Source organism: Sorex araneus, chromosome 1 (genome assembly GCF_027595985.1).
Source record: "Sorex araneus isolate mSorAra2 chromosome 1, mSorAra2.pri, whole genome shotgun sequence".
Taxonomy (NCBI): domain Eukaryota; kingdom Metazoa; phylum Chordata; class Mammalia; order Eulipotyphla; family Soricidae; genus Sorex; species Sorex araneus.
The window spans coordinates 199,469,814-199,541,599 of record NC_073302.1 but is presented as its reverse complement, the minus strand read 5'-3'; the positions used below and the strand labels follow the sequence as shown (position 1 = coordinate 199,541,599).

Here is a 71,786-nt window from a genome sequence, read left to right as displayed (position 1 = left end):
GTCTGGGAAAAATTACAGACTTGCACCGTTAAGATTTGTTTTTGGGGTAAGTGTATTCTTTCTCCTTCATTTTTTACACAAAAATGTTTATCAAAGGAGTAAACTCATAAAGTCTGTTAAAGCCTGTCCTGTAAGATCTGAGTCCTGTCAGATGTCGCCCCCAAATAAAGACAAAATAAAGAACTGAATCTTGAGAATATATGGCTGCATTTTAAAACTTTGTTGTTGGTAGACAACTTCTTCTTTGCTTTATTTATGTGTGTAGGGAGGGGAGGGGATTTGGGATTGCTGCCAGACCCAGCAGTGCTCTGGGATCACTCCTTGGGGATTCAGCGCATGAAGTTAAGGCTGCCACATGCATGGCTAGATCCCTGTCCACTGGTTTTTCTTTCTGACACCTGCAAACCTTTGAAACTGCTTTGAAACTGCAGTCTGTGCTTCATACTGGCATCATGCTGGGAGCCCCAGGCATCAGCAGCCCTGCCATGACCTCTAACAGCTGGACCTCATCTCTTTGCACCACCAGCCCCATCGTGCCAATCTGTGTTCCTCTCACAAGGCTGATCGTATTTATATAGAATTTGAATTCCTGGGGTCATTGATAGGCCAGGAGTGCAGTTCCTGGCCTTGCAAGCAGCCTGCCATGGGGCAATCTCTGGCACAATGCAGGGTCCCTCAAGCACTGTCATGAGTAATCTCAAAGTTCTGCCACTTGTGGCCCTAAAATTCAAAACTTTGTTCTATAAATCTGGCTGGTGGGTGTTGTTGACAAAATACCATTCTTTTTTTCCCATTCTTTTTCTGTTTCATGCTCAGTGGGGTTCCGAGGACTAAACCCAGGCCAGCTGTATGCAAGGCCAACATCCTAGCAGACTGTAGCTCCAGCCCATAAATTTATTCATTTTTGATTGGAGGCTCCGCTAGGCATTGCTCAGAAATTACTCCTGACTCTGTGCTCATTGATCCCCTAATGCATGGCGTGGGAACTTCTGGGTGATTGGGAATGAATATGGGTTGACTCTGTGCCAGCAAGCACCCTGTGCTCTGTGCTATCTCTGTGGCCGTCATAAAAATGATTTTACTCTGGGTAAAGTTAAAAAAGTTGTGAAATTAGATCTTTTTTCTCATTAGAACGCAACTTACTCTTTCAGTTGTGTGTTTTTATTTGGGGTCCAGTCAGCTGTGCTACGGGCTCACTCCTGAGTGTGAGCTCAGGAATCACTCCTGCTGGGCTTGGGTAGACCTTACGAGGTGGCGGGGGATTAAACCAGAGTCAGGCACGCATATGACAAATGCCCTCCTTGATATGTTGTCACTCTGCTCCCAGACCTAATTTTCATCTTTTGTACAAGATTTCTGTTTAGATATTATAGTATTTTCAGTTAGAGTGGACCAAAGGCACCTGAGGGATGGGCCTGCAGCTCAGCTGCTCCTGTCTTCACCATGGGTAGCCCAGATGCCAACCTACTTCTGCATCCCCTGGATACAAAGGAGCATCTGACAGTGTCTCCCCTGGGTGCGTGTGCCGAAGGGTATGGCCAGTCAGGGCAGTTCTGGCACCAGGGCAGGGACTTCTGGTTAGGGCCCTGTGGTGGTTCCCTCTCTGATGCTCACAGCTCTGATTTATCGTCCAAGTTTTGGGCAGAGCTTCGTGCTGATCCTCAGGAATTAGACGTTGGAGACAGTGGTAACGTGTCACCCTGCTGACCATCCCCAGGGAGTAGGAGAGTGACAAGATGACAGAGCGCAATGACAGGCTTCCAGGGCTGTTGGTCTCTTCAGTTGATTCTGGAAGGAGCCCTGGGATGTGTCTCCTGGTCGGAGTGCCCCATGCTCTGGTGTTTGACATCTTTGTCCCTGTTTGTTTTGTTGAATTTGTATTTGGGGGCTGGAGCGATAGGGCAGCAGTTGGCGTTCACCATTCATGCGGCCGACACGAGTTCGATTCCTCCACCCCTCTCGGAGAGCCCGGCAAGCTACCGAGAGTATCGAGCCTGCGGCAGAGTCTGGCAAGCTACCCGTGTGTATTGGATATGACAAAAACAGTAATGATAAGTCTCTCAGTGAGAGATGTTACTGGTGCCCGCTTGAACAAATCGATGATCAATGGGATGACAGTTACAGTGACAGTGTTTGGGGGCCATACCCAGGGATGTTCAAGGAGTACTTGCAGCTCAGTGCTCAAGCATCCCCCATGCCAGGTCTTGGGAATCTTTTGATGTAACAGAAAACCTGGTCTGTTCAGGTTTGTTTTCTGAGGTAAGGTGAGGTGAGGTGCGGTGAGTTGATGGGAGGGTCACACCCTATGATTCTCAGGGGTCACTTCTGGCTTAATACAAAACATTGGACCAGCGTGCTTGGGGGACAAGATGGGAAAATGGGGATTTCCCGCTCTACCCACTCTCCCTGAGCCTGCCCTCCTGTTTCTCCAGCCTGCTGCTCTGTTTCTTTTCTTATTTTTTGTCCTACGGGGAGGTGCTCACAAGTTCTTCATGGCTCTGTGCTACCGATTCTCCCTGACCAGTGGTAGGGGCTTCTAGATGTGCTGACTCCATATGCACCCTAGAAACTACAGTGACTCGGGTCCCAGTACCTGTGTTTCCCCTATTTTGTCCTTCCCACTCTGGAGAGCCTCTGCCTGCGCAGTCACACAGTTTCACTTTCCCTTGCTGCTGTGTGCGCAGTTCTGGGCATGTGCTGGTTCCAGGGAGCTGGAGCAAAGGGTCTATCCGGCCTGCAGAAGGCTTCGGGACCAAGATGCTTCCCTGCTTTGAGAGGGATTGAGGGCGGCCCTGAACCCTTAGTTCAGAATCCTATGGCACACATGTCCTTGTACAGCTTTGAGTCACTCACTGGACATTGAGTGTCCTGTTCTCGTCCCTAGTGATCAGGGGCCGTTACATGCATGGTGTGTGTGCTTAGTGTTTTTGGTTTCAACCCAGCATCGCATTTGGGGTCCTGCTTGGTCTGTGCTCAGATGTTCCTCTCTACAGTGCTCACTAGAACAGTGGTGCTGGGACTGAGCCTGGGGTTTTAATGTGCAACTCTCTCTTGAAACCTTCTAGTATAGCGCTCTCACATTTTACCCAATCCAGCTACCTTAGCGTGATCTCTGGGCCCATCCACCGGAGTTGCACATGTAATATCGTTTCTCCTGAAACTGTTGGCCCTGAGTCCCTCTATGGCCCTGGGGGTCCCATTGTCACTATCGACAGCCGGGTGGAACAGGCCCTTACTAATGCCCCCTTGCGTACCAGACACAGAATGTTCCTTGATGTGGCTGTCAGCTTCACCCCCAAAGAAGAACGTGCCTGCACGCTGCCTTCAGAGGAAGCTCTACGGGGACTTGATGCTGTAGACCTGCCAGCACCTGCAGGCTGTCGCTGGGAGCCATGTGTGGCCGACTTTCCTGGAAGATCCACCGGGGCTCCTGTGAGTTCAGAAAGGACTGGGATTCTGATGGACAGGATGTTTGACAGCTGTACAGACCACTATTTCTTGTGGTCCTCTCTTTTCTTTCTGTTTATCTTATTGGGCCAAACCTGTGGGTACTCAGGGGTTACTCCTGGCTCTGTACTCAGGGACCCCTTTTGCTGGATGTTGTGGTCCAAATGGCATTCAGGTGGGGCTAGAGTGATAGCACAGTGGATAGGGCTTTTGCCTTGCATGCAGCCAACCAGGGTTTGATTCCCAGCGTCCTATATGGTCCCAGAAGCACCGCCAGGATTAATTCCTGGTTGTAGAGTCAGGAACAACCCCTGAGCATCGCTGAATATGACCCAAAAAGCAAAAAACATAAATCAAATGGGATTTAGGAGATTGACTCAAGTTGGATACATGCAAGGCAAGCACCCTATGTCCCATACTGTCCCTCAAGTTCCTCTAAGTAACTCCCTCCTATTCCTGAATTAGTATAGTTCTTGTGCTACCCTTCACTTGAGTGTGTTCATTTTAGTTTTTCCTTTTGGTTTTGGTTCAGCGCTCACATCCACATTTCTCCTAGCTCTGTGCTGAAGGATCACTTCTGGCAGTGCTCAGGCATCCATGGGGGTCCTGTGGATTAACCTAGTCTGCAGCTTACGAGACTGGTGCATTACCCACTCTACTACTGCACCAGGCTTGCAACTTCATTTATTATTTTGTTATTTTATTTCTATTTGGTTTGGGGGCTACACCTGGAAATATGCAGATTACTCTTGAGTATATGTTTGAGAATTTCTCCCTGCAGTGCTCCAGAGCCATATGGATGCCAAGGATGAAATCCATGTTTGTATATCAAGTATGTGCCTGCCCCATTGTACTATCATTCCAGTGACATGTTCATTTTCTTTTCTATTTTTATTTTTTGGCATTTTGGGTCATACCTGGCTATGCTCAGTATTGTTGCTGGCTCTGTACTTAGGAATTACATCTGGCGTTGATCAAGATACCATATGGAATACCTGGGTTTGAACCTGTGTCAGCTACATGCAAGGCAAACACCCTACCTGCTGTACTATTTCTCTGGATCCAATAAGTTATTTGCTTTTGGTCTCACCCCATCAGATACCACGCTACTTCACTGCGCGGGTTCACTTCTAATGATTCTTGGGAGTCTTCAGCATGACTCAGTAGTTCTTTGAGTATTGTGTCTCTGATAGGCGCCAATCTGGGCATATAGAAAATGGAGATTTTTATATTCCCATTTTTTTTCTTTTTGGGTCACACCTGGCGATGCACACGGGTCACTCCTGGCTCTGAACTCAGGAATTACCAGTGGAGTTGCTCAGGGGTCCATGTGCAATGCAGGGAATCGAACCTGGGTCGGCTGTGTGCAAGGCAAAAGCACTACCCACTGTACTATCACTCTAGCCCTGTTCATTCCTTTTCTGTATTTTCTAGGGTTTTATCATGGACACAAGGTGTTGACCTATAGCCTTTTCCTTGTAACTAAACTGAGCATTCATTTCTGTGGGGTCAGGGCATTCTGGGATGAAACCTTTTCCAGTTTCTCAGACCTTTTGAATCATAGGGAAACTTATCCTGTAAAAAACCTTATATATGTGAGAATTGTCTATCCTCAGCCTTACTGTGCATATGAAAACTCATTCTGGAGGGAAGCCTTATATATGTCAGGAGTGTGGGAAGGCCTTCATTCGCACCTCCAGCCTTCGTCAGGATAAGACATTTCATAATGGAGTGAAACCTTTTGTATCTTAGGAATGTGGGAAGGTGTTTGGTCTTTCCTCAAGTCTTTCTAGTCATAGTAAAACACATACTGGAGAGAAACCTTATGTTTGTACACAATGTGGAAATGTCTTCTATCAATCTGGGGATCTTACTAAACAGTGGAGAGAAACTTGATCAGTGTCTGCTATGTGGGAAGGCTTTCACTCTACCCTTAGGCCTTTCTGTGCTTAAGAGGATTTGTACTGGAGAGAGCCCTTATCTATGTGAGGAGTGTGGGACAGCCTTCCTTCAATTTTAGCCTTCACTAGGCACAAGAAAATGCATACTGGAGAGAAACCTTTTGTTTTTAAGCAATGTCGGAAGGCCTTTTCTCAGTCTCTAAAGGTTGCTAAGCATTGGGAAATTCATTGTGGGGAGAATCCTCAGGCTGTCAGACAGGTGGGGATTTCATTGTGGGGAGAATCTGCAGGCTGTCAGACAGGTGGGAAAACCTTCAGTATGTCCTCATAATTTACTCGGCATATTCAGTGTGGATAGAAACCTCGTCAATGTCAATCATGTGGGAAGGCCTTCAGTCTTTACTCAGGCTTTACTCTGCCTCTGAGAACTTATAATGGAGAGAAGCTTTATATATGTGAGGAACTTGAAAAGGCAATTTGTCAGTCTTCATCCCTTACCAGACATGAAAATGCATACCAGTGTGAAATCTTACGAATGTTAAGAATGTGGGAAGGCCTTTGTGTTCCACTCAGGCCTTAGGAGACAATGTTAAATTCATACTGGATGACATGCCCTAACCCCAAGTAAGAACAGGCCCCTTCAGTAATACATGGTTTGTTTGTATAAGGAGGTGGGGTGACCCAATGTGGAGATAAGGAGGAAATAATCCTGGTAGTGTGGGACACACTTCCCATGACGTCAGCACATAAGGGAAAGGTAATTCCTTGTTATCACTCGGGTGTAGCAATGTCAGTGTCCCAGCATTTGGACTTGATGAGTCTCTTACCTTGTAATTAATGGGCCCTAGTGATTGAAGCCAGGAAAATGGTGATTAAATTAGAATTAAATAAACAGGTACCAAATCCTCCCCTCACTTCAGGCTGTCAAGGCTGACCTCTGTCTCATTCTTTGCTCAGACTCTGGCTTGGTCACAGGCCCTGGTTTGGTTTGTGGGGATTAATGACAGAGATTAACCATGATGCAAACCCTTTGAAATTAGAAAAATGGCAAACCTCCATTCTTCAGGCCCTCTAGTAGTATGCTCTTGGGAGAGTCACTGAGCTGTGCTCAGGACATCATCCTGCCTTGAGGTCAGCAATCCACGTTTGGGGTGGACTCAGGGAAACTTATGGGTCCCTGGGGTTGGTGTCACATCAGCTGCATGCAGGGAAGCACCTTACCTGCTGCAGCATCTCTGCACTCTCCATATTCAGGTTTCCTTAGATTTAGAAAACCATTAAGGAAAAAATTTCATAAAGTATTAAATAAGCAGAATGGCCTTGACAAGTTTCTTTAATAGGGTGGATAGAGACACTTTACATGGACTTTACTGTGCATGGAAAGACATTTGCTGTTTTTTGAGATTATCCAGAGGTCCCTGAATCAGATGTTTTACAAATGGTGGGAACATGAGAGATTCACCAACATCTACCTCCATCTTAGTAGGAAATTCCATGTAACTGTGATTACTAGTAATAAAGGGTAAACCTGGGTTCCAGTGACCTCAATTCAGCAGTAGTGAGGGGAGAAAAAGAAAGGTCAGACTTTTGCTTGGAAGCAGTAAAGTTCCAGCAATCTAATATTCACCAGAATGGAAAACACCATTGTGATCTGTCAAAAATGCCAAACAAGGACACAAAATTACAAGTATGGTTTACTGACTGTTAGCTTCACGTATGCGTCCATTCTGGGGTTGGTCCACGTGCCCCGTTTTATATGCTTAGTTATATATTTTCGTTTGGTGGCACACCTGGTAATTCTTAAGGGTCACTCAAGGTGGTGCTTGGACCCCATTTGGGATACCAGGAATGGAATTCACGTCGACCAAGTTCACAGCAGGTGGCAGTGCACTGTACTCTCTCTCTGTGTTTATAATTTTGTTCTGGAACTGCCTCCTGGGTTTTCCTTGTAGAAAAAAATCTACTACTTGTGTGTTATCAAGGGGTAGAATGTTGACTGGACAGTGCTCTCTGATGTCTTACCAGCCCTTGCTCCTGTTCCAGTGTCTCTCCAGGTCTCTGGGCTGCTGCGTGGCCAGTTCCTCTCTGCATCTTCAGGACTGACTTGGAGGTCACTGCTTTCACCCCACCTTGATTGATGACTTCCCCAGAAACTCATCGCCCCGTGCCTCACATGCTTCCTATCTTCCTGTTTTCCTTTAAAGAGCCCCCTTTGCATTTCTCCTGATGGACTGTGTGAGAGCATTGGTTCATTGTTTGCCCAGCACAAGACCAGAGGATACTCCTTAATCCCCACTATCCCCCAATGTGTGACAGGCCACTCCAGCAGCTCCCTCTCCACCCCTTTACGCAAGCCCACCCCTTCGAGCCACAGATTCAGCTGGGTGGGGATAATGGTTTTCTGCACATCTGAAGTCTGGACCTTTAAGGCTGCTTGCTGAAATGGAAGTGACATCACAGTGGGGCCTTCCTGGTGATTCTATTCCTGGAAACGGTGAGAGTCATTGTTCACTTGGGTAAAGGACAAAGTGGGCCCCCTGTGAGCACGCGGGGATCTGAAGTCGATTTTGTGGCAGGACAGGAGCAGGCTCCCATGAGTGCTCGGTGCCTCCCCATCTCCATACTGAGCTGCGGGTCACCACCAGCTTGGGGGGCACTTTTGCACTTGTTTTTCACTTGTTCCCTGATTGATATCCAGGCGGTTCCTAAGGTGCAACGGAGCTTTGGGGGGTGCAGGGGTCGAGGGTGTGAGTGTGTGATCTTGGGGGACTCCTGCAGCCACAATCGCCTCCAGCTGTGAGATGGGGCAATGGCAGGTGGGTGCAGGGCTCAGAGCGGGGGCTGTGGGCCTGGGGCTTAGGGACCTGCCATGGGCAGGAGCTTGGCCATCTGACCCCCCAGCTGACCGTGTTGGAGCCTTGGCCCCAGTCTCGCTGCTGTAGAATCTCCAGATTCACTTTGAGGGGTAGAGTCGAATCACACTCAATGGCAAGAGATCCTGTTCCGGTCCTACTTTTTATTGGCTGCCCTGGTGGGATGGGGCATCCTGAGCAGTGGATCTGTAGGTGACTGGGGTTTGCCAATGACAGTTTTTTTTTTTGGGCCATTTTTGGTGTGGGCTATTTTTGGGTGGCTGTTATGCCCTGGGATACCCTGAGGGCTTACTCTGGCCCCCGACTCAGATATTATTCCTGGAGTGCTCTGGGGTCTGTGGGGATGCAGAGGATTGTCTGGTGTCAGCAAGGAAAGTATGGTAACAGCTTTACTGTCTGTTGGAACAGGAATTTCTGCATTGTAACATCAAGTTGCAAGTTCTGCTGAGACCCCTGGCTATGAGGTGAGTACTGCAGGTAAAGGGTATGTGTGTATGTGTAGAAAGTATAGCACGTAAAGGGTGTGTGTGTGTGTGTGTGTGTGTGTGTGTGTGTGTGTGTGTGTGTGAGAGTGTGTGTGTGTGTGTGTGCGTGTGTGCGCGCGCGCGAGCATGTGTAGAAAGTTGTTTTTCAGAGGAGAGGGAGTGAGGGATTCCCCTCACCCCCTACCCTTATAGAGCCACATTTCAGGCTTTTGTTGCAGGGGGTGCAGTCCTGATGTTGGCTGTCGCTGATACGCAGGAGCTCCTGTCCTTGGAATCTGCCCCTGGTTGCGCCTTTGAGAAACTTTTGTGGGTCCCAGGGAGGAATCCCCAGGCCAAGGCAGGGATGAGTTTTCAGTCTTGTAGTCAAGCCCAGAGCTTGTGTTGCGAAAGGCAGCACAGATGCCAACCCATTTTGCTTCCCCTGGGGAGACAGAAGCATCGGGCAGTGTCCCCCAGGCAGGTCTGTGAGCTGGTGCCTGAGGGTGTGGCTGGGTGATGACATGCCATCAGACACACCATCCCCAGGTAGGAGGAGAGTGACAGGATGAGGCGAGGCAGTGACAGGATGCTTCCTGGGCTGAATGTCTCTAAGATGTTTCAGAAAGGACCCTGCCATATGACTCCTTGTTGGAGGGCCCGGCTCTTTTCTGTATGAACCCACATTTGACTCAGCTGTATTTGGCTTTTGCACCACACCCAGTGTAAAGGGTACTCATACCTCAGTGCTTAAGGATCAGTTCTGACACGTCTCAGGGACCAGAGGGTGCTGGGGGGTCAAAGGCTGGCTTCGGAGTATTTTGTTTTCTTTGGAGGGCTACAACCAGTGACTCTGGGAATACTCTTGGCTCTGCACCCCGGCATTGCACCTGGCAGTGCTTGTGGAACCATGTGTGACGATTGGGTTCACCAGCCCGACCTGCTGTCCTGTTACTCTGTCCTGCTGCTGTGTTTTCTTTCGTATTTATTTTTGTGCGACAGTGGAGGTGCTCAGGCCTTCTTGGCTCTGTGCTCTGGATTCTGACCTGATACTCATCACGGGTCCCCCGGGTGTGCTGGCCCCATTTGCGCCCTGGTAGCTAGAGTGACTCAGGTCCCAGGTTAGGTGCGTCTCCCATTTTGTCCTTTCCCCTGTGGAGAGCCTCGCCTGCTCTCTCACACAGTCCCGCATTCACTCGCTGCTGTTTACAGTTCTGAGCAAGCCCCGGTTCCAGGGAGACGGAGCAAAGGATCTCGGGCTTTTGGGCTCAAGACACTTTTAACTGCTTTGAGAGGCATGTGCAGTGACCCTGAACTTTGCTCAGAGTCCTACAGGCTCATATGTGCACACACAACTTTCAGTCGATGCTGGACATGGAGTGTCCCCTTCTCCCTAGAACATGGGCTGTTGGGTGCAGGGGGTGTATGTTTAGTGTTTTGGCCTAAAAGCAGGGTTATTCCTTTGGGTCCCACTGGTTCCGTGCTCAGTTGTTACTCCCCACAGTGCTCATAGGAGTAGTGACTGGGATGTCACTGGGGTTACTGTGAGCAAGGCTGCCACCTTCAGGAACCTTCCAGTAGAGCATCCTCACATTTTAGCAGATGCATCTCTCTTAGAGCAATGTTGGGACCTGAAGTGAGTGGAGTCCTGTGAGCACACTGCGTCTCCCCATCCCTGCACTGTGAGCAGTGGGGCTGCGCCAGCTTGGGGGGTCCTTTAGAACTTGTTCTTCACCTGTTTCTGATAAGCAGGTTGTTCCTGAGGCGCGGCGGGGGCTTTGAGGGACCCACAGGCTTTGGGGCTGTTGTGGGGGCTGTGCCCGGATGCAGGGGTCTCGTACGTGAGTGGGTGATTGTGTGGGTGTACCTTTGTCCACAATCGCCTCCAGCTCTATAAAGGTTCAGCAGCGTGTGGGTGCAGGGCTGAGATCGGTGGCTTCGGGCCTGAGGGCTTCAGGACCTGCAGAGGGCAGGGGTTGGCCATCCCGAACCTCCCAGCATGGGACTGAGCTGGCCCTGTCCCAGAGCCGTTGGTCCTGGTGCCACTAGTGTAGAACCTCCAGATTCACTTTGAAGGGCAGGGCCCCAGCCCCCCTGCAGCAGGAGGCCCAGTTGTCCTCTGTCCTATGACTGTCATGATGGGGCTGGGTTACTCAGTCATTGGGTCCCTGCTGGTGTTTGCAAATGACATGTTTTCAGTGTTGTTTGGGTTTGGCTTGTGTACCACACCCGGAGATACTCAGGGTTTACTCTCAGCTCTGCACTCGGGAATTCCTGCTGCTGTTGCTTTGCGGACCATATGGGATGCTGTTGATCAATCTGGTTTGGCTGTATGTGCATGTAGGCAAGTTTCCTACCCGCTTTACTGTCTCTATTCCAACTTTTGTGCGTTTTTTTCTAGGTCAAGAATTGCTGCTTCTTAAGATCCAGTTGAATAATACCTCTCCTGACCAGATGACCCCTACCTGTTATGGTGAGTAGTGAGGTTAAAGTTTTGGTTTTTTTTTTTTTAAAGAGAAATAGTTGTTTTCTGGGGTGGGTGGTGTTGTTTTGGAAGCTTTGCTCAGGGTCACTACTGATGTGGTGAAAATAATTTGATTATAAATTGCCAGAGCAATAGTAAAGCAAGTAGGGTGCTTTCCTTATAAGCAGCGAACTCAGCTTCGATCTACATCTGGCATTTTATATAGTCTCTGAGCCCCACTAGGATGCAGGGGTCATTTGTGTAACTATGTGATCCTGGGGGGCCCCTTTCGCCACCATCGCCTCCAGCTCCGGGATCGGGCAGCAGCGGGTGGCTGTGGGGCTGAGCACTAGGCCTGCTGTGAGGGTGGGCGGGGATTGGCTTTCCTGACTCTGACAGCACAGGACTTTGCTGGACCCCGTCCAGAACCTTTTATTTTGTTGTGGGGACTTGTGTTGCTGTAGGTTTTTCCTGGTGGTCCTCAGGCCTTCCTTTGGGCGGTCCTCAGGGAACAGCCCCTGTCACCCTACCTGCTGTTCTCTCTTTGACTTTCTAAGGGATTTCCTTCAGTGTTTGTGTTTAAAAGTGAAGGAGTGAGCCCATAACAAAGCTAGTTGGGTGGAGTGACAGTACTGCGGGGTGGGTGTTGGTCTTACCCATGACTGACTGGGGTTTGATCCCCAGTATCCTATATGGTCCCCCATATGTTACCGGTTCTAGTCAAATACATAAGCCCAAGAATTAGTTTGAGGATTGTCAGGCTCCTCACGGGGATCCTCCCGAAGGACCTTCCCTCTGCTGTTGGCCTGTTTGGACTGTGAGAACGACAGAGATGTCCTCCACCTGCCCGGCCTATCCACCCAGGGATTATTCGACTAATTCTTACCTTGATTGCTGTGGTTGATTTCAGAACTCAAACCACAGCATGAGGATTTGTTGTTGCTGAAATTTCACTTGAGAATGTTGTCACCAAATAGGAGTGAATGGCAAGATTCACACGTGGAATAGACATATTTCTATGCTGGCGGGATATCTCAGTGGAGCGAGCATGTGACTTGAAAGGTGGGGTCCAGGCTCCATCCCTGCACCTCATCTGTGTTCCCGCAACAGCTCAAGAGGAAATCCAGAGTGTAATGCTGGGAGTGGAGGGCCTTAGTCTCACTGGGCACTGACATTAGTCAAATTAAAACCTAAATACATTGTATTATTCTTCATACTAATGGAATACTGTGTTTGCCTCTGTAGAATGTTCGTGCAAGTGTTAATGTTTCAAAGAAGTGGTTGGTGGACCCTAGTGATAGCACAGTGGGGAGGATGCTTGGCTTTGTATGAAGTAGAAAGCTGGATCTATCCCCAATACCCAAAAGGCCCCCAGCACCCCACTAGGACCCATCCCTGAGCACTGCTTGATGTGCCCCCTCACAAAATTAATACATTGCTGGAGCGATAGCATAGCTGGCAGTGCATTAGCCTTGCACATAGCCGACCTGGGTTCGATTCCTCCATCCCACACGGCAGAGCCTGGCAAGCTACCCGTGTCGTATTCGATATACCCAAAACAGTAACAAGAAATCTCACAATAGAGATGTTACTAGTGCCAACTCGAACAATTGGATGAACAATGTGATGACAGTGCTACTATAAGAAACATAAAATTATAGCTGAACATTACATCAGCATATCTCAAAAAAAGACGTTCTCTGCACAACCAAGGTACAATTCTTCTTGACTACTAGTACAAATTTTGAAGAATTTCATTTTTGTGTCATAATAGCACAGCGGTAGAGCGTTTGCCTTACATGCGGCCTTCCTGGGTTCAATTGCTCTGTCTTTCTCGGAAAGCCTGGTATGCTACCGAGAATGTCCTGCCAGTACAGCAGAACCTGGCAAGCTCCACGTGGCATATTTGATATGCCAAAAACAGTAACAAGAAGTCTCACAATGGAGACATTACTGGTGCCCGCTCGAGCAAATTAATGAGCAACTGAATGACAGTGCTAGAGTGCAATTCATCCACTACCAAACTACTAAATGACTACTCATTACAGAGCAGAGAAGGGACCTTCTGTTCATGTGGCTGATCCATTTTAGATCCCAGTTAAATTCAGTACATAGTCGAACTTGAGCACTGTTTGAAGAGTTGCTGAGCACAGAGCTAAGAGCAGCTTGAGAACCCCAATGGCTATGAGCACACACAGATCCATATAAAGAAATATTGATTACACATGTGATACTTTTCCATTCACCAATTCCTAAGCCTGATTCTAGGTCACCCACAAAATTAGTTTAACAAATTCTGGGCATGTGATTCACTTAGTTTCTAGCCCACTCCTGTAACTGAATACATGAACAGTTGGAGCTACTCCAGCAATTGGAAGTTCAGTGCAATGTAAACAACAGTTAGGACAGTTCAGTTGGGAGGTGCTGACCCAGGATCCATGGTTAGAACCCCAGAGGGTTCCCCGAGCCCAGTGTGGAGTGATCCCTGAGCAGTCAGGAAAAAGTGCTCGGCACTACAGAACGTGCACCCCCAAAACGGATAATGAACACAAAATATTATGATATCTGGATATTAACGCCCAGTGATTTCTGAGCATTGTTTTTTTGTGGTGTTGGTTGGGGGTCAGGTTTGGGGCTATTACTGGTGGGTATTTACAAGGAAATCCTTGTGGATTTTATTTCCTTTGTGAAAATATAAACACTCTGGCTTCATACTCTGTCTATTTGGTAATTAGCGACCCCACAGATTTCCTTCTGACTTGATCCAAGTTCAGAAACGGAAAAAAAGTCAACTTTCCTGACCAGAAAGTACCAGGTCAGGAATAGTTGGAGTCTGGCCCTTTAACACTCCGGCCGGAAGTGTGGGTGACGTCACCGAGTTCCTGTCTGAGGTTGGCGGCATTTCCATTCGGCCGCCATTGTCAGAGCATGGGGACTGGGCCAGGAGGGGAAGGGGGATCCCGGGGCGGACAGGGGGTCCTGGCTGGGTGGCTTTGTGCCGTGGCGGGGGGGAGGGGGCGGCGGCCCCACCCGGGTGGCCCCTCGCCCTGCCGAGGTTTGTCCAGTTCGTTCCTGCCCTTCAGGGAGACGAGGGGGATTCTGAGGGAACTTACCTCAGGGCTGCCGGCGGGCGCGAGTCCCGGGGAGGCCTGGCCGCGCCCGGCGGGGCTCGGGGCGACTCAGGGCTCAGCGCTCGGGATCCTCCGGGGTGGGGGGACCCCATGGGGTGTCGGACAGTGCCCCGCCCTCCCCGCTGCCCTGTCGCTCAGGCCCGGCCACAGAGAGAGAGAAGAGGGAGCCTCAGTTTCCCCGCAGGTCGGCGGGGCGTGCGCGGCCGCCTCCCCATTGGTTCCTGCAGGGACACTCAGAGCCCCCCGGGGTCACGGGCTGGGGCGGGGGGTCACCCGGGAATGTTCCCGGGCCAGTACTTTGCGGGCCACTTCCGTCATTGGGGTGATTATGGAGTCGGGGCCAAAGGGTCGGTTCCCCTGGAAAGGGGGGAGGTGAGTCTCTCTTTTAATTAAAAACAAAGTTTTCTTTCATAATACTTGACTGACATCCCGCAGCGTGCAGGGTCCCTCCTGGCTCTGCGCCAGGGGACTCTCCTGGCGGGACTCAGGGTCCTGTGGAATGTCAGGCTCGGTCCTGTCAGCCCCGTGCACGGCAGGTGCTCTCCCAGTGCACTGCCCTCGGCACTGGCCGGGGACTCAGGAGTGTGTGGCTGACCGTTTGATTTTCCCGGGTTCCTGCGCCTGCGGTAGGTTTTGGGATCCTGGGAGACGCGGAGCTGAAGAGACTCTGGCAGAAGGGGGTCTAGCATCCGGGCTGTGTTGGACCAGAGAGGTCCGTGCAACCAAACGTAGCAGGTAATAGGCTGGTCACTTCCAGGATGCGCCCCAAGATATACCATAATGCAGTCTATGATGACCATTGGTCACCACACCTTTATTTCTTTGTCTTATATAATTTATAGTGTTTTTTTTATTAGGGTGAGGGAACACATGGCAATTTTCAGGGGTTATTCCTACCTCTGCACTGAGGGATCACTCCTGGTGGTGCTCAGGGAAACAAGGGATTCCGGCAATTAAAGCTGGGTAGACACGTGCAAGACAAGAACCTCACCCACTATATTTCTGTTATTATCAATTGTAGTTTTTGGTCCACAGCTGGCAAGTGCTCAGGGCTCACTCTTGGATCTTAGCTCAGGCTTGGCTCCTGGCAGTGCTGGGGTGGGGAAATCTATGTGCTCTTGCATATTAACCCGGGCTCAGCTGCTTGAACGAAAAGCATACTATCCATTTACTATCTCTTCTAACTCTGATTTTATTTTTCCCCAGAAAAATAATTTCTGCTTCCCCTGTTAGGTTTCAGAGCAATCCCTCATTGACGGAGGTATTTCTCCAGGACAAGAGGCTGCCCTTTATGTTCTGGTGAGTACTTGCAGAAATGGGATTTTCAGGGACCTGTTGCACTAGGTTTTAGATGTATCACTCTAGGGGCGGGAGCCTTAGTACAGCCAGGACAGTGTTTGTCTTGCTCAGGACAGACCTGGGTTCAATCCTCCCATACCCCATAGGAGTGTCTGAGCATCAAGAGATCTGTCCCAAAAACCACAAAGAAAGAAAAGCTGAGGGGGCTGGAGCGAAAGCACAGCTGGCAGGGCATTTGCCTTGCACGCGGCCGAGCTGCACTCAATTCCCAGCATCCCATATGGTCCCCTGAGCACCGCCAGGAGCAATTCCTGAGTGAAGGGCCAGGAATATCCCCTGTGCATCGTCAGGTGTGACCCAAAAAGCAAAGAAAAGAAAGAAAAGCCGAACAGTAGGAGAGCAGACAGGGCACTTGCCTTTCATGCGGCTGAGGGGTTTGTTCTCCAGTACTGCATAGGGTTCCCTGAGCACTGCCTGGTGTCTCCCAAACCTCTTTTTGGCTGCTGTGGGCTTCTCTCCTACCTCATCTTTTTGTTTCCCCCTTTATGCTACAAACTTGGAGTTGATCAGGGACTCTTCCCCTCTGTCCATGTGTCTCTGGATGTAGGGGAGCCGTGCCGTGTCCCCCACCAGTAAAGGAGGTGCTCAGCCATTGAGCTACTCTCCCTGGTCTATCTCACTACTTGGGGAGCAGACGGGCTGGGATTTGAGGACATACCTGGCAGTGCTTGAGGGCTGTGCCCTGCTCTGTTCACATTAGCAGTGCCAGTGGGTACTGGTGAAGGTCCCCGAGGTTCCATATGACCAGCATGTGCTCCAGCCTGGTGTGCTCTTTCCTGCCCCTCTGTTCATATCTTCATTGGAAGTTCTTAGATGTGAACTTGCTGGAAAACTTCCAACAAGATGCTGTCAGAGGAAACAAAGGGGTTGGAGTCTTTGAGAAAAATTATAGACTTTCATCATTTAGATTTCTTTTTGGGCCAGATGTATGTTCCACCTACTTTTCTTACACAGGATCCCATAACTGAATGAGTAAAATGACATAATCTGTGAAAACTTGACCTGTAAGTTTTGAGCATCTCAGGGTGTGGCCCAAAAATAAACCAAAGAATTGAGCCTTGAGATTTATTGCTGGATTTCACACATCTCTGTTAGCAGACTACTTTTTCTGTGCCTTTGTCAGAGGGGAGGGGAGTGGCGATCTCAAATCCAGCATTCCTCAGGTATTCAGGGTGTAAAGTTTGAGTCGGACAGATGCAATCCTTGGAAATCACAGCCTGTTTTCAGCTCAGGGTCACACCAGGCGCTGCCAGGTGTCCGCAGCCCTGCCATGAACTCTACCAGTTGGGCCGTGTCCTAGCCTCCACCGGCATGCCAGTCTGTTCTTATCAGAAGGTTCACAGGACTTATGTAGAATTTGGATTCTGGGGTAAGAGATAGGCCAGGAGTGCAGGCCCTGGCCTTAGAAGCAGACTGCCACAGTATAATAGTTTCATTTCCAGTTGGTCATGCCTTCGATGCTAATGAGTCACTCCTGGCTCTGCTCATTGATCACCTCCTGCAAGACGTGGGAACCGTTTCCATCTGACGGAGATTGAAAGTTGATTGAAGTACATGCCAGGCAAGCACCCTATGCTCTGTGCTATCACTGAGGCCATCATAAAAAGGGTTTTACTCTGGTTAAATTCCAGGAAGTTGTGATAGTAAATGTACTTTTTCCTACTAAGTACACAACTCACTATTCTTGAGTGTGTGATTTTGCTTTGGGATTACATCCATCAGTAGTCTGGGCTTCCTTCTGAGTCTGCACTCAGGAATTACGCCTGGTGGGTTTGTGGACGGTATGGATGAGGGAGGTCAAACCCGGGTAGCTGTGTAGAAGGCCAGTGCCCACCTTTCCCTGTGTTTTATTGATCTGACTCTGGGATCTGATTTTTAACTATACAGCTATATATCTTTTTTCAGAAATTATAGAATTTTCAATTAGGGTAGACCCAAGAGCCCTAAGAACAGGTCAGCAGGTCAGCTGCTTGCTTTACCTTCCATGAGAGCGAATGGCATCGTGGATTACAACGCACTTCTTTGTCACCTGGAGAGGAAGGGACATTTGGGAATGTCTTTCTGAGTGGGTCTGTGAGCTGTGCCTGAGGGTGATGCTAGTCAGGGCCATGAATTGTGCTCCATTCTGGAGCTCATAGGTCTGACTTCTCTTCCAGGTGATTCCACGGAGCCACCTGCTGATCCTTGGGAATTACAGAAGCTGCAGACAATGGTGACATGCCACTGACACACTGTTCCAGGTGGGAGGAGAACAATGTGGTGACATGATGCAGTAACAGGCACGTACCGGTTTCTAGGGTCTCTGTTTCTTGAGTTTCAGGAAGGAGTTCTGGGATGTAATTCCTGGCCTGAGTGCTCCGACTCTTTGCTATTTGAGGCTACTTTGTCCTTGTCTTTTGTTTTCCTTTTATTTGGATTTAGCCACAACAAGCAGTGCTCTCTGAGTACTTCTATCTCAGTGTTCAGTTATTCCTACCAGATCTCAGGGTCCCTATCGGGTGGTGTGGATTCAAGACTGTCTTCAGTTTCATTTGTTTTTTCTTTTGAGCAACATTTAGTGATCATTATATTTTAGGACAGGAATTATTGTGTGCTTTATATCTGTTTCACTTATAGTAATTGTCTTTGCAAAGTAACTGTACTTTGATCTATGCAACATTTTCCTTTTTAAATTTTTTAAAAAAATTTTTTAATTAGTGAATCACCGTGAGGGTACAGTTCACGGATATACATATTTTCCTACTTGTATTTTAGTCATACAATGCTCGAGTACCCATCCATCCACCAGTACCCCTTCTCCACCACCGATGATCCCAATATCCCTCCCACCCCCTCACTCCATACCCCACCACCCATCCCCGTCTCTGTGGCAGGGCACTCACTTTTTATTTTGTGAGGTGAGGGGAGGGTCACAATGAGTGACTCTCTTGGGTTACTTCTGGCTCTGCACTCAATGTTGCAGCTGGCAGTGCTTGCCGGACCAGATGGGACAGTGGGGATTGACAGTCCTGCCCACTGTCCCCAGACCCGCTGTAGTGTAACTCCATCTGCCGCGTTGTTTTCTATTGTTTTGTTGTTATCCCACAGCGTATGTGCTCAGGGCCACTGGAGACCTGCTACCACCTACGGGCCTTTGGTGAGAGCAGCCTGGGAGCAGGGCTGGGCTTTGTGTTCCCCAGGGACAGTTGTTCTGATGGCTCAGGATTATTGACAGCAATATTGATAACTTTCATATGTTCATTTCTCTTTTTCTGTTTTTGTTATTTGGCCACACTTGGCAATTATCAGGCTTGCTGCTGGGATTCAGGGGATCTACCCAGGTCAGTCAAGAGCATGGGAAAGGCCCCCACGTGATGTACTATCCCTCAGCTTTCTGTGAATAGTTCGTTCCATTGCTAAATGAATCTACTTCTTGTACGACCACAGGGGCCCATGGGGGTGCTGTGGACTAAACCGGCTCAGCACCTATATGGCACGTATTCTATTGTACCTGGCCTGCAACTTCATTTGTTATTTTTTTTTCAGTTTTGATTATTTTAGGGGACTATACCCAGCAGTGCTCAGGGATAACTCTGGCTGTATATTCAGGAATTTCTCGTGGCATTGCTCCTGGCCCTTATGGTTGCTAGGGATCAAACCTATCTCTGTGCGTCATCAGGTGCCTGCCCTGCTGGACTATCGCTCTGAGCATAAGTTCACTTTCTTTTTAGGGACTCATGCCATTAGTTTCTGTTGTATTTCAGTGCTTGGAGTCACTTCCTGTGCTTTTTGGGGGGCTTCAGCATAACAATTTCAGACTGAATTTAAAACTTGGGACTTCTGTGACTGATAACTACCAATTTGGGGGTATCAGAGTTTCTGTTCAAGCTCTTTTAGGAATTAGCTTTATTGTTTGAGACATATGGTGTTGGCTTGTCACCAATATCATTTATTTCTCTATTGGGACAGGGATTTCTGGGGTGAAGCCTGCGGTGATCTCCTGGCTTGAAGGAGGAGCCGTAAGGTGGGGTAGAAGAGGCATGTGTGCAGGTGAGTGTCTGAGGACCCTTTGTGGCTCGGGCCCTGCGAAGTGTGTGGATGCCTGAGTTCATGTGAGTCACGCTGCTGACCATGGAGGCCTCGGGCTCTTGGATACAGGTGTCTGTTCACGCTCACGATGCCCTTTATTTCACGAACTGCTTGTCATAGAATGATCCTGTGCTTTCCTTTCTTGGCTTTGTTGTCATTTTTCCTTATCTGTCAGGTAATGTACAATATTCATGGGATTCACAGCCAGTGGCCCCCTGTTTGTGCTTCAGTGGTTTCTTGTACAGCCTGCACTGATGGTATACCCTTTCAGGGGAATCTGGTTACCACTCTTCTCTCTGTGTCATGCTTATTTTTGCCCTCAGATCATTAGAATGTTTTGGCAGTATATTACATTTATTTTTGGCTGTGGGGCTCAGAATTTTCAGTGTTTATTCCTGGCAGTTTTCAGAGGTTACTTTTGGTGGTATTCAGGGATCAGACCCTGTCAGCTTCATGTGATGGAACTGCCTTCCCTGCTGTTCTATCTAATCCACTAAGACACAACTTTTGTGGGGCTGGAGCAATAATACAGCAGTTAGGGTGCTTGCCTTGCATGTGGCCAACCCAGGTCCAATTCCCAGCATCCCATATGATCCGCTGTGAGCAATTCCTAAGTGCAGAGCCTGGAGTAACCCCTGTGAATTGCCAGGTGTGACCCAAAAAGCAAAAAATAAGAAGTAAAAAAGAAGTGTCTTTTGCTTTTCTGTTTACATAGTGAATGCATGAGCCTACGATAAAATACTGATTTGAGACAGAGAGCTGATACCTCAGGAAGGGTAGTTGCATTGCACATGGCAGACACAGGTGAAAACCTGACATCTCATATGTTCCCAGGTATCACCAGGTCTGGTTAAAAAGCAAAACCAAAAAGGCTCCTTCGTGGATTTGCAAGCTGCTCCTAGCATTCCCCACAATGGACGTGATTCAAATACTTCCCATTACTGATTCTTTTTTTTTTTTATTCTTGTTGGATAACACCAAGCAATGCTCAGGGGTTACTCCTGGATCATTCACTCAGGAATTACCACTGGCAGTGCTTGGGGAACTATATGGGATTCTGAGAATCGAACCTGGGTTGGTCTTGTGCAAGGCAAATGCCCTATCCACAGTGCTATCACTCCAGTCCCAATATTACTAACCCTTCCATTGTGTTTTATGTTTGATTTCAGAAAGGAAATCACAGCTTCAGGGGATTTCACTGCAACAATTTGATTTGGGAATTGAGTCACCAAAAACGAGTGAGTCGGTAAGATTTGCATATTGAATATAATATTATGTTGGCAGGATAGTTCCTTGGAAGAAGAATGTGACTTGAAAGTGGAGGTCTGGCCACTGCAGGGTGGAACTTTGTAGCCTAATGTTTGAGTCCAGAGTCTTAGTCCAGAGTCTTAGTGGATGCTAAAATCAGTCCTTTTAAAATCGAAGGATATTATTTTGGTTATTATTATTCATATTTCTTGCTTTTTCATTCTCTCACGGTGATGCTGATTAGTTACTTCAGGCTCAGCTCTCAGGAATATCTCTGGGAAGTGCTTAGAGCACCATCTGGGATGCCAGAATTCAAACTGGGTCCACCAAATGCAGTGGGAATGCCCTCCCCACTCTTCTAGCATTCATAACCTGTCCTAGCATTCTTAATGCTGTTCTAGCATTCTTAACCGAATTCCTACTAGTATTTAGAAGAAATACTGTGATTTTTCACTGGATTGAAAGTAGGCACGAGAGTTAATTGCTTAAAAGAATCGGTTTGTTGCCACGAGTGATAGAGTATTGGGGCAGACTTGCCTTCCACAGGCTGGAAACCTGGGCTCTATTCCCAGCACTGTTCCCTGGGACTCACCATCAGTGATCCTTGTCACTTCTTGGTGTGGTCATTCTCAAAATAAATACAAACTACAAACCAAAAAAGAATAAAAAACCTCGATCCTAGAGAGGATTTGTTTGTTGTGAAATGTTTTCAGTGGCCCCCATGGTCCATCTTGCTGTGTAGGATTGTAGCCATGCCTTAACACATGGATAGGGGCTCCACACTGTGCTACAAACAAACCCAGACTCGGTGTATTTTATTTTGTTGGAAACTACTTCTTTGGCATTCTGCAGACAGTCTTATGTCCATTTTATGTATATGTTTATCGAGTTGAAAATATTTGAACAATTTAATGATTGTGCAGCCTTCAATTAAGTGCATCCGTTATGTGGAAACATTGGGTCATCCCATAGAACATCCATCCACCTGTCATAAATTGCATTCCTAGTGGTGGAAATGTTGGCCGCAGTTTCTTTTCACAGGGAGACTATGAAGGAATGGAGTAGTAATTGGAATCCTCCTGTGCATTGTACAAGGAAGCAGCCAACCCCAGTGGAATGTCTCTGATCCTGCACTCTGTGACAATATCTCCGAGTCAGCAATCCCGCCCTCTGCTCCATGGGGATGCTGAGAAAGGCTAATGTCTTCTGAGGGACATCAGTGTGGAGAGAGCGACCTCACTGTGAAGAACCTCTCACCTGGGAAAAGTTCCTCACAGTCTGTTCTCCTCAGTTTCTGGACACAAACCCCTCAAGGCAGCAGCCCCAGGAGAGGAGCACTGTTTATAGTGAGTCCCACATTCCGACATTGGCATAAGGAAAGTCACCATGTACTGACCCTGTCCAAGAATAATGTTCCCTTAGAAACCTACAGTAGACAGAATCCCCAGGATCGTTACCAGGGAGAACAAACTTTGAGGCAGGTATCATCGCAGTGTGTCAGTGCAAAGATTCCAAACTGGAGAGAAACTGTTTATGTTTACAGACTGTGGGAACGCTTTCACTTCCCCCTCAAAACGTATTATACATCAGAGAATTCACACTGCTGAGAAACCTCATGCATGTGAGCAATGTGGAGAGGCCTTTACCTTGTCCTCACAACTTGATGGCCTCAGGGAAATTCATACAGGAATGAAAACTTACTCGTGGCAGGACTGTGGGAAGGCCTAAACTTGCTCCTCTGATCTCTTTCATCACAGAAAGTCATTCTGGAGAGAAACCTTATTCACGTCAGGACTGTGGAAAGGTCTTTGCTTATCACTAAAGCCATTCTGTGCACAAGGATAATCACACTGGAGAGAAACAGTGATTCTGTAAGACATATGGAAAGGCCTTCACTTGATGGGCAGCCCTTAAAAGGCACATGAATACTCATTCTGGAGAGAAGTCTTATATATGTCAGGAGTGGGGGAAGAACTTTAGCAGATCCTCAGTTCTTAGTATACATAGGAGAATTCATACTGGCGAGAAACCTCATAAACGTAAGGCATGTGGAAAGGCCTTCAGTGATTTATGAGCCCTTAATAGACATATGAATACTCATACTGGAGAGAAGCCCTTTGTATGTCAGGAGTGTGGGAAGACCTTTAGCAGATCCACGTATCTTACTGTACATAGTAGAAATCCCAGCCTTATGTATGTCAGGAGTTTTGGAAGGCCTTCAGCATGTCCTCCTATCTTATAGTACATAGGAGAATTCACACTGGAGAAAAGCCTCATAATTTTTAAGTTTGTGGAAGGGTCTTCACTCAGCAGTCAGTCTTTACTCAGCATATGAGAAGTCATACTGGAGAGATGCCTTAGTAGTGTCAGGAATGTGGGAAGGCCTTTAGCTCATGCTCAGTGCTCACTGTACATAGGAGAACTCATTTGGGAGAGAAGCCTTTTGTATGTCAGGAGTGTGGGTAGATCTTTCTCAGATACTCAGCTGACTAGACATAACAGAATGCACACTGTCGAGAAACCTTAGAAACATAAGGCATATAGAAAGTCCTTCATTTGATCATCTTCCCTTATAACACATATGGGTACGTACAGTGCAGAGAAGTCTTATGTATGTCAGGAGTCTGGGAAGGCCTGACATTCATAAGGCATAATACAGTAGTAGGATAGCCTTAACACTTACGTATACTCATAAGAGAATTCACACTTGAGAGAAACCATATTAATGTAAGGACTGTGAGACAGCCTTCATCAGCACCAGCGATTTCATACTAGAGAGAAATTGAATGTGAGAAATGTGGAAAGCGTATTATTTCTCATGCCTTTGTAGTCATAGGAACAATACTGGAGAGAAGCTGTATGTTTCCCTTTTTCCTCCGTTTTTTTAAATTTTAGTTCTGGGGTTCTGAGTTGTTTTGGGTGGTGTATGTTGTATAATCTGGAGAATGGGGATATCCCTCACAAATTATGCAAGGATGTGAATCGGATCAAGTAGAGTCATTGCTGTGAAATTATTTTGTAAGTTATAAAGTGAGAGCCTGGCAAGCTACCTGTGGCATACTTGATGTGTCAAAAATATTAACAATGACGGTCCTCATTCAGCTGACCCTGAGAGATCCCCCAATACGCCATCAGCCTACACTGGCATGTGCCAGGGACAAATGGAGACGTTACTGGCACCCGCTCGAGCAAATTGATGAACAACAGGATGACAGTTCTACAGTGAAGTTAGAAAGTGCCATTTGAACATTAGGCACATGGATGTGGCATATAAATATAAGTCGGTATTTCTGGCTTTAATCTTTATTTTAAAGTTGGCTTATTAGTATAAAGTAGCAGATTATGTTAAAGGAATTTGGGGGAGAAATGAAGTATTAATAATGTTTTGGGGAAAGGGTTCTGATCACTGTTAGGTCATAGAAAACAATAAGACTTGCAGTGTATTTGGGTCATTTGCATTTGGGATAATTAAGTGGGTAATCCCCTCTGGTCACTTTGTCTTCTGACATCTTCTTTCTGTGTGCTGGCCTCCTCTTACCACTTAATCCGTCCTAACTTCTCCTCCAGGCAGTGACCTTTACAGTGCAGCTATATTTTCATTCATTATTAGTGGGCTTATATGTTGGGCCTGTCATTAGATTGGACGGTGTGAAATCATCATTTTGGTTGGTTAAAAACAGTCAGTTCAGCTTGCTCAGACTAATACAATAGGTACTCAATAAAGTGTTGCTAATTCTCTCATTGGATCAATAAACCAAGCAGGGTGTTTTGCTTTCTAGCTCCTTGGATCGTGGGTTTTTATGATTTTTTTATGCTTCTAATCCCTTATCAGAATAAGAATTTTTGGTGCTTAAAATGCATATCTACAAATAATGCCAGTTACATTGAAATACAGTTATGGAAATTAAAAGAATCCAAACTTGTCACATAGTAATGTGTGCTTTTAAAATTAATTCATTGAACAGCAAGATCATTGAATTAAAACTTGGGAATAGTTACTTGTTTTTTTAATGATAGCTGCTTGAAACTCTTTTTTTGCACTGTGCACAGGAGATGATCATTATGGAATGGCCTCTGATGATCACTGAGAAATATGGAATGCTGAGAAAGAGCTGTCAGCACCTGAGAGCTGTCAGCTACCTTTGGTAGCTGAATGATCACTGGGGAGAGTTACCAGATTCTCATTTAGAATGGAAGGCTGTGAGCAGAGGTGATCTAAGTGGCAAGTTTAAGATACTTAAAACTTAAAAGCGGTGATAAATGTGAGTGATGTCAGTAACATCACTGTCATACGAGTAAAAATATTGTGATATGATGTAAAGTCAAGACAGAGATAATGCTAATACTGTTGTTATGCTTTGTTGCCTATCTTCTTTTTTGGGCGTCACCTGGTGTTGCTCAGGGGTTACTCCTGGCTTTACACTCAGAAATCACTCCTGGTGCTACTCAGGGGACCATATGGGATGCCAGGGATCAAACCCAGGTCATTTGCGTGCAAGGCAAATGCCCTACCCGCTGTACTATTGGTGTGGCCCAAGGCAGTCTTGTTCATATCTAGGGCTGTAGTCTTATATTTCAAAGACTTTGGAAGTTAGAAGGCCATAAATCATCTTACCAGGTTTGCAAAGATGTCTACATTTGTGGACGTCTGCTAGGCTTGATCCAATGCTTTGGCAGTATTAAAGTATTAAGGCTTTATACTTCCAGACTTGAAGGCTAGAATCTGTCCAGACAGTCCTTGTTTGCCTACCAGTGTTTAAGAAATTTAACAGACTCTATTTATATTATTTTGCTTGTAGATTCCAAATATAAATTTACATATAGATGTGGAACCTTTTTGCTGTGTGTGTAGGGGTGCACAGCTGGAGATGCTCTGGAGTTACTCCTGGCTCTGCACTCTGGAACTACTTCTAGCAGTGAACCGGGGACCGTGTGAGATACTGGAGATCAAATCTTGGTTGGCTGTGTACAAGACAAGGTCCTACCAATTGTACTATCTCTTTAGCTCCAGACATGCAAACTTTTTAAAGAGAATTCCATTGAAATTTTCTATAGTTACTAAAAAATAAAATTTAAAAAGGACTTTGTGAAAATGACTCACAAAAACTGTGTCTGTTAAAAAAGTGTGCTAGTGTTTACATGGGAAGATCATGTGCAAACGATACAGTGAGTACTCCAATGGTTCAGAGAAAGAAGGCCGCCGTGTGGATGGGATGGCAGGGCGAGCTGGGCCTTGGAGAGGAGTTCAGTGGATAGACACGAGTGCGGGAGAAGACATTTGCATCAGGGAGGAGGTGTAGGAACTTTGGGTTTGCTCCTGGGAGTATATGTTACTTCAGAGAATGCTGCTTGAGTTTGGAGATGTGGTACATCGGGTAGCGTTCTTGCCTTGCAAGGGGATGGCCTGAATTCAATACCACGCACACATATGGTCCCTGGAGCACCACCAGGAGCGGTTCCTGAGCACAGAGGCAGGAGTATGCACAGAGTGCCCTTGACTATAGTCTAAAAACAAACTAACCAAAACAATAAAAAAAGAGATTGTTTCTTATTTTTGTTTGGCTTTTTAGGTCAGACCCAGTGATGCTCAGTGGTCACTCATATCTCTGCACTCATGAATTACTACTGGCGGTACTTGGGGGAATACATGGGATGCAGGGATCAAACCTGGACTGGTCATGTGCAAGGCAAACACCTTTCCCACTGTTCTTTCACTCTGACCAAAGAGATTGCTTCTTAAGCTCCCACACATGCATAGAGTTTCAATAAATAAAACCATAGAAATGGTCAACTTTGGTAACTAATCATCAGTGCAAATTCTTTGTTCTTTCATGTTTGTAAAATAATTATTTTCCTGATGTATACTGATTTCTGGCTTCCTCCACCACTCTCAGAGATCCCTGCAAGCTACCGAGTGTATCTCGCCCAAACGGCAGAGCCTGGCAAGGTACACGTGGCATATTCAATATGGAGATGTTATTGGTGACTACTCGATCAAATCGATAAACAACAGGACGACAGTGCTACAGTGCTTTTTCTTTCTTGCACTTCGGTGATGCTCAGGGAACCATTCCGAATTTTGATGTGTGAACCCAGATTTCCCGCATGCAAGACAAGTGCCCAGCCCACTGTACTACCCCTCTTCCCCCATCCTCTGGATTTGAAATTGTGTTTCTGAAACTGCCTTCTGTGGTTTCCCTTGTAGGCAAGAGTCCAGTGGTTGTGCTTTTTCCAAAGACTCTGTTCTTCCAGCCTTTTCCCTTTGCAATGTCCGTCCAGGACTCTGGGCTGCTGCTAGGCCAGTTCCTCTCTGCATCTCCAGGGCTGGCTCTGGAGTCTTTGCTCTCACCCCATCTTGATAATTCGCCAGTGTCAGGTGTCTTGAAACTACCTGCCTCTTTTGCCTTCAATCAGACCACCCGCATTTTTCCTGAGGGACTGTGATAGCATTGAATGTCTGACTGACCAGTACAGGATCAGGGGCCTTCTCCTTCCCCCTCAGCTCCCCACTCTGTGGCCCACCACCCCATCAGCTGCCTCTCCACTCCTTTATTTAATCCGTTCCCCTTGCACCACCAGTTCACCTGGGTTCTGTAAATCTGAGCCATGGCCCTTAAAGGTCCCTGGCAGAAGAGGAAGTGCCGTCATAGAGGGCCCTTCAGGAATGCTTTCTATTCTAGCTGTGGTTGCCTGGCTCGGGCTGCCATTGGTCTCGTGGGTAGAGGAGGAATTGGTGCCCAGCGTGGCAAGGCGACTGTGAATACAGATTTTGTGGCAAGATTGGAGTGGCCATCGCGAGTGCCTGGCACCTCCAGATCTCTGCACTGTGAGGGGCGGAGCCTGCGAGCTGGGGGTTGCTGTTGAAAAACAAGCGTGTTTTTCACTGGTTCTGGATATCCAGGTGGTTTTTGAGGTGTGGCGAAGGCTTTCGGGGATCCAGAGGCTTTGGGCGTTGCAGTGGGGGTTGTGCCAGGGTGCAGGCGTCGCGGGTGTGAGCGAGTGATCTTGGGGGCTCCCCTTGGCCAGGATTGCCTCCAGCTGTGGAAGGGGTCCGAGGTGCGTGGGTGCGGGTTTGCAGGGGCTGCAGAGGGCAGGGCTTAGCCCTCCTGAACCTGCCAGCACCGAACTGTGCTCGGCCCTGTCCAAAGCTCTTGGTCCTTGCATCACGAGTGTAGAACCTTCAGACTCATTTCCACAGGCAGGGCCATCTGCAGCAGGAGACCCAGTTGTCCTCTGTCCTTTGATTTACTACCATGGTGGGGTGGGGACACCTATGTCGTGCTCCCTGCGGTGGGTGGGATTTGCAAGTGAAACTTTTTGATTATTGTTTTGGTTGGACTTGTATACCATATCAGGAGATGCTCCGGGTTTACATTCAGCTCTGGGGTCTGGAAATCTGCTGATAGTACTCGGGGTCTACATGGGATGCTGGGGATTTATCTGGGTGGCTGCATGCAAGGCAAATTCCCTACCCGCTTTACTGTCTCTTCTCCCAACTTTTGTGATTTTTTCCCCTAGGTCAAGAATTTCTAATTTCAAAGGTTTATTTGCAAAGCACCCCACACATGTAATCCCTCCCTGGCCAGACTACCTCCAGCTATTGTGATGAGTAATGGGGCTAAAGTTTTGGGGTTTCTTTAAAGAGAAATAATTGATTTCCAGGGTTGTTGGTAGTGTTGGGGAAGCTTTGCTCAGGGTCACTCCTGATGTGGTGGAAATAATTCACTTAGAAAGTTCCAGAACAAGTACAACAAGTAGGGTGCTTGCCTTGCATTCGGCCATCCCAGGTTCAATTTACGTGTGGTATTCCATATAGTCCTTTAGCATCACTAGGGCTGAGCCCTGATCCCAGAGATGCAATAACCTCTGAGCACTGCCAGTTGCCGTCCAAAATCGAAACACATGCACACACACAGACATACAGAGAGGATGTGAGAGCAATGAAAGAGAGTACTAGAATTCAAGAGAAAATATGAATTTCTGTAGTGTAGAAAAAAAACAGAAAAGAAGGCTTAAGGACCCACTTTAAATGTGTCACTCTTGAATTTGTCTTTGCACATGAGTGTTGGATGTTAACCCTAAGCACTTTAGGCTTGATCCATAAATTGCCAGTTTTCTTCCCCCATAGAAGGTTATAGTGCTCTTATGAGCTCTCCTAATCCTCCGATTTTATCTTTAATCATAAAATCAAACCTACTGGTGATTCCAGACTTTGCATCTGTGGTCAATTATTTGTATTTCTCTTTCCCCTATAACTGATATTATCTATAATCTATTACGATAGAGCAATGTTCTTTGCTTCAAAAGAAAAAAGTTAATGCTAAGCACTTACTGTTTGAGGGTTAATTGACTAGAATATATTTATTCCTGGGCATCCATCGTAATTACTTGACTCAGGCTTCAGTTGCCATAGTTTCTAACCCCAGAGAACTGGATCTCACTAAGAATCTCTGGATGGACCTGGGGCAAGCAGCAAAGCTATTTTGGCTTCAATACGGGACAGTCTAGAAATCATAAATCATGGTTTTGTTTCCATGCTGTCATGACTTAAAAGACCAGACCCTTTAGGGGAAGGGGAAGCTATACCAGCCTGAGCACTCCATGTAAAATTTATGATAAAAGCACATCCAGCTTTTAACCTTAACTCCTGGATCCCAGAGAAGTAAGTTTTGGAATGTTTCTTACTGTGTGATTCAGATAAATACAAATATTAATAAGAAGTAAACTTAATTGTTAATACGTACAAGTAGGTAAAGAGCAAAGCAACACAGATGCTTGTAGCCCCTGAGCGAATTTCTCAGTCTAGTCTCAGACAGAACGTTTTCTTGAGTTAATTCCTCCAAAAGAGTTGCCTCTGTTGAAACGCTTCACCTTTGTAAATGATAAAGCACAATACATGCAGGTCTGTCCCTCAACACCTCTCAGGTGTTCTATAAGTATGCTATTCGGCTCGGAATTAAAGGCTCACTATGCAATGCCCATTGGCCATCAGTTGTTGTCATCCCCATGTCTTTGTTTCTCTGGCGAGAGAGATCATCAAACATGTTGTACCATGGGACCTAACCTCCTCACTAATCTTCACATCTGGCGACCTGGGGAGGGCGCCTCAGAATTCACACTTGAGTATTTTTTGTTGTTGTTGTTGCTTTGTTTCATTAGAGTTACCTTTTGAATCACTTGGGGGCTTGTAAACTTGCGGGACCCTATGGGATGCTATGGGATGTGGGGAACAAACCAGAGTCAGGTGTATGCAAAGCAAGTGCCATATCTGATGTGCTTTCACTCAAGCCCCAGAACGTAATTTTTATCTGATCCACTAGATTTCTGTTTAGATGTTATAACATTTTCTGTTACAGTGGACCCAAGGGTTCTGAGAGACAATACCACAGGTCTGCTTTTGCCTTGCCTTCCCTGAGAGCAATGGGTAGCCCAGATTCTAATCCGCTTCTGCATCCCCTAAAGAGGAAGGAGCATCTGTAGACTCTCCCTGGGTGTTTATTTGAGCTGCTGCCCAAGGGTGCACCCAGTCAGACCTTTACGAATCCAATGCAGGACTTCCAGTCAGGGTTATACAGATTGTGCTCCTCTCTGTTGCTCACGGCTCTGACATTTCCAAGTCTCTGTCAAAGCCTCGGTGGGGTCCTCAAGAATAACAGTCTGGAGAAGATGGTGTTGCACCGTCTGACACGCTGTCCCCAGGTAGGAAGAGAGTGACGCGAGGAAGGTCTAGAGGGACAGGAGTGCACAGGTCTCCAGTGTGGACTGTCTGGGAGTCACTTCAGGAAGGAGATGTGGGATGTGGCTCCAGTGGGAGTGCCTGATTCTGCTGTCTGAGGCCACTTTTGTCCATGTTCTTTTTTGTTTGGCTTTGGTGTGACACTCAGTGGCTCTCAAGGAGAGCTCACAGTTTAGTGATCAGTTGTCAATCACGACAGGTCTCCTGGGCCTTACAGACGACAGGCCAGCCTGACTTCTTGGGGGTTTTGCTCTTTTTGTTAGGGATGTGAGTGGTTAGGGGGCGGGATCACACCTTGTGACTCGTGGAGGGACCCACCCAGGGAATGCGCCTACAGTGCTTGGGGGACTATATGGGACAGGGTTATTGACAGACCTACCCGCTGTTCCTGTACCCACTGTACTGTTACTCCAGCCTTCTGCTTTGTTTCCTTTCATATCTCTTGTCTTCCCACAGTGGAGGTGCTCAGGGCTTCTAAGAGGAAGAGCTTAGGATTCCCACCTGACGGGCATCAGGGACCCTAGGGTGTGCTGGCCCCTCTAATGACTCAGACCCCACAACTTGCGATTCCCTATTTTATTCTTCCCACTCTGGAGAGTCTTAGCTGCTTAGCCACAGTCTCAGGTTCAAAAGATGCTTGTGTGTCTCTCTGAGCATGCACTGTTCCCATGGATACCGGTCAGAAGATCTCTGGGGCCGCCTGAGTTATTGGGTGCCAAGAAACTTTTAATCTTAGAGAGATTTTGCCCAGTCTTGAACCGTGATTCCAGAGTCTCATTGGCACATATGTCCACCCACAGCTTTGAATTTCTGACTGGACATTGAGTATCCCTTCTCATCCCTAGAGCAGGAATGTGAGATGTATCATGTGGGAGGTCATGTCTACTGTATTGGTCCACCCTAGTGTTGCTTCTGTTCGGTCCTCCTGGGGGCGTGCTCAGCTTTTACTCTCTGCAGCACTCACAGGACCAGTGGTGCTGGGCTTGGCCACGGGGTGTCATGGGGTGGCCATGGTGTAAGGCCAGTGCCTCCAAGAACCTGCAAGTGCAGCACCTTGACATTGCTGCATACGTGGCTGTCTTATTGTAATTCCTTGTGCCAGTCAGCCAGGAAAGTGCATGGAGGCTGGTTCCTCTCAAGGGAACAGGGGAGATGTCCTGAGCCCGTGTAGGGCCGTCCTCAGGCCCCAGAAAACAGAGTGGGGACAGGCCCTGACTCCCCAACCCTGTGAGTGTCTGCTCAGGACACAGTGACCTTCTCCGATGTGTCTGTGAACTTCACTCCGGAAGAGTGGACATGTCTGGATGCCTCTCAGTGAAAGCTGTCTCCGTGATGCTGGAGACCTACCAGCACCTGCAAGCCGTCGGTAAGACCCGCATGGGGTGCACCCTGCGGCTTAGACCTCCTTGCACTCTTGGGGTGTAGTCAGGTCTGCGTCTTCAACAGGGTCTGTGATCTGAGTAGTTCTTTCCAGTGCTAAATCCATTTGCTTCTTCTATTACAGACAACTTCAGTGTGTTTGGTTTGGTTTTGGTTTTAATTTCTGTCCAAGTACACATTCTACCTGGCTGTGTAAATGATCATCTCGGGCTGCTCAGAGACCTGGGAGCTGCTTATAATTTGTCCCGGTTGTCAGCTCTAATGGTCGGAACATTACCTCCAGTACAATCTCACCATGCTGTTAAGTTCAAGAATTTTGTTTTGTTTTGATTTGGTTTGGGGGTTTCACTGAGAACACTGTGGGATTACTCCTGGCTATGCTCTGGGAGCTTGTGGGCTAAAGGGGATCAAACCCATATTTGTGCATAGCACAGGTGTCCTGCCCGCTGTACTATCTTCCCCAACAGAAGTTTATTTATTTCTTAGGAATTCAGCCATCAGGTCCTGATCTATTTTAGTGTTCGGGGTCACTTGCAGTATTTCTTGGGATGATACTAGCATGACTCAGGGTTTGCTCCTGGACTCTGCACTCAGCAATCACTACTGGCAGCCTCACGTGTCCATATAAGATGTTGTTAATGATCCAACTGGGATTGACCTTGACTGTAAAAATCTAAGGCATGCCGAGGGGCTTGTGCATTCGCGGGCTCTCCGGGCGGCTGTGTCTCACTGCCTGCATTCGGTGCTCGGGAACCACTATGTATGGGCTGGATCGGGATGGCCTTTGGCCAAGGACAGTCGAAGGAAGAACGAGGACCAAGCTGGTTGCGGATTAGTTACTGTTTATTCAATCTTCCATCTTTCTCATCTCCTGCACTCCCAGCTCAGTCCTCTCTCTGGATCTACTGCAGCCCTCTGTGGATCCCTTGTCTCTCTCCTCCCTTTTTCCTCTTGCCCTTGCCCCCAGGTTACACACTGCCAGGTAGTAAAATCACGATAAGAAAGCCCTTCCTGAGGGCTGGCATTTCAAAGTCCTTCCTGACTCTTAAGCTATTTTTCTCCTTTCCTTAGTCCAGACACTCATTAACATCTTAATGCTAGTTATTTTTGTATGGACATTGCAAGAGATACATTGAGGCTTGTAAGGCAGCTCTCCTGGCAACATCTTGCCACAGACTGCCACATCTTACCACAGCACTCAGGCCAGATTAATCATTCCTCACCCTAGCAGGGTCTAAATCTAGTTATCACTGTTTGGATCATGACAACATTTGTCCATGATCAAGCTCTTAACTTATAGTTAAACATTAGGCACTTTGGCCAGGCCCATCTCGATGCCAGGGTAGCATACAACACACCGATTGCCCTGGGTCCTTCCCGTCCGTCGTCGGGACCCTGCTTTTGGGGGTACTAGGAAGTAAGGGCAGCTGAGGCTTAGGTCAAGATAACAGATGCCCAGGAGGAAAATATCATGTAGAGTTAAATGACTCCCAGGTTACAAAAGCGTGGCATTAGCTAAGTCTTCCTGTGTCCATACAAAAAGGACATGCCTCTAAATAAACTATGCAAAGGACTCAAGGAGAAGAGAAAAACAATATTTACAAGTCAACAGAACACTAAGAAAGAAGTTACAAATAAACACAGAGGAATGGGAGCACTGTGACGGGAGTAACCTAATAAACCTAAACTACCTAAGGCTATGTATTCCTAGACTTGACCAAAGCAAATGTCCACCTGCTGGGCTCTGTTCATATCTGTTGATTTTTAAAAGTTTTTAAAAATGGGGGGTCCTGCCATCTCTGTCTATTTTGGGGTTTCTTTTGCACTTGGGTTGACTGCACTCAGTAACCACTTTTAGAGGGACTCAGGAAACAGTATGGTGCCAGGACAGAGAGATAACTACAAAGAGGAGGGCATCCCATATGGTCACCAAGCACTTGCTGGGTGATTACTGAGTATAGAGTCAGGAGTGACCCCTGATCATCTCTGGTATGACCCTGACAAAAATACAGTGCTCGGTCAAAGGCGTGTAAACTATGCATGATGCCAGAGCTATCCTATTTGCAGTATTTTCTGGTCTCTCCTATTTCACTCTTAAATGGGAACCTGGGTTCTGTGTCACTGATTACCAGCCATCTGCAGCATATCGAAAATAGAGATACTGTTTCATACCTTTTGAGGAATTTGCCCGATTTTGTACGGACACATGGGATTAACCTGTCGCCTTTTCCTTGTCACTGATCCATGTCTCTCGGAGCAGGACATTCTGAGGTGAAGCCTGTGGTGATCTCTTGGCTGGAAACATGAGCCCTGAGGCCAGGGAGGAGAGGTGTGTGTGCAGGTGGTTGTCGAGGATCCTCCATGGCTAGCTGCTTGGCATGTGTGGGTGTCCTGAGCGCGTGACAGACATGTGGCTCTGTCTGGGGGTTCAGGCTCCTGCATCCAGGCATCTGTGTTGTGCTCATGCTGTTCTACTTCCCCTTGAACTTTCATTCACAGAATTACCGAGTGCTTTGGTTTCTGCCTTTATCATTTTGCTTCATCTTTCATGCATGTAGAGTTGTCCAGGGGATTCAGGGCCCTTTTGATCCCCGTCTGTGCCTCTCCAGCCTGACTGGACAGCCTCCAATGTACAGGCTCGGGTGCCCTTTCCAGGATCAGCTGGGTGACCTTTGTCTTCTCTGTCCGGCATATCCTTGCTCTCTGATCAGTACGCTAGTCGTCAGATACAGTAAGTAAGAATTCCTTGTTTTTTTGGAGGGGCTCAGTGATACTCAGGGCTTTTCCTGGTGAATCTCAGGTTGCTTATTTTTCTCTTTGTTTTTTTGATACTCTGTTGCTTTGTGCTTGGATTTCTGTGTATGTTAACTTGTAAATAATGGGTCTTGGTGATGGAAGCAGGATGAAGATGACTAAATAAACAGGTACAAAATGCCCCTTGCTTGGAGCTGTCTCGGCTCACCACTACATCATTGTTTGCTCTCACTCTGGCTTGGCCAAGATGAACAGATTTGTGGGAATGATGGCAGAGATCAACCACGATGCTGCAGTGAATCTTTTGAAAGTAGAAAAATGGGAAAACCTCCATTTTCTATGGCTTCCTGTATTAGGTTTTGGGGAGCCGCACCCACAGGTTCAGGCCTTAGTGTTGGTCCTGGCTCAGGTATCCATACCTGAGGGGTCATAGGTATCCTTACGGGGGCTTATAATTCAGGTCAGCCTTGTGTAGCAAGCACTTTGTCTTCTGTATCATTTCTACACTTCTTGAATGTATATTTTTGTTAATTTACACATATGCTGAAGATTAATATTCACATTAAGTATCTAATGAAAGTTGTCTGGCAAGGTCCTTGAATAGGCTGGATTTGAGACTCTTGAAATGAAATTTACTGTGCAAAGAAAGATTTTTTTTTTTTGCTTTCTGCAACACACCTGGAGATGCTTCGGGCTTACTCCTGGCTTTGCACTCAGGAATTACCCCTGATGGTGCTCGGGGGACCATCTGGGATGATGGGAATCGAACCTGGTTGGCCGCGTGCAAGGCAAATGGCCTACCCACTCTACTATCATTCCAGCCCCCACAGAAAGACATTTTCTGTGACTTTAAATCTATGGAAGGGGCCCCTTGAGTCTAATGTTTTCCAGATCTGGACATGGGAGAGCCCCCTGCTCCCACACCACAGCAGGCAATTCCATTCAGCTGTGATTCCTAACAACAAAGGGCGGTCTCATTCCTGGATCCCACCACTCTCACTACCATAGTAGTTTAGCTGGCCTCTGGAGTCATGCTTGTGCAGCTGCGGAGAGGCCGCACAGGTGCAGCCCCTGGGATCACATCTCGGCAGTTGGCGGGGCCAGTGCCGCACCAACATCAGGTTTTAAATGTCTCACTCTAGTGACCTTGCAATAGCACTGCCATAGGGGCGTTTGTCTTGTGCACTGGCACACCATTGGGCCCGGTCAGCATTATCAGGTATGGCTCCAAGCCCATCTCACAAAAGGGTCTCACCCCAGAATTTGTCTTGGCACATGAGCATTATTTGAAGTTTTGGTGGTTGGGGGGAATTTCTCCTGCCTTTTCTTTCTCCCATTGACACAGACTTGGAGCTGGTCAGGGACTCGGCCACTCTGTCCATGAGTCTCTAAGATGCAGCAGAGACTTGCCATGTCACAGCCAATAAAGGATGTTTTTAGTCGTCTGATCTCCTTTTCCTGGGTCTATCTCACTATCCCAGGGAGCAGATGGAGTTGAATTTGGAGTCACATCTGGCAGTGACTGAGGGCTGCTCCCTGCTCTGTGCTCAGGGAACCAGTGGATAGTGGTATCAGGGCTTCCAGCTGGTTTGCATCCACTCCAGCTTGGTGTGCGCTCTCCTGCCTCTCTGTTCCTACCTTCATTGGAAGTTCTTAGATGTGAGCATTCTGGAATACTCTCAAAAATAGGCTGTCAAGAGGAGAAGGACTTGTAGGCTCTGAGCAAAGTTATGTACTTACACCATTGAGATCTATTTTGGATAAGTATAATTTTCTCTTTCCTTCTTCTCTTAGAAAAATCACATAACCAGGAAAGAAATATCATATATAATCACTGAGAACTTGACCTGTAATCTTTGAGCACTTCTGAGCCCCCAAGCAAAAACAAACCGAAGAGATGGCCCTGGAAAATATACTATCGAATCACACCTCTGCTCTTGGCAGATAACTTTGTCTTTGTTTTGGGGACTTTGGATATGGGGACTTTTGCCAAACTGTGAGTTCTGAGTCCTATAGGCACATATATCCACTCACAGCTTCGGGTAGCTCACTGGACATGAGTGTCACCTTCTTGTCCCTTTTGTCATGGTGGTCATGCCTAGCGGGGGGCTGAGGGGGTCTTTAGTGTTTTGGGCTGTACCGAGTATAGCTCTTTTGTGTTCCACTGAAACTGTGCTCAGGTCTTACTCTCTGCAGTGCTTGCTTGACCAGTGGAGCTGAGATTGGCCATGAGGTGAGAGTGTTGTATAATGCTGACACCTCCAGGCACACCCTAATATTGTGTCCTCACATTGCTCCATATCTGGCTGCCTTAGACTGATTTCTGGGTCCTGTCAGCCAGTAGTTTACGTGGTTCATTCTGAAGGAGGGGCCCTGAGCCCCTCCCTGGCTGTGGGAGGTGCAGTGCATTTGGCACAGAAAACGGTGAAAACAGGGTAAAAACAGCAGTGAATCCTTTGAAAGTAGCTTTCAGTAGCTTGCCGGGCTCTCTGAGAGGGATGGAGGAATCGAACCTGGGTTGTGCAAGGCAAACACCCTGCCCAATGTGCTATCGCTTCAGTCCAAGCCTGAGTAAACTCTAAAATTCACGCTGGTTGGTTTGATCCCCTAATAACAGTTCCTAAGGTCACAACAGGCCCCTACAGTACAGCAACTTTTCTTTGAATGTGAGGACGCGGGTGGTGCAAAAGTGCAGCCAAGAAGGAAATAATCCTGCTGCATTGACAACCTTCCCGTGACATCATGACGTCCGTTCTATAAGGCAGAGGTACTTGCAGATTATCACCGGGGTTGCAGATATGCCAGTGTCCTGGTTTTTGTTATTATTCTGTGTGTGTTAACTTATAAATAATGTTTCTTGGTGACAGAAGCAGGAGGAAGGCGAATAAACAACAGGTACAAAAACACCCCTTGCTCGGAGCTGTCAAGGCTCACTGTGTCACTGTTTGCTCTCACTCTGGCTTGGCTCAGAGGCTCTGGTTTGTGGGAATTATGGGAGAAATCAATTACGATGTTGCAGTGAATTCTTTGAAAGTGGAAAAGCAGACGAACCTTCATTCTTCAGAACTTCTTGTTTTAGGTTTTGGGGAGCCAAGCCCCAGTTTCTCAGGACTTTATGTTGGCTCTAAGCTCAGGGATCCATATGGGGGGACATAGGTGTCTTTATGAGGGTTTGGAATCCAGGTCAGTTTTGTGTAAGCAAGCACGTTATCTGCTGTATCGTTTCTACACTCCTTATATTCATATTTTTGTTAAATATACATATGCACTGGATATTAATATTACCCCAAATGATCATCTTATGAAAATGGCTCTGGCAAGGCTCCTCATAGGGTGGATTGGAGATGTTTGAAATGGATTTTACTGGGCACAGAGATACATTTGCTAGTTTTTTAAACTGTGGAAGGGATCCCCTGAGTCCAATGTTTTCCATATGGTGAGAACATGGAGAGCTCCAAAGCTCCTGCCCTCCCTCCCCCCATCTCCACAGGCAATTTCAGCTGTGATGACTAATAATAATGATGGTCACATTCCTGGGTCTCAGTCTTGGATCCCAACTTCACTTCATAGTATTAGAAAACAAAACTTTTGCATTGGGAAGCGGTTAAATCTAAACCATCTAGTAGTCACCTGAATGATCACTGTCATCCCATTGCTCAGAGATTTGTTCGAGCGGGCACCAGTAACATCTCTCATTGAGAGACTTATTGTTACTGTTTTTGGCATATCCAATACACATGGGTAGCTTGCCAGGCTTTGCCGTGCTGGCTCCATACTCTCAGTAGCTTGCTGGGCTCTCCGAGAGGGGCGGAGGAATCGATGTTGGGTCGGCCGTGTGAAAGGCGAACGCACAACCACTGTGCTATTGCTTCAGCCAACCTGAATGATAAAAATAATTTATTTAGATTGCTAAAAAGGCCACACAAGGTTGAAAGTGACCAGTATGGTTTGCTGCTCTTTTGCTAAATGTATCCCTCCATTCATAGTATCTTTCCATATCCTGGGATTTATTTGTTACACTATATGTTTGGGGATATGCCAGATACAGTAACAATAACAGGTCTCATTCCCCTGACCCTGAAAAGAGCCTCCAGTCCTTGTGAAAAAACAGTAAGGAGAAGCTGCTAAAATCTCAGGTCTGGGATGAATGAAGATGTTACTGGCACCTGCTCAGGTAAATCGATGAACAACGGGATGACCGTGACAGTGATACAGTGATGTTTGGGCAGCAGAGGATATACCTGGCTGTGATTAGGTGTTACTCCTTGCTCAGTACATCATTTGCCATGCAGAGATGGGCTCTGGGTGATCAATTTCAATGCAGGCATCAAACTACTGGACGATCCCTCCCGGTTCATAGGCTGGGTTTGATACCCTGTTTCTGAAACTGCCTCCTGGGGTTTTTCTTGTCGTTGAGAGTAAGCTGCTCCCGTGTTGTCAAGGAGTAGTGTTTCAACCGGACAGTCCTCTCTGAGTCTCTTCCCAGCCTTTGCTCCTGTTCCAGTGTCTGCAGCTCTGGGCTGCTGTTGGGCCAGTTCCTCTTTGTGTCTCCAGGGCTGGCTTCAGTGTCTACTTCCAGAGCCATCTGGATCTATTACCTCCCGGACAAATTCATTGTTCTGGGCCCCAGCTGGTGCCACCTTACCTGTTTTACCTTAGGTTATTTCACCTGCGGTTTTCCTGCTGGCCTTGCATGTGAAAGCATTGGTTGAACGTTTGATTTAGGATTAGGGGAGTCTCCTTAACCACCCGTGCCCTCTGGGTGATGAGCACATCAGCAGCCGCCTCTCCACTCCTCTATGCGAACCCATGCCCATCGCAGCTCATACTTCCCTTGGTGGGCTTAATGGTTTTGTGCGCACCTGGAATCTGGCCCTTTAAGACTGCTTGCAGGAAAGGAAGTGACGTCACACAGGGCTTGGCAGTTGCGGGTCGCCTGGACACGGGTCCAGCCATCTCTGCTCACGTGGTGCCTCTTCTACCTGCTGGGCTTTGAAGTCCAGTTTGTGGGAGGACGGGGCAGGCCCCCATGAGTGCCCTCTCGACCACCACTTTGCACTCATCTCCACACTGGGAGCCAGCTTGGGTGCTCTTTCGTGCCTGTTTATCACTGCTCCTTTCACCCAGCGGGACGAGGGGCTTTTTGGGGTGCAGAGGGGATGTAGACCCCCCAATTTTTATTAGAGGGCCGGGGCGTTGTCAGAGCACTCAGAGCCTTTGCTCTCCACCTTGTAGACCCAGATTCTATCCAGAATACCAGGACCGACTCCTGAGAGCAGAGTCAGGAAGACCCGTTTAGAGTCTGCAATGTGCCCCTGAAAGGAATAAAATAGAAGCAGGTTTATTATGGGGACAGGCCGGCAGGTCTCCAAAGACAAAGAACTATGCTGCTGTCTGTTGTTTATTTATTAGTTTCCTTGATGCCCAGGGCCATCCTGAGGTCGTGGTTGTCACAGGTAGTTAGGGTTTGCAAATGCAAATTAATTTAGGCTATTTTGGGTGAGTTTTTATTTGGGAGGGATTTTATTCCCATAGGCTCAGTGCTTACCCGTGGCTCTGGGCTCAGGTATTATTCCTGGCGGTGCTCTGGGCTCCGTAAGGGATGCAGGGTTGATCTGGGTCAGCAAGGCAAGCATGCTGCCGCCTTACTGTGTGTCCTCCAGTATTGGTGCTTCTGTACCACAGGAACCTGCTCGCTCACATCAGGTTGCAAAGCCTCCCCTACTTCTCATCTCTCCTGGAACAGCGACCCAGGCTATTGGGGTGAGTACTGCGGGAAAGATGGTTGTTGTTTGTCTGAAGTAAATATGGCCTTGATTTTGCGGGTCTTTCCAGGTTCTATGTATATTTGCCATCTCATATGGTCCCCGAGCCCTACTGGGACTGATCTCTCATCCCAGATCTAGAAATAATTCTTTTTTTTTTTTTGCTTTTTGGGTCACACCCAGCGATTCTGAGGGGTTACTCCTGGCTTTGCACTCAGGAATTGCTCCTGGCAGTGCTTGTGGACCATATGGGATGCCGGGGATCGAACCCGGGTTGGCCGTGTGCAAGGCAAACGCCTACCCGCTGTGCTATCGCTCCGGCCACTAGAAATAATTCTTGAGCAGTGTTGGTTGTTGCCCTCAAATGAAACATAAACAGGAGGTGTGTACTCACAACAGCTGGCAGGCTGTCCTGCTAGGCAAGTGCAGAAGCCTTCCAGAAGAAGCACAGGCTTTGGATTAGGTAAATCCACATCCTGACCCACCTGTTATTTTATTTTTTTATTCTGTTTGCTTTTCGGGTCACACCCAGCGATGCACAGGGTCACTCCTTGCTCTGCACCCAGGAATTACCCCTGGTGGTGCACAGGGGACCATTTGGGATGCTGGAAATTGAACCCGGATCTGCCGCGTACAAGGCAAATGCCCTTGTCCCTGTGCTATCACTCCAGCCCTCCACCTGTTATTTTAATCAGCACCTACAAAATTAGTTTACTCACCAGGCACATATCCTGGCACCCGGTAAATTTCTGTAAGCACTGCAAAGGAAGCATTGATAGAGAAGTGAGAAAAAGTGATTACACAAAGCAATCTTCTCTTGATCTCTAACCACCTCCCTTTTGTGGACACTGAAACACTGTGAATGGCAGTGTTTTACTCTGTGAATGGCAGGCACCTTAGTGGAGGGGTTACAAGAAATTCAGTGTCCTAGAATGCTTATTGAACAAATCCACTAACTCAAACTAAACTTCTAAACTAAGTAAATTTTATATTTTAATGTAACAAATATCAAAGGTAACAAATATCAAAGCATCATAGACAAGCAATAGGACGACAGTTCTAAAAAAGAAATCGTCTCCTGCACACCCACTGTACAACTGTTCTTCACCACTGGTTCAAATTTTGAAGAATTTAATTTTTGCTGCAGTAGTAGTAGTAGTAGATAATTCATCTACTACTAAATGTAGATGAATTATCTACTACTAAACTAAAAGTGACTACTGAGCTACACAGCACTGAAAGTACTCTTTTGGATCACACCCAGCGATGCTCAGGGTTAACTCCTGCCTCCTCCCTCAGGAATTACTCCTGTCAATGCTTAGGGGACCATGTGTGATGTTGTTGATCGAACCTGGTTTGGCTGCATGCAAGCAAATGCCCTACCCGCTGTGCCATAGCCGCTCCAGCGGCTAAAGGGCCTTTTTGTTTGTGCAGCTGAACCGCTTTAGATCCCGTTTGAATTCAGTGCATTGCCGAACTTGAGCACTGTCTGAAGAGTTTCTGAGAATAGAGAGGAATAGCTTGAGAACACTAATGGTTGTGAACATACACAAACACACACAGGAATATTGCTTACACATGAAATAGTTTCCCATTCATCATCAATTCCTGAGTCCCCTTCTGCAACATCCCAGAACCCCATTCTGGGCAAGATGATTCAATTGGTTTGTAGCTCCTCCTGTAATGGAGATCATGAACAGTTGAAGTTACTCCAGCAATGGGAAGTTCAGTGCAATGTAAACAAACATCAGGGCTCAGACAGTCCAGCAGAGAAGTAGCCGACCCAGTTTCGATCCTTAGCACCCCAGAGGGTCCCTGATCTCAGTGTGGAGTGATCCATGAGCAGTCAGGAATAAGTCCTCAGCTCTACAGAAATTCCCCCAAAATGAATCAGTTATCACAAAAGAGCATGATAGCTGAATATTAACAACCATTGATTTCTGAGCAATAATTTTTAGGGGGTGGTGTTTTGTGGGTCAGATCTGAGGCATAGTTTTGGTGGCTGTTTGCAAAGGAATCTTTGTGTATTTTATTCCCTTCAGGAAAACAAGGACTTTGACTCCATATGCCCTGTGTTCAGTGTGTCACTCTCCTGGTATTCCAGATCTGGAGACCCTCCAGTGTTCCTGGTGATCTGATCCAAGACCAGAGATGGGGGAAAAATTAACTTTCCTGACCAGAAAGTACCTGGTCAGGAACATTGGAGCCTGGCCCTTTAAGAATCTGACGGAAATGTAGGTGACCTCATGGAATCAAGTAAAGGTCGAAGTTTCCAGTCATCCACATTTTGTGCGTTGTGTGTGTGTCTTTAACGTTTTCAGCCAAACCCAGTTTTACATTTTGACCCTGCTGGTTCAGTGCTCAGTTGTTGCTCTCTGCAGTTTTCACTGGATCAGTGGTGTGGAGTTGACCTTGGGGTGGCTGTGTGCAAGACTGGCACCTCCAGAAACCTTGCAGTATAGCGTCCTCACATTTTTTTAGATCCGAGTGCCTTGGATTGATGTCTATTGTGATTTCTCCTCGTCAGCCAGGGGGGTGCATGGAGAGAAATCGAGGTTGGTTCATTCCTAGGGAAAGTGCCTGAGCCCTGTTAGCGCTCTGAGGGGTCCCATCCTCACAGCCTGGGAATGAGGTGGAGATGGGCCCTGACTCCCACTCCTGTGTGTTTTGGCTCACGGCACAGTTTCCTACCCCAAAATGGCCGTGAGATTCTCCCCAGAGGAGTGGACATGCCTGGACGCTGATCAGAGAAAGCTCTACAGGGACGTGATGCTGGAGACCTACCAGCACCTGCAGGCTGTGCTGAGAGCAGTGTGGGGCTGACTGTGCCTGGCCAGACCCGCAAGGGCAAGCAGCGACCATGCTGGGCTGTGTCTTCTACAGAGTTCGTGATTCTTACAGGCCAGGATCATTGACAGCGATGCGAATCACAGTTTCTCAGGTTTTTTTCTTTTTTCTGTTTTTGTTTATTGGCTACACTTGGCAATTGTCAGGCTTTACTGCTGAGATGCAGAGGATCTTCAGGCAGCCATGAGCATGGTAAAGTGCCCACATACTGTACTGGTTTCAGATTCCTCAAAAAAATTCCTTCCATTGTTAAATCAGTTTACTTCTTGTACTACCCTTCACTTCAGTTTGTTTGTTTTGGTTTTCCTTATTTGTTTTTAACATTTATTTAGCTTTTGGGGTCACACTCAGCAATTGTTCAGGGGTTGCTTCTGGCTCAGCACTCAGGAAGTACTCCTGGCAGTGTCTAGGGAAAAATATAGGATGCTGGGGATCGAACCTGGTTTGGCTGTGTGCAAAGAACATTCCCTACCAGCTGACTATCACTCCGACCCTTTTGGATTTGATTTGGGGCCATAGTCCACATTCCTCTTGGCTCTGTGCTGACTGATCACTCCTGCAGTGCTCAGGAGCCCATGGGGGTGCTTTGTACTACACCAAGTCAGCATCTATAGTTCAGTTGCCTTACACGCTATATACTCCTTTACTAGGCCTGCAACTTCATTTATTACTTTTTTTTCAGTTGATTTGATTAACTGAAAATTTAATTAATTTAAATTTAATTAATTTGATTTGATAAAGGGAGTAAAGCTCGGGAATTTCTCTTGACAGTGCTATATGATTGCCAGGGATCAAACCCAGATGTGTCTGTCACCAAGCGCCCACCCTGTTGGAGTATCACTCTGAACATGAATTCATTTTTTTTAGGGCCTCACCCCATCACATGCTACTTAGAGCTTAGAGTCACTTCCAGGGATTTTTGGGAGGGCTACAGTATGACTCAATTTCAGACTGGAATTAAAACCTAGGACTTATGTAACTGTTAATTGCCCATTTAGTGCATATCAGATGTGGGATTCTATTCAAGCCTTTTGAGGAATGTGCCCGATTTTGTTAGGGACACACGGGGATGGCTTGTCATGTTTTCCTTGTCACTAATTAATACCCTGTTTCTGTGGTGACAGGGCTTTTTAGGGTGAAGCCTGCGCTGATGTCCTGTCTGTAATGAGGACCCATAAGCACAGGAAGAAGAGGCCTGTGTGGGAGTGAGTGTCTGAGGACCCTCCCTGGCTTGTGCCCTGAGCGTGTTTGCTTTTGAAAGTGGTATAATCTCAACCCTACTAGCCTCCAGAATGATTAAAACCATTTTTGATCTGTCCAAAAGACCAAGTCTACAAAATGATCCTGCAAGGTTTGGTGCTCATTAGCTCCTATGCACCTCTGTTCTTAGTATTGGTCCACACGTGGGATTTATTTATTGAAGTACGTTTTAATTAATTTATGCCATACTTGGCAGTTCTTAGGAGTTTGTCCTGGTTTTGTTCTGGATGCCGGAATGGAACTCAGATAAACCATGTTCAACATAAGCATTAAGCCAAAGTACTATTCTCCAGCCCCAGACTCTTGGTTGAAAACATGTCTCTAAAGCTGTATCCTGGGGTTTCCTTGTAGATGAGAGTTCACTGCTCACATGTTTTCAAGGGGTAGATTGCTCACTGTACAGTGCTCTCTGATGTTTTTGCCAGACTTCGGTCCTGTCTGTTGTCTCTCCAGCTCTCAGGGTTGCTGCTAGGCCAGTTCCTCTGCATTTTCAGGGCTGGCTTCAGAATCACTGCTTTTACCTCATCTTGATGGATCACTTCTGGAGAAACTCATTTGTTGGAATATTTTCCCTTTTTCAGCTGCCTTCTGGAGATAATTTCAGAGGCAGTTTTCCCTTTTTTCACAAGAAGCCTAGCTGGTCTTTGACACACAGATCTTAGGTGCTAGCCAGGCCTGACTTGACATTGTAGATTCCAGGCTCTGGCCCAGCCTAGTCTTTGGGATGTAAATTTCAGGGGCTGTCTAGTTTGTAATTGACATGTAGATTTCTTGTGGCAGCCCAGCCCCAGTCTTTGGGATGTAAATCCGAGTGCTTTCAGCCCAATGAAGGCTTCGGTTTTGGTTTTGTATCTTCTTTCCGGAGGCCTAGATTACTGGCCTGCAGATACAAGAGAATAATGTTGCCTCAATGTTCTTCCTGTAAGATCTTTTGGTGCCTTTGGTGATGTCAATGTATTGCGCCCTTTGGAAGGGCCATGATCAATAAAAGGGGTTCGGAGAGGAGTGGGGGAGGAGAGTGTATAGAGGGAAGATTGGAATAAACTGCAAGTGAGACCAACCATCTTGGCTCCATTCCTTCCTTCGCCTGCCACATCATCGCCATCAACCTCCCTGGGGTGGGGGAAGCGGCCAGAGGGTACTGAACTCGGGTGGCGGGAGAGACAGCACTGCTGCCCTAGGCCCTGTGCCTGGCTCGGTGCAGTGAGGCGCTCTTTCCCTCGCCCTCGCCTTTCTTTTTATTTTAGTTTTAAACACTCGTTGACTCATGAGCCATTTGTCTGTTTTGCCTTGAATCAGCCTGCTTCTGTTTTTATGATGGAGGCATATGTGGGAGCACTGGTTCTATGTTTGACCAGTACAGGGTAACGGGACTCTGCCTTAACGCACTGCCCTGAAGTCTGTTGCCGGCCCCTCCAGCACTTGCCTCTCCTCTCCTTTATCCAAGCCCATCCCCCTGGCACCAATTCACTTGGGCTGGCATAATGGTCTGTCTCCACTTGGAACCTGGCACTTTAAGGCTCCTTGCTGAAATTGATGATGCCACAGATGGGAGTCTTCCATGTGCACATTTATATCCTAATGATGTCAGGTGGATCAGGCATCCTACGGGCATGGGTTTAAAGGACAACGTGATATATCACCATCGAAGGGGGACACTGACGGCCAATTAGTGGAAGGATGTGAGCGCCTCTCCCTTCTAGTCCCTGTACCCGCGACCTACGGGACCGTGCCAGCTTTGGGGGCACTTTGTGGTTGTTTTTCACTCCCCCTCAACCATATCTAATTTGTTCTTGGGGTCCACTGTGCTCCCAAGGCTTTAGGAGGATGTGGAGCTTTGGTAGATGTAGTGGGGGGAATTTTGTGCAGCACAGGGGTCTCAGGTATGAGCGTGTGATCTTTGTGGGCATCTCCTCCTCCAGACCTGCGATGGGGCAGTGAGTCCTGGGTGCAGAGCAGAGCATGGTGGGCTGCGGGTCTTGGGGTGCCAGACCTGCTATTGGCAGAGGTCTTCAGCATCCCAACCCTCTCAACCAGGGGTTGAGACGGACCCTCTCCTGAAGCTTTTGGTTTAGACATGCGTATGCAAACTGCCAGATCTCTCTGAGGGGCAGCTCCTCAGCTCCCATTGGTGAAGGACCTTGTTGAAGTTCGTGTTTTTCATTGGCAGCTGCCATTAGGAATCCTGGGGGCCTGGTCCTAGCATGTGGCTGGGGGTTTTAAATAAAATTTACTTTTCTGACAATTTTAGTTGTTTTTTTTTGGGGGGGGGTGGGTGGTACACCTGTAATTCCCCAGAGGATACTCTAGGCTCTACTCTCAGAAATTTTTTCCATCAGTGATCATGTTTTCACATGGGATGCCTAGGATTGATCATTTTCACCGTATTCTCTTAACTGTCTCTCCGCCCCCACTTTAGTGTCTTTTTCCTGATAAAGAATTTCTGCTCTCTCAAGTTAAGTTGAAAAGTATCTCTCAATTCGTCACCAGCTCTTTGACCCTGACCAGGCAACCCCGGCTGTTGGGGTGAATATTGCTTGTAAAGGGGTTATTTTTAAAGCAAGGGGTTATTTTTTATTTTCTATTTGATAAGGTAGTTTACTATATTTGATTACATTTAATATTCAAACACTAATCCCGGGTAGTTGGGTTTTTTGATGAGGAGGGGATAGTTCTTTAGGGATCACTCGTACTTTGTTGGAGAGAAATTTATTTAGATAGAGCCTGATTGCTAGTACTTTGGGGAGGTCTCTTATCTTGCACGAGGCCAACCCAGGCTCAATCCCTGGAATTCCAAATGGTCCCCCAAGCCACAACAGCAGTGTTCCCTGATTGCCAAGTTCAAATAGCGCTGAGCACTTCCTGTTGTGACCCAAACATTGAAACACACTCACACTCAGACATACATACTCATGATAATTTTGTGAGCATAACAAGGATAAAGTTTTGTTCATGCTGATTCCCTGTGGCAACACCCACGCAGAGCCCCTTAGGGGGCTGTGATTGCTGTGGGCAGCCCTGAAGCTCAGGGGTGTTTAATCATAGGGGCTCCTGGCCTAGGAGGTAGCCCCAGGCTGGGCTCATAAAGACCTTCCTTAGGACCCAGGGAGGAGTCCTGGATCTCAGGGCTGCAATATCAACTATCCACCGAGCCCGTCACTCCTCTCCTGACAGACAGCCCAAATTCCAGCCTACTTGCATCCCCAGGAGAGGAAGGAGCATCTGGCAGTGTCTCCCCGAGGTGGGGCTTGACCAGGTACCCCAGAGTGCCTGCCATCAGGACATCTCTGGGGCCAAGCAGGAACCTTCCAGGTCAGGGCTAGAGGTCTGTCCTCTCTCTGCTCACTGCTCTAATTTCTCCTCCAGGTCTCTGTTTTGGAGCCTAATGCTGACCCTTGGGAATAACAGGCAGGGTAAGACCATGCTAAGGCATGCTCCAGGAGGTGGTTTGCATGGAATCTTAGTGATCTTTCTTCTTTTCATAAAAAATAAAGACTTTGCTGCATATGCCATCTGTTCAGTCCCTCACTCTCTATTTGTCTTGTACTTGGTGATCTCCAGACATTCGGGTCACCTGACTAAAGGCAAGAAACAGAAAAAAATTACATTCCTTACTAGAAACGGCCTGGTCAGGAGTCCTTGGAGCCTGGCCCTTTAAGGCCATGAGCGGCGATGCAGTGACGTCACAGAACCCAGCGCTTAGCCTCCCGGAAGTTCCAGTCCTGACATTGTTGCCTGCTGAGGAGCAGGGAAGGTGTAGGCTTTGGGGTGCTAGGGGACAGGAGGCGTCCCCAAGGGCCTTTTGTCTCGCCAGCCAAGTGTCACCAAGTGGGCCACGGGTCGCTCAGTGGTGGGGTGGGGGGCTGCGGCCCTTCACCTGGCACCGCTGCACCGTGGGGGAGTTCATCTTGTTTATTCACTGATTTCAAGGAGCAGCGGGGTTTTCCTCAGGAGACTCCCGAGAGACGCGGAGGGGGCGTCAGTCTTGGGAGGGCGCTGGCCCATTCCTCGCGACCACGCAGGGTCCCCCAGCATGGCCGGGAGTGATCACCCCAAAATCTCCAAAGAAACCCGGGTGTGAGACGTGGCGCGGGGCTGGGAGGAATAAGAGCTTGGGGAGTGAGGTCTCGGAAAGTTCCAGAACAGCAAAAATAACGGGACAAACAAGTGAGAGTCAATTCTTTTTAAATGACTGTTCTATGTGTTATGGGCCACACCCACGGTGCTCAGGGCGACTCCCTTCTTTGTGCTTCGGGATTCAGGATGCCAGGACTGCGCCCTCCCTGCTGACTTGTCACTCGGCCCCCATCCAAAGAGAAAGTGTCAGAGCCAGAAGAAGTCTCAGTTTCCCCGGGGCGTGTGCGACTGCATTAGGCATGTGTTAGCTCCCTCACAAAAATGGTCACGGGTGGGGGCAAGGGTCATGTGGGGAGTGTCCCCAGGCCAGCCTGTTGCTGGCCACCTTTCATTCCTGAGACTGAATCCAGAGTCATCCTAAGGGTCATAGATACCCTTTTCAAAGGTATCTGTGGAGGCTTTTTTTTTCTATACCTTTAAAAAATATTTGTTTAGGGGTAACTCCTGACTGCACTCAGGGTTCTATCCTGGGGGTGCTCAGGGGATCCTAGGGGCTGCTGGCTGCCGTCACAGTAGCATACAAGGCAGATGTCCTCTCAGTGTACTAGCCTCCTGCCCTGTGAAGTTAGGGGATACATTCCTCACTTTTTGGGACTCAATAGTATCTGGTGGAGCTTTTTGACTTTCACATGCTCCCCACTTATTGGTAGGTTCTAGGGGTTCCGCAGGAAGCTGTCAGAGGATGCAGAGCCTGGTGGCAGAGGGGGTGATGCATCAGGGCTGTTTTGGAAATCAGGGGTAATGCAACCTAGTGTGAAATCTTACCAGGAGTAACATGCACACTTAAGTGGGTGCCCTGAGCCAGAAGTAACCCAGGAGAATCACTCGTTGTGACCCTTCCATCACCTCCCAAAAGGGAATTCCCTGCCACAGAGGCGAGGTGGGGTGGGGGGGATAGAGTGGGGAGGGGTAGAGGGATACTGGGATCATCAGTGTTGGAGAATGGGCACTGGTGGAGGGATGGGTACCTGAGCATTGTATGACTGAAACACAAGCACGAAAATACATAAATCTGTTAACTCTACCCTCACAGTGATTCACTAATTAAAAAGATTTTTTTTAAAAGAAATACGTTGCATAAATCAAAGTACAGTTACTTTGCAAAGACAAGTTAGTAAGTGAAACAGTTTTAAAGCACACAGTATCATTCCTGTCCTAAAATATAATGATCACTAAATGTTGCTCAAAAGGAAAAAAATACAAATGAAACTGAAGACAGTCTTGAATCCATGCCAACTGACAGGGTCTCTGAGATCTTGTAGGAATGATAATTGAGCACTGAGTTAGAAGTACTCCTCGAGCACTGCTGGTTGTGGCTAAACCCAAATAAAAGGAAACCAACAGACAAGGACACAGTAGCCTCAAATAGCAGAGAGTCGGAGCACTCAGGCCAGGAATTACATCCCAGGACTCCTTCCTGAAATTCAAGACAGAGACCCTAGAAACCGGTACCTGCCTGTCACTGCATCATGTCACCACATCATTCTCCTCCCACCTAGAGACAGTGTGTCAGATGGTGCGTCACCATTGTCTGCAGCTTCTGTAATTCCCAAGGACTGACATGTGGCTCCATGGAATCATCTGAAAGAGAAGTCAGACACATGAGAACCAGAACGGAGCACAACTCATGGACCTGACCAGCGTCACCCTAAGGCACAGCTCAAGACCCACCCTAAAAGACTTTGCTAGATGTTCCTTCCTCTCCAGGGGACACAAAAGTGCGTTGTAATCCACGATGCCCTCCACTCTCAGGGAAGGTAAAGCAAGCAACTGACCTGCTGTCCTGTTGTTAGGGCTCCTGGATCCACACTAACTGAATATTCTATAACATTTGAACAAACATATCTAGCTCAATAGGTAAAAATCAGGTCCCGGAGAAAGATCAATAAAACACAGAGAAGGGAGGGCACTGGCATTGCACACAGTTACCCGGGTTTGACATCCCTCATCCCTACAGTCCACAAAGCCCACCAGGAGTGATTCCTGAGTGAAGAGTCGGAAGGAAGCCCAGACTACCGGTGAATGTGAAACCAAAGCAAAAACACACACTCAAGAAATATGAGTTGTATACTGTAGGAAAAAGAACATCTACTATCACAACTTTCTGGAATTTAACCAGAGAAAAAACTTTTTTTGATGGCCTCAGAGATAGCATAGAGCATAGGGTGCCTGCCTGGCATGCACTTCAATCAAGTTTCAATCTCCATCAGACAGAAAGTGTCCCCACGTCTTGCAGTGGGTGATCAATGAGAAGAGCCAGAAGTAACCCATTAGCATCGCGGGCATGGCCAACTGAAAATGAACCCATTATACCATCGCAGGGTGCTTCCAAAGCCAGGGCCTGCACTCCTGACCTATCTCTTACCCGAAATTCAAATTCTATATAAATCCTGTGAACCCTCTGATAAGAACAGACTGACATGCAGGTGGAGGCTAGGAGAAGGCCCAACTGGTAGTGGTCATGGTAAGGCTGTAGACACCTGGCAGCTCCTGGTGTGACCCTGAGCCAAAAAACAAGCTGTGATTTCAAAGGTTTGCAGGGGACAGTAAGTGAGAACTTCCCATGCATGCGTCCGACTGAACTTTACACCCTGAATCCCTAAGGAGTTATCCGTGATTATTGCTGGATTTGAGTTTGCCACTCCCCACCCCTCTAATAAAGTCACAGAGAAAGTCATCTGCCAACAGTGATGTGTGAAATCCAGCAATAAATCTCAAGGCTCAATTCTTTGGTGTTTATTTTTGGGCCACACCCTGGGATGCTCAGAACTTACAAGTCAAGTTTTCACAGATTATGTCATTTTATTCATTCAGTTATTTGATCCTGTGTAAGAAAAGTAGGTGGAACATACATTTGGCCCAAAAGAAATCTAAATGATGAAAGTCTATAATTTTGCCCAGAGACTCCAACCCCTTTGTTTCCTTCTGACAGCTCTTGGAACTTTTCCAGCATGTTCAACTAAGAACATCCAATGAAGGTATGAACAGAGGGGCAGGAGAGAGCACACCAGGCTGGAGCACATGCTGGCCACAAAAAGCTTGGGGACCTTAACCGGCATCCAGTGGCACTGCTAATGTGAATAGAGAAGGGCACAGGCTTCAAGCAATGCAAGGTGTATCCTCAAATCCCAGCCCATCTGTTCCCCAAGTAGTGAGATAGACCCATGGAGAGGAGCTCAAGGGCTGAACACCTGCTTTACTGGTGGGGGACATGCCACGGCTCCCCTACATCCAGAGACACATGGACAGAGGGCAGAGTCCCTGATCAACTCCAAGCTTGTAGCAAAAAGGGGGAAACAAAAAGATGAGGTAGGAGAGAAGCCCACAGCATCCAAAAAGAGGTTTGGGAGACACCCGGCAGTGCTCAGGGAACCCTAAGGAGTACTGGAGACCAAACCCCTCAGCCGCATGAAAAGCAAGTGCCCTGTCTGCTCTCCTATTGCTCGACTTTTCTTTCTTTTTTTGCTTTTTTGGGTCACACCTGGCGATGCACAGGGGTTATTTCTGGCTTTGCACTCAGAATTACTCCTGGCGGTGCTCAGGGAATGTGTGATGCTGGGAATCGAACCTGGGTCAGCCACGTGCACGGCACGCCCTACCCCATTGGCTTTCGCTCCAGCCCCATTGGCTTTTTCTTTTTTTTTATGGTCATTTGGGCCACACCTCTCAATGCTCAGACACTCCTAGGGGGCATGGGAGGATTCAGCCCAGGTCTGTCCTGAGCAAGACAAACACTGTCCTGGCTGTACTAAGGCTCCCGCCCCTAGAGGGAGACATTTAAAACCTAGTGCAACAGGTTCCTGAAAAGCCCGTTTCTGCAAGTACTCACCAGAACAGAAGGGGGAGCCTCTTGTCCGGGAGAAATTGACAATGAGGGAATGCTATGAAATTTGACAGGTGAAACAGAAATTATATGTTTTCTGTTTCAGAAAATAAAATCAGAGTTAGAAGAGATAGCAAATGGATAGGATGTTTTTAGTTCAAGCAGCTGAGCCTGGGTTAATATGCAAGAGCACACAGGTTTCCCCACTGCCAGGAACCATGTCTGAGCAAAGAGGCAAGAGTGAGCCCTCAGCACTTACCAGCTGTGGACCAAAAACTACAATTAATAATAATAAAAATATTGTGTGTGGGTTTCTTATCTTGCACGTGTCTACCCAGCTTTAATTGCCGGAATCCCTTGTTTCCCTGAGCACCACCAGGAGTGATCCCTCAGTGCAGAGGTAGGAATAACCCCTGAAAATTGCCATGTTTTTCCTCACCCTAATAAAAAAAAACACTATAAATTATATAAGACAAAGAAATAAAGGTGTGGTGACCAATGGTCATCATAGACTGCATTATGGTATATCTTGGGGCACATCCTGGAAGTGACCAGCCTATTACCTGCTACGTTTGGATGCACGACCTCTCTGGTCCAACACAGCCCGGATGCTAGACCCCCTTCTGCCAGAGTCTCTTCAGCTCCGCGTCTCCCAGGATCCCAAAACCTACCGCAGGCGCAGGAACCCGGGAAAATCAAACGGTCAGCCACACACTCCTGAGTCCCCGGCCAGTGCCGAGGGCAGTGCACTGGGAGAGCACCTGCCGTGCACGGGGCTGACAGGACCGAGCCTGACATTCCACAGGACCCTGAGTCCCGCCAGGAGAGTCCCCTGGCGCAGAGCCAGGAGGGACCCTGCACGCTGCGGGATGTCGGTCAAGTATTATGAAAGAAAACTTTGTTTTTAATTAAAAGAGAGACTCACCTCCCCCCTTTCCAGGGGAACCGACCCTTTGGCCCCGACTCCATAATCACCCCAATGACGGAAGTGGCCCGCAAAGTACTGGCCCGGGAACATTCCCGGGTGACCCCCCGCCCCAGCCCGTGACCCCGGGGGGGCTCTGAGTGTCCCTGCAGGAACCAATGGGGAGGCGGCCGCGCACGCCCCGCCGACCTGCGGGGAAACTGAGGCTCCCTCTTGTCTCTCTCTGTGGCCGGGCCTGAGCGACAGGGCAGCGGGGAGGGCGGGGCACTGTCCGACACCCCATGGGGTCCCCCCACCCCGGAGGATCCCGAGCGCTGAGCCCTGAGTCGCCCTGAGCCCCGCCGGGCGCGGCCAGGCCTTCCCCATGCTCTGACAATGGCGGCCGAATGGAAATGCTGCCAACCTCAGACAGGAACTCGGTGACGTCACCCACACTTCCGGCCGGAGTGTTAAAGGGCCAGACTCCAACTATTCCTGACCTGGTACTTTCTGGTCAGGAAAGTTGACTTTTTTTTCAGTTTCTGAACTTGGATCAAGTCAGAAGGAAATCTGTGGGGTCGCTAATTACCAAATAGACAGAGTATGAAGCCAGAGTGTTTATATTTTCACAAAGGGAATAAAATCCACAAGGATTTCCTTGCAAATACACACCAGTAAGCACCACAACCCTCACCCCCAACCCCCTAACCGTAACCGTAACCCTAACCCTAACCCTTCCTAACCCTAACCCTAACCCTAATCCTTGCATATACACACCAGTAAACACTACAACTCAGACCCCAAACCCCTAACCCTAACACTAACCCTAACCCTAACCTAACCCTAACCCTAACCCTGACCCCCAACCCCCTAACCCTAACCCCTAACCCCTAACCCTAACCCTACCCCTAACCCTAACCCTTCCTAACAATAACCCTAACCCTAACCCTAGCTAACTCTAACCCTAACCCCTAACCCTAACCCTTCCTAACCCTAACCCAACCCTAACCCTAACCCTAACCTAACCCAACCCTAACCCTAACCTAACCCAACCCTAACCCTAACCCTAACCCTAATCCTAACCCTAAACCCAACCCCAACCCCAACCCCAACCCTAACCCTAACCCTAACCCTATCTTCTCTATCTGAGCTGCCTTTTCCCCCAGCATGTGAGGCCAGATTCAAAGCCATGGAGCCAACCTCCTGGTACTTATTTCTACTGTTCTTGGGTGTTAGTCTCCTATTCTGTTATTTTATATTCCACAGATGAGTGCAATCTTTCTATGTCTGTCTTTCTCTTTCTGACTCATTTCACTTAGCATAATGCTTTCCATGTTGATCCACTTATATGCAAAGTTCATGACTTCATCTTTTCTAATAGCTGCATAGTATTCCATTGTATCAAAGATGTATCAAAGTTTCTTTAACCAGTCATCTGTTCTCAGGCACTCGGGTATTTTCCAGATTCTGGCTATTGTAAACAGTGCTGCGATGAACATATAAGTTAAACTGCTCTTAACTCAACCCTATATAAACTGCTTGTGATTTGGAGTCAGGGTCCTTGTCAAGACCCCACTGCATTGGATGAGACTTGGACCTTAGCTTGGGCTAGCCAATAAAGACCGTTTGCTTATTGCATCACTTGTCTTTGTGTGATTCCTCTGGGGAGATCTTGGCCCGGTTTAATGCTTGAAAAATCAATATTATTAGGCAAGAAGAACTATCAGGGCAAGGACAGGGGAAACAGCCAGGACAGAGCTGCCTGTCTAAGGCTCAGCTGCCACAGTCACCCCAGGAGGAGTGACTGGGCGTGCCCACGGGCCAGAAATGTCTGCTATGGAATCAGCTTTACACGTGTTACCTTCCTGCCAGTTGTAGTCAGACGTAGTGACAAAAATACAACATGTGGAGGTTTGTACAACTTAGCAATTGGTTATTTTAAGCTCATTTTCCAGCTACAGATGCATTCTTTGGAGTTTGAGTGGTATGTGTGTGTGTGTGTGTGTGTGTGTGTGTGTGTGTGTGTGTGTGTGTAGTACAGTGAGGCTTCCTGGTTACCATGACCATACCACTAATCTCCTCGCTGGCCAACTTGAACAGTGCATGGGCAAAAAGGGGGAGCGAGGATTGAAGAAAACATCCCCCAAAAATCAGAGGGAGTTACAATGCCCAGATCGGAAATGCTCTTTCCTTAAATACCAGCTACCATCTGGGCAGTGTGTCTTTGAAGAGTCTGTGCTCCAGATGCATTTTGTTAAGGCAGAGTTATCTTTAGGGATGAAAGATGCTAGGAGGAACCGTCCAACAGAGCTGTGCTGGCAATTGTGGCTATACAGCAAGCCTGGATTTTGCTAATGGGGTCTTGGATGCACATAAAGAAAACCCCCTTGGGGCTGGAGATCGAGCGCTCAACCTGGGTTCGATCCCTGGCACCCCATAGGGTCTCCTGAGCACCGCCAGAAACGATTCTTGAGTGCAGAGCCAGGAGTCAGCCCTGAGCATCGCCAGGGATGGCCCCGATATCAAGGAAATATGAATCCCCTCAGTGGTAGTGTTAAGAAGCTCTGGAGGATGAAGCAGACCTCAGGAAGGTTCCCTTCTTTCTCTCATCATCTGTCCTGCAGCTGTGCCTTACACATCCCCATGGGGCCAGTGCCCTGCAGACCACAGCTAGGCAGACACAGGACCAGCACCTGATTCTGGGCCCAGTGAGTGTCCTGAGAGATGATCAGGTCTGGGGAAGCACCTTCTGTCTTTCGCTTTGGAGTTAATATCCTTTTTATGCAAGTTATAGGGGATGGTTGAGTGGACGGAGGTGGCCAGCATCCTCTGCCCAGCCCCTCCCCAGGGAAATTGCGGGGGCTATGGAAGCCTCTGGAAAGACTCCTAATGGCAAACAGGTGGAAAAACCCTCCCAACAACCCATGGGAACCTAGTAAGATAAGGGAGAGCGTGAGTAGGGGACCCAAGACCAGTGGGCCCTCACCTCTGGCTCAGTCAGACCGGCCCCTGCCCAAGACGCTGCCAGCAAATCAGAGAGGGAGCACCAGAGCCTGTGAAATAAAGGCAGGAACATGTCGGGATGGAGCACAACCGAACAGATGTGCAGGGAAACGGGTGACCGCCGAGCACCCTGACATCTGCTGGCACAGCACGTCTCATGGATGGACTCAGGCCCAGGGGCCTGTGCATGCAGGGCAAAGGCGGAGGGCGGAGGGCGGAAGGGCTCTCTCTCTTGCCATCTCTCTCTCCCCAGTCTCTGTGTTAACTGAGAAGGGCCCGCGCTGCCCATGGTCAGGGGGAGAGCGAGGGGACACTCTCCCTCTCTCTCCCTCACTCTCCATCTCTCTCTCTCCCTCTCTCTCTCTCTCTCTCTCTCTCTCTCTCTCTCTCTCTCTCTCTCTCCCTCCCACCCTCCCTCTCTCCTGTTATCAGGAATCAAATCCAGGGGCTCCCACCTGCAAGGCAAGTGCCCTACCATTAAGTTCCACTCCTGGCCGCTCTTCCGCATTTTCCTACAATCCAAACGCTGTCCCCACTCTTCACAGTTGTTCAGAGAACAAGCCCCGTCATGTGGGCTGCCTGGCCATTTCTGACTTGGTGGCCCCTATGGGGAATCTCACAGAGATGATCCCAATCTCAAGCAGCCACTCTTGGGCCAGGTCCTGCTGGTTTCTGGGTGTTGGCACCTGCTGAGTGATGGCGGGCATCTCGGGGTGCTGGCGTGTGCATCAGCCCTTTCCTCCTTGGGAAAGCAATAGAGTTCTCAGGCTTGGAGCAGTGGAACTGTGCCTGGGGGCAGGTGACAAGCCATCTGCAGAGCTGTTGGTGCCGATGGCCCAGGGCACTGGCTGCCAGCTCCACCGACTTGCTCATGGTCCGACACTGTGTAGGCGGATGCAGGCCTGCATCCGTGGCGTATGAAGCTCGTGGGGCCACCGCCCCAGCTCAGGTGCTCACTTCAAGCTCAGTGAGCCATTCCCTGGGGCTGCATTAATGGTTGATGGTGCGGAAGGAGCCAGCTGCCACCTGGTGGCTTAGTCCTCTGGCTGGACTGGGTTCTGTGACGGGGGAGCTTTTGTGTTGTCTATCGAGGAACGTTTCCATCCTGACAGCCCAGGTGGGTTGTGGGCTCAGTTACTCTTGCTGTAACCTTGTTGGCATCAGGAATCATGACTACTTGCCAGAGAGCCGCTATTCCAAGGGGAGCCAGACTCTCCTCTCTCTCTCCCTTGATCGCTCTCTCCCTCCCTTCCGCTCTCCATTTACACTTCCAGCAGTGGGTCCCTGAATGTGAATGAAGGGGTAAGTGCAGGGGTTAGGACGTGGACCCCACATCAGACCACAGGAGAGTCCTGGACATTGCAACAGGACATCATACCCAGGTGTTTGATGCCTTTCAAAGCGGACACCATTACTGTTTAGCTCCTGCCCAGCAAAGCGGCCCTTGGGTCCATCTATGACTGTTTTCTAGAGAATGTGAATTGATTCAGTAAAGAAGAAAATCATAGAAATTATCTTGGTGAATGAGTTCAATCTTATCATTTTACAGATGAACTTTTAAAAAAGTGGACAAAGAAGCCCCCACGCTGGAGAGTGCTGGGCTGGAACCCCGGAACGTTCGTCCCAGCAGTGACTTGCCTGCCTTCACACTTTTCATTTGTGTCAGGCACCCTGTGGCCATGGCCCTGTTTTGAGGCAGGTCCAATGCTCTTTCCATCCGCCCTTGAAGAGGTGTGGCTTCTGTTTTGTGGTCACCTCCACCAGTGACCCTGTGATCAGGTCGGTGCTCCGAGGGCTGGGATAGGCGTCAGGTGGAAGAGTCTAACGCTTGGGGGCCCTTCAAGGCCATTTCTTCCACACTTCTGTTTCCTGAGGAGGCCTCTGAGGTGGGGGTGCAGGGTGAAGACCCCAGGTGATCAAATGGCTCTCCAAGACAGTCTTTCTCCAAGGGGCTTCCTTGCAGAGGCTGTGCCCAGTGAGGCAAGGCTGTAATCTGCTTCCCATGGCTGGTCCCCTCAGGTGCTGACACCCCAAAGGGAAGCAGAGGGCAGTTACCTAATGGCTTCTACATGGAGGTGTTCAAAGGTGAGCGGCTCCTCACACTGTTTCAGGTCTTGTGTCTTCTCCAGTCACCACCTTGCTTATTAGCTCATTTCTAAACTGTAGGTATGTGTTTGTGTGTGTGTGTGTGTGTGTGTGTGCGCATGCATGTGTGTGCATGTGACGTGTATGTGTACATGTATTTGTGTGTGTACATGCACGTGTGTGTGCGCGTGTCTGTGTGTGTGCAGATATTTGTGTGTGTGTGCCTGTGTGTGTGATGCAATGATGCTTGACCAAGGGATGATTCTCATGCAGTATTTTCCTCTTCTCCAAACTTATGGCCCTGCCCTTAAGTTCCTGCCAGTGGACAGTTAGATGACGAGAACTGGCAAAATTCTTTTGCCAGCTCACATCTCTACCTACAATGGTAACTGGAAAGGAAGGGAAAGGATTAATCTCGGTCCAGTACCTTTGGCAGGCTGCTTTTCTTTCCTTCTTTAATTAGTGTTTATATAACAGATAATGAATAGCATTTTTTTGCATTTTTAAAAAAGAATTAAAAATATAGAGAAAAGAAAAAAATTATTCATGATTTTGCCTCCAGGAGGAAATCTCTACATTTTAAATTCTTTTTTTTAAAAAATTTCACATTTTTGAAGTGATACAGAACAATAGGGGACGGTGTCTTATACACACAGCAGATATGTATGGCTCAGTTTATAATGACAAAGCTTAATGACTATTACTAAGCCAAACATCTGTTTTCATACCTAATTATACCTCATTCAGGTCAGGAAATGCATTACGAGCACCAAAAGAATTCTTTAATATTGTATTTCTCTAAGGGTAAACATATTTTTGTTTGTTTGTTTTTTTGTTTTTAAATCTACCTGTTGGGGCTAGAGAGATAACATAGCAGGTAGGATGCTTGCCTCGCAGGTGGTCAACCCAGGTTCCATCACCAGCTAGCACTCCTGTATGGTATCCCAGGCCCCTCTGGGAGTGACCTCTGAGCACTGAGCCAGGAGTAACCCTTGAGAACTACCTGTGTGGCTTAGAAACAAAACAAAAATCTCCCTCCCTTTAGGGTTATAATCTCTTTCCTTCTTTTCCCTTAAAGACTATATTACTTTTCATCTCTCCTTCCTTCTGTTCCCTGTCTTCTTATGTCACCCTCATCTTTGAAAAATAATTTGAGTAAAGAACTTTCCATTGGCCCTAATTTTTTTCAGGTCATTGGGGTTTCATAGTTAACGTGGAGGTCAGTTATCTGTTGCTAAGCACTGAAGGCCATCTGGCCATCTCTATTTATTCCTTTTCACAAACACTCCCCCCAACACCAATTTTGTCTTTTTTCACATTGGGACCCTAATACATAGAGATAGCAGAGCTGTCTTTTCATTTATTCTACTTGGATCTCCTAAGCCTAAATCTGCTAATCCCTTCCATTTATCAATTCTGAAAATTCCTCAGCTATTACCTCTGTTCCACTTTCTTTTTCACTCTGAGATCCCAATCGCTTCATTATGTAAGACTATCTCTGGTCAGATCAGTCAGGTGATCGACCTGAGACTGGTGGGAAGTAACTTTTAGGTCACCTATGCCTGAATATTTGTCTCTCCCCCTCTCACCACCCCCCTCCCCCAGCCACGCTCCGTGTCTAGCCCCATGTTCTTTCATTGATGTTCTAACCCCATGATATTAGCTATTAGGAGGCCGGGCCTTTGGGAGTGATCAGGTAACTCAGGATCATGCTCAGTGTCTTTGTAAGAGAGCCCCCAGAGAGGGACACCACACCCTTCTGTTAGGTGGGAAGAAGGCAGTGAACAAATGTGGCAAATATGCCAGCTGGTCAGAACTCCCCTTGATCTGAATGAGAGGGTATCTTTTTTTTTTTGGTCCACACCCGGCGATGCACAGGGGTTACTCCTGGCTCATGCACTCAGGAATTACTCCTGGCGGTGCTTGGGGACCATATGGGATTCTGGGAATTGAACTCGGGTCGGCTGCATGCAAGGCAAATGCCCTACCCACTGTACCATGGCTCCAGCGCCTTGGGAGGGTATCATGATCTTAGGGAATGGTAGGAAATCTGTCATGCCTGTTTTTATGAGTCACTTGTTTCTCTTCCTGGGGACTCTGGAAGAGCAGGCCCCCTTCAATATCTCTGCAGTTGTGCCCACGTCTCTGCATGACACAGCCCTTGGGCTCTGGGTAAATAAACACTGTCTTATTTCTCAGAGTTTCCTGACACTGTTGGCTACTTCCAAGCTCACCTCTCTTCTCTCTGTTGGCATGCTCACTGTGGCTGTTTGAAAGTCATCGTCTCATTCAGCATTTAGCATACCTGGCCTCGCTTCCTCCAATTGTCACATCAACTCTGATCACTGCCTGGTCCTTGCCCATAAAAATTCTTTGCTCAGCTCCCCTGAGCCTGAGTGAGCACGCACCTGCTAGCCAGCCTTCCTCCTGAGCATGTCGAAATTGGAGGCTCTCGGACCTTTGCCAGGCTCTGTGTGTCTGGCAGGGAGCAAGGCTGAAGGGTTAGAATTTGGTTTGTCCCTCTCTTTCTATATTTTTTTCTTTCTTGTTTTGGGGAGGAGGAGGTCACACCCAGCGATGCACAGAGGTTATTCCAGTCTCATGCACTCAAGAATTACTCATGGTGGTTCTTGGGGGATCATATGGGATCCTGGGAACTGAACCCAGATCGGCTGCCTGCAAGGCAAACACCCTACTCATTGTGCTATCACTCCAGCCCCTGTCCCTTTCTTTAGAAGTCGTGCTTAACAAGGTTTAGGACTTATGACCTCTGCTTTCCAAGCCATCAGCTTCACTTGGGCATAGCATGTCCAGTACGATTCACACTGATGGTTTCATTTTTTTAAAAAAAAATTTTATTAGAGAATCACTGTGATGTACAGCTGCAAACTTATGAACTTTTGTGTTTGCATGTCACTTATTCAGCGATCGTTTACCCACCCCTCACACTGATGGTTTCAGAGATGAAGGCGAGAATGTGTGTGGAGGGAAAGCTGCAGTGGCCCAGCTGTTTGGCTCCAGAAAAGATCTGTAAAATGTGAAATGTGCCTTTTGACAGGATCCAACCAGCAGCCAGAAAGAATGTAACAGATCTACAAATAGAAGCCCCTTAAATATATGTTGGTAGGTGAGAAAAAAGACCAGAAAAAGGATGAGCTGCAAAAATGCTCTGGGGGTCTGTTCACTGTACTCAAACCACCCCAAATTTACCAGCTCAGAACAACTACTTAGTAGCTCCGAGGCTCTGAGACAGTGTTTTTGGGTGGGGATGAACAGGGCATTTCTCATCTCTTCCGCATTTGCTCAAGTGCCCTGGAGTCAGTTGGTAGATGGAAATGTTTATTAGTGGGTTGTCCAAGATGGTTTCACTGACCTGAGTGGCCACAGATGCAGGCTTGTGCCTGAAACCATCAACTTGAGTTTCTCCATGTCTTCTCTGAGAATCTTCTAATAAGCAAGACCAAATAAACTTCAGGATACAAATGGCCTTTGGATCCTGTTCCCCAAATTTACATGGGCTAGAGCAAGCCATGTGTCATGGGACCAAAGTGGCTGTGAGAATCTGAGCCCAGGAAGATGCCTGGATTCTGGGGTGACTGAGTTGGCACATCCTACCATGATGCAAAAGATTAATTATGGCCTGAAGTGAGTCCTCAGTCAATTCACGTGCTGACGTCTTTGCTTGCTGACTTCTGGGAATGCAGCTGTATATGGAGAGAAAATGATCACAAAAATTGAGTTCAGCTGAGGTGAGTCTGGCCTCTTGTTCAACCTGTCTGGGGTCCTAGAAAAGCAACCCTAGAGACAGTCTGTCCATTTACATGGAGGCAGGGAGAAATTGGTCATCGCCAGCCCCGAGGAGAGGCCTCAGGAGAAATTAAGCCTGTGGAAGGGGCTGATCCGAGACTGGACCTTCTACTCCAGCCTTCGCAATTCTGGGCGATGTCTGTGGTTTCAGCCGCCTGTCCTGTGTCGCTGGAGAAGCTCCTGCCACCTAGTCTAGTATCAAGGATGTTCAGAGAGTTCTCTCGCCAGCCAGACCTAATGCTCTCTGGAACTGTGTGGGGAACAGAGAAGAACATGTTCTAAATATTGGCATGAGAACGAAACTGGAAAGCAAAACAGCAGAAAGGGGTTGCACTGGAGCGGTCAGCGCAGCAGGGCACTGCATCAGAGTGGAGAGTCTTTCTTCACTGGTAAATCCCACTTCAGTCCTTTCCATGTGTCCCTTAGGGGTTCTCTTTGAGACCCCATCACTGCCTCTGACAGTGCCCACTCCCCACACTCTGAAACATGCAGCGTCTCCATGGACCTGATCAAGGATCATTGCAAACAATGGAACATTCTGGAAATGCTTCTTGCATTGAAGGGGAGCTGAGAAGATGCTAGTGGTGTCGGTGGGCCCCACGGGTGACTTATGTGAAGCAAGGAGGAGAAAGACGGTCACTTTCTCCCCAACCGTCTCTGCCACCTAGGACCCAGGGTTTCTGGGTTCTTGTCTCGCCTCGCAGAAAGGAATTTCAGGAGTAGACATACAGTGAATAAATAGATTATATTTGGAGGATTTTTAAGGTGTGGAGAGGGAGAGAGAGAGAGAGAGAGAGAGAGAGAGAGAGAGATACAGAGACAGAGACAGAGACAGAGAGACAGAGACAGAGAAACACACAGAGAGAGATGCACTCAAGAGAGAACACGGGCATCTCCATGGGTGCGGAGAGCCCCTACACACATCCTAGCATTAGACATGAAAGCATGAAAGTACACTTCTCAAGAGGGGAGATGTGGGCGCCATATGTACTCGGCCGTGTGGGCGCAAGCAGCATACGGGCTTTGGCAGCATATGTGTGCCCTTCCTTTGTTCAAGGTGTCTTTTATAGGTTCTTCTCAGGTAGTCTTGATCCAGAAGTTCTGGAGTCTTCTTAGGGATGGGTCACATTTTAATCAGATTAAGGGAGAGGCCCGAGGGTTTGAGGAACTTCAGGGGAAGGGGTCCGACCTCCTCAGGGTATGCTGAAGGTCTTTCTGTATCCACAGGGTGGATCAGTCTTAGGATTTTCCTTCCAGAAGGTCTGTTGACCTGTTTCGTTGTCCAGGGCCTTTCCCTGTCTACCTGCCTAGGAGGAAAAGTACATGCAAATGAGGACCAGTGACAGGGCACATGGTAATGTGGTGCTTTAGAGACTTTTTACTACTTTCCTAACTTTTTTTTTTCCTTTTTGGGTCACACCGGGTAATGCACAGGGGTTACTCCTGGCTCTGCACTCAGGAATTACCACTGGCAGTGCTCAGGGGACCATATGGGATGCTGGGAATAGAACCCAGGTCGGCCGCGTGCAAGGCAAACACCCTACCCGCTGTGCTATCACTCCAGCCCCTTTCCTAACTTTTTTAATAGAGGCTGTGTATTCATAAAATAAGTAAGTGGCATTGGCTCTCTCTCACCATGTGCATTCAGTGGCCATAAGCCGCTTCCCCACCCCGGCCTGCAGCTGCTGCCAACAGCTGCATGATGGAGGGAGCAGGGCTGTCAGGTTGGTTGGTGATCAGTCGCTATTTAGTCCCATCTCTATCCCAGTGTTTATTCCACTTTCCCCGTGCACCTATTCCTATCTCACTGGGCGCCCCATTCCAGTCTCACGCTCCACTCATTCCCATGTCTTGCTTTCCCCATGCTACTCTCTGTGCCTGATGCTGCAGCCTTAGTCTAGAACCCCACCTCCAAGCATTGGGGGTAGCAACTACACCTAGGTCAGATAGCACAATCAACATATGTAAAGGCTGGCCTTCCTTCTGGGGAAACTCTTCTAAGACAAAGATCTCCTCCTGCTAGGAGATCCACTCACGGGCAGAATTGCATCTAAGGGCATACATCTTCTTTCCTTAGTCCTAAACAATCATCTTAGATTTACTTCTAAATAATCTTTCTAGTCATTTTGTATGGACACAGTAAGAGATATATTGGACAGAGTAAGAGATATATTAAGCTTATAGGGTGGCTCTTCTGGGGACAACTTGTTATAGATCCCAGACAACAGTTCTCAGGCCAGATGAGTCCTTCCTAATCCTAGCAGGCTCTCTGTCCAGGCACTTCTCTTTGGGTCATGACAGAATTTGTCCACAACCATGCTCTTGTAAGTTTTATGGCACTTGGCCTGACTCATTTCCATCAAGTCCTTTTGTCAAGACCCTGCTTTTGGGGTGCTAGGAACTAAGGGCAACTGAGATAAGTCGAGTAAATATGACAGATGTTCAGGGGTAAATATTATTTGGAGTCAATTAACTCCTAAGCTACAAAAGCACAGCATGAACGGTCTTCCTGTGTCTATACAAAAAGGTCATTGCTCTAAAGTAAACTATGCAAAGGACATAAGGGAAAGAGAAAAGCAATATTTCACTCACAAATACAAAATCCAGAGTCTTTAGGAGGATCTGACCTTGCAAGTCACAGGTATGATTAGGGGAAATGAGTGATTAACAGAGAAAGCAGAGCACAGAGAAGTTAAAGATAAATACCAAGGAAATGGGAGTGCTTCTGGAGCACTGTGATGGGTATAACCCAATAAACCCAAGCTCCTTGAGGCAGAGGAGAAAGCACAAACCAATGTTATCCTACAAGGGGCTACTCTGTAGTGATGCTTGTCCAGTGAGGTTGGGGGGCTAAGTAAGTGGCAGGGACCCATGTGGCACAGGGGATCAAATTCTTGAGCCCCCCTAAAGACTGTATAATCAAAAGGCATTCGAAAAATGAATTCTATAATCACTTGGTGCTTGGGTTGAGAGAAGATGGCAGGATTCTTGCATGACGGTGAAAGCATCCGTCTTATTTCTTTTCTAGAATCCTTGCAAAAAGGTGTGACCCACAAGACCTGGAGCAGTACTGAGAGCCTGGATCCTGGGGTTGACAAGGCAGAATTGTTAGTGTTCTTCCTCCTCTACCACCAAACTTCTCCCGTGTTCCTTCCCTTGGTCTCTCGGCAGTTAACACTCAGTAACTTATCTCCCTTAGTAACTTAGTTAACTTTAATTATGAGCCTGGGAAGAGTGGGGATGTGGCACGGAGGCAAACACACAGTTATGTGTGAGGCTGTACCTTTGACCCAGCTTGGTAGATTAAGATAAGATACAAAGGTATAGCTAATTAAACTGAAAAAGAGAGCCACAGAGGATCGGCATGAAAAGTTTCATGCTAAGTGGAATGAGTCAGAAAGAGAGAGACAGACGTAGAAAGATTGCACTGATCTGTGGAATATAGAATAACAGAGTGGGAGACTAACACCCAAGAATTGTAGAAATTAGTACCAGGAGGTTGACTCCATGGCTTGGAGGCTGGCCTCACATTCTGGGGAAAGGGCAACTCAGAGAAGGGATCACCAACTATAATGTAGTCGAAGGCCATGTGGGGGAAGGGAGTTGCGGGCTGAATGAGGGCTAGAGACTGAGCACAGTGGCCACTCAACACCTTTATTGCAAACCACAACAGCTAATTAGAGAGAGAGAACAGAAGGGAATGCCCTGCCACAGTGGCAGGGTGGGCTGGGGGGAGATGGGATTGGGGAGGGTGGGAGGGATGTTGGGTTTACTGGTGGTGGAGAATGGGCACTGGTGAAGGGATGGGTTCTCTAACTTTGTATGGGGGAAACATGAGCACAAAAATGTATAAATTTGTAACTGTACCCTCACAGTGATTCACTAATTAAAAATAAATAAATTTTAAAAAAAAAGAGAGCCACAGATGGGTGGATTCTGTACTTTGCTGTACTAGGTACAGAAGAAAGTAACCAATAATTTATCAGTGTTGGCAGCAGTGAATGGATGGCCCTGGGCTGTAAAACCCCAGGTATGTTGAAAGACACACCCTGTATGCCGTAGAAAAACATCCATGTGTGGAATCAGAAGACCTGCCTGCAATTCACAATTTTTCCAGCCAAGTGCCGGACAACAAGTGCTTTCCATCTATCTGAACTGTGCATCTCATAGCTTTCAAATAGAAGAGTAATACCTCCTCATTCAAGTCCCCTAAGAACCCAAAAGCATGTGTGAAAAAAATCTGGCATTGTGCAAAAAATCGGCACCAAGGAGAAAAATCCAAGAAACCCATGCATAAAGCTTCCAGAAAGTGTAAAATAGTGATATTTATAAATGTTTAGTTTAGGACTGGCATTACATGTTGATGTATTAGTCTCCTTTTCCCACTGTTAAGAAGTAGGTAATATTGTATTCTGCCCACTGTTTTACAGATGGTTCAACTCACAGAGCTGTTCTTTAGGGCTGGGCTGGGTTGCTATCAGATTTCAAAGCCCACCTTCAACAGGATGACATGCTACTGATAAAGAGGGCTCAATGCTAACTGGTGATAATGCCTGCAATAAACAAGACCCATGTCTGACTCATTTAATTAGCAGTGAGGTCATCTGGAAAACAGTGCCCTTTGTATCAATTAATGTGGATTCACAGCTCTGCCAATTCCGTGGGGATCCCTTGGGACATGCAGGAGAGCTTTGGTTAGAAAGCGTGCCTTAAAATACGGTCCTGTTTTTTAATTAAAAAATTTTATTTTAGTATAGAAAAGGCCACACTGTTGATACAATTCTAGAATTAAAATGGATTGGATAACAAAATTGCATATTAAAATCAATAGAGAAAATCAACGGATGTGAAATTGTCCTATCTGTTGCAGGGTTATGTCAAATGTGGTCCTGTTTTTTGCAGGTATTGACTCTCTGGGATCCTGTGGGGATGGACAGTGGCTTACTGAAGAGGTTCTTACAGTCTTTAGCTAAACCAACCCACAGCCCAATTCTAAGATCCTATTAGCTAGCAGACCTTTGCCCTTTTCCCTGGCACCCATTACCCTTCCCTCTACAATTGGTCTCTCTGGCTTCTTTTGAGCCTGGGCCGGTTCCGCTATTGAATCGCAAGTTCTGGTACTCACTTTACTCCATCCCCTCCATCAGTTATACTATCTGGGGCCAGCAGATCTCAATTCCTGTGTTTCAAATAAGGGTAAAGATGGGGGGCTGGCGATTGAATCTGGATCAGACAGCTGTACCCGCTGCACTCTCTCTTCAGCCCTTAAAAAGTCTCCTCTCTCTCTCCACCCGCCTCCTCATCACCTAAAATTCTTCCAGTCTAGTGATTGCAGAACAGAAACAATGTAAGAGATTTTTTGTTTTTGCTTTTTGGGTCACACCTGGTGATACGCAGGGGTCACTCCTGGCTCTGCACTCAGAAATTACCCCTGTTGGTGCTCAGGGGACCATATGGGATGCTGGGAATCGAACTCAGGTCTGCTGCATGCAAGGCAAACGCCCTACCCACCATGCTATTGCTCCAGCCCCGTAAGAGACGTTCTTTGCTCTTCAGGCTCATGCTCTCGCGTGCGCGTGTTCACACGTGCGCGCGCGCGCGCACACACACACACACACACACACACACACACACACTTTCCTTGCCTTTCCCACTTTCCTTCTTGTTGCAGTGACTGGTGGTGCACACTTGGTTCTGGTGCTCACAGACGTTTAGCCGCAGTCGCTGTGGAGCTGTGCACCTCAGGCTGCATTGTTTGCATAATTGGTTGTGGTGTTGCCCCTCTGCTCTGTGGAGGTCGGTCTCTGGTGCTCACCGGGGGTTGTTTGGTTGCTACACGGGTGACATCAGTGCTGTACTTCCTGGCCTAGACTACCTCACATCTTTCCTTTAGCTGAGCTGTTTGCTTGGTCTGGGTACCGTGTTGTCGTGCTCACGTACATCTGGCTGTGGTGCAGGCAGAAATGCTACTCGCAGGTGCACTAGGGCAGGCGAGCACGTGCAGGCGGCAGCTGGCCTGGGACTCTAGGTGGGCACCTGACAGCCCTGCCCCGCGCATGGTCTACAGCCCAGCCCCGAGAAGTCAGGGCTCCAACACACAGGCCTTAGGGCCGCAGCCGTCTCCAAGCTCCCTACCCTGGCTGTTGCAAGGCCGGGGAGGCAGAGCCCTGGGGAGCCACAACTTGAGCAGTGAGTGGGGCCCAGCGGGCACATGGACCCTGGTTGTGCTGGGCGTCAACTGCCCTCGTGCCTCCTGCTTTGGGCTTAGGTCGCAGTCAGGGGTGGGGGCACAGCCTGCACCACGGGGTGACCAATGGCCCAACATCCGGAGAGGGGCACTGTTTTGGGCTTCCATGGAGAAGGACCATGGGGTCACCCAGCACCCTTGTGCACTTGCTGGACCATCTCAGTTTTGGTTCTGCCCGTGCCATCGGGGCCTGCATGTTCACGCGCCCGCCGTGGGCACAAAGCAGGTGTTGGGGCCTGTGCATTGGGTGTGGGCAGGTGTCTGGCCCAAGTGCGTTCCCTGGGTGACGGGAGCATCACCTGAGGTGCCTGGCACCTGGGGTCTCGGCGTTTGATCTGTTTGCATATACCTGTTGAGCCTGTCCACTTAGGTGAATGACCAACAAGGGTCATGCCCAGGCCCCATTGGGTGAAGAGTCACTGATGGCTTCTTGCGACTTGAGATACTCACTGAGCACCTCCCAGCATGCCAGCTATGGTGCTCCAGTCTGGCAGAAGCTCATAGTTCACTGAAGGCATGGAAGAATAAACAGCCAATCAAAATATAGTGTTTAGCTACTCTCTCCCTCTTTTGTTTTTAATCCTATAGAGAGGCCACGGAGGGCTTACTGGAGGAGCAGGTTGTAAACAATACGTGGATAGGTAGCATAATTTTTTGGCGGGGAGGGATTCTTCCTCTTAGGTCACCCCACCAAATCACAAGCTGAGAGAAAGGTCTTGGGTGGTAAGTCATTTATTTTGAAATATGCCCCCAACAGGCTGGACTTGAGAATACAGGGTGGATAAGAGAGGGGAGGAAGACAGGCAGGAAAAGACGCATTTTTGCGTTGAGTGGGGCTGTGAGTGGGACTGATGGCGACCTGTGGACTGGAGTGGGCTAACCCTGGTGAGAGCTCCATTTGCAGGATGGAGCAGGAACAGAGTTGGATGCAGGCTCCCCCCCACCCAGAGGCACAGATCCTCCCATATTTCTGGTTCTCTACAGAGGTTGAGCTTGCTGATTCCTTGGAAAGGTTGATGTGTGTGTATGTGTGTGTGTATGTGTGTGTGTGTGTGTGTGTGTGTGTGTTTGTGTGTGTGGTGGGAAGCCACACTGGTGATGCTCAGAGCTTACTCCTGCCTCAGTGCTCAGGAATTACTTCTGGTGGTGGTCAGGGGACCATAGGGGATCCTGGGGATCGGACCCGGATTGACTGCTTGCCTGGCAAATACCCTCTACGCTGTCCTCTCCCTCCAGCCCCCCTTAGAAATGATTTTAAGACAGAAAGCGAGAGCCTGCCAGGAGTGAACCCTAAGTGCAGAGCCAGGAATAAGCCCTGAGCACTACCAGGAGTGGTCCCCAAGCAAACACATGCTTGGCTCTAAAGCTCATGGGATGTTGGCTAGAATCCTGGCATGTGGAGAGAGCCACGGAACCCAGATACATTTCTGCAAGGGTCCTGCATGTCTGTTTTCTAGAGATCAGCTTGGCTTGCTTTGGTGATCATTGGCGGTTGGGTAATGAACCAACTACAGCTTCAAGGAAATGATTAAAACATGGTTAAACCGTGTATGACCTAACTCAGAAGCCAGCTAATCTCCACTAGCATTCACACAAAATAGAAGGGTCAACTTGCAACAACAGTTTAGTAAACCCTCAGATAAGGACTTAATCCCCATGGTGAGATACAGCAATTTTCACAAATTTTCTTTTACAGAAGTATTGTTGTTATTTTTAATCACTCCATTAGCTATTTAATGGTAACAAGCAATATAAAATAAATTATTGTGGGCTTGCTATGGGGGCAGGCATGATGGAGTGGGGGGTTGGGAAAACGGAGACAGTGGTGGAGGGAAGGGGACAGTGGTTGGATTGGTTTGGAATATTGAAAGCAACAAATTATCATGGACAATTTTGTAAACCATGCTCTTTAAGGTCGGATAAAATAAGCTATTAATATTTGTAACATAAAATTTTCTAATATAAAAAGCAGTATTAAAATATTCATGGTACCGAGGGTATGATGCCACCAACAGGTCAACTTGTACCTGTGGGGTGAGTGCATCAACAGCCTGATGGTGCCTTCAGGCTTCCTGACACCCCAAAATTGCCGCTGTGCCTTTGGCCAGACCCCAACAATTTGGGACCAAGTTTACCAAGAAATTAAATGGCCAAAAGTTTGTGGCCATACCCATAAACTATCTCTGGCTCAGCTATACAAGCTCATTTATTGGCCTTATTTCAGAGAACCATAGATGAATCTCGAAAGAGGTCAAAAGCCACAATTAATCTCAGACCCACACATGACTGAACAGACTGGGGTAAATTGGAGGGGGGCAGGTTGGCCTGTGCCTGCCCAGTCAGAGCCCCCAGTAGCTGCTTGCTTCCACAATCCAAAATCGTTGTAGTATCTCCAGCCTGACTCCACCATCTCAAGACGGACCTCACCAGGATATAGTCTGCTGAAAATTCGAATATGCAGGTTTTGTGACTGAAATCTACAGGCTTTCACAGATTTGGGGTGGGCTACCTCCCCCCACTTCCCAATACACATGGAAGCACTGGCAGTCACCCCCATGAAACAACTTCAGCACCACCCTGTAAACTCGATTATTGGCCTTGCTTCAGAGACCCATAAATATATCTTGAAAGAGATCAAAAGCCAGAGACACAGCAGTGAGTCCTGGAAGACACCACAGAGCCCAAGATCTCTCCAGGCCCCATACCGAGCCAATTTCACTGGGGAACCCCAGATGGAGCAGGTACACTTCCCCTGCCTACTCCAGATGGAATCCTGATGACCAAGAGCTTCCACAAGCAAGGCCAACAGCCCTGGTCCAGAGACGCCCAATTGAATCCCAAAATGGATTTGTGCCCTACAGGGCTGGAGCGATAGCAGAGCGGGTAGGGCTGCCTTTGCCTTGCACGTGGCCTACACTGGTTCGATTTTTCCACCCCTCTCGGAGAGCCTGGCAAGCTACTGAGAGTATCTTGCCTGCATGGCAGAGCCTGACAAGCTACCATGGCGTATTTGATATGCCAACAACAGTAACAACACGTCTCACAATGGAGACATTACTGGTGCCTGCTAGAGCAAATTGATGAGC

At 47.9% G+C, this 71,786-nt stretch overlaps 2 long non-coding RNA genes across 2 annotated transcripts; both read left to right on the top strand.

Moving 5' to 3' along the window:
* The first annotated feature begins 14,775 nt into the window (after positions 1–14,775).
* LOC129400805 (uncharacterized) lies at positions 14,776–18,026 on the top strand. The gene is made up of 3 exons (XR_008627918.1): positions 14,776–15,012; positions 15,511–15,576; positions 17,793–18,026. It is a non-coding gene; the product is annotated as an uncharacterized LOC129400805 (long non-coding RNA).
* Positions 18,027–19,581: 1,555 nt separating this feature from the next.
* On the top strand, positions 19,582–43,027 carry LOC129406480 (uncharacterized). The gene is made up of 4 exons (XR_008631024.1): positions 19,582–19,665; positions 20,874–20,950; positions 40,508–40,585; positions 42,630–43,027. It is a non-coding gene; the product is annotated as an uncharacterized LOC129406480 (long non-coding RNA).
* The last annotated feature ends 28,759 nt before the right edge of the window (positions 43,028–71,786 follow it).